Source organism: Lactuca sativa, chromosome 9 (assembly GCF_002870075.4).
Source record: "Lactuca sativa cultivar Salinas chromosome 9, Lsat_Salinas_v11, whole genome shotgun sequence".
NCBI classification, from domain to species: Eukaryota; Viridiplantae; Streptophyta; class Magnoliopsida; order Asterales; family Asteraceae; genus Lactuca; species Lactuca sativa.
The window spans coordinates 93621680-93693768 of record NC_056631.2 but is presented as its reverse complement, the minus strand read 5'-3'; the positions used below and the strand labels follow the sequence as shown (position 1 = coordinate 93693768).

The 72089-nt window shown below is 33.9% G+C and overlaps 1 protein-coding gene and 1 long non-coding RNA gene across 5 annotated transcripts in view; one reads left to right on the top strand and one right to left on the bottom strand.

Moving 5' to 3' along the window:
• Positions 1–31855: 31855 nt before the first annotated feature.
• LOC111885171 (uncharacterized) lies at positions 31856–36700 on the bottom strand. 4 transcript variants are annotated; one of them, XR_006186553.2, is made up of 4 exons: positions 36512–36700; positions 36341–36402; positions 33065–36158; positions 31856–32438 (listed from the first exon to the last, which is right to left on the bottom strand). XR_006186553.2 is itself a non-coding variant. In XM_042897905.2 (2 exons), the coding sequence occupies exons 1-2, from the start codon at positions 36408–36410 to the stop codon at positions 34300–34302; spliced, it is 1929 nt and encodes a 642-aa protein (XP_042753839.1). In that variant the 5' UTR covers positions 36411–36700; the 3' UTR covers positions 32939–34299. The 4 variants fall into 4 exon arrangements, 1 of the variants encoding a protein (XP_042753839.1); XR_006186551.2 differs by having other exon boundaries at positions 36341–36700; XR_006186552.2 differs by having other exon boundaries at positions 33065–36402.
• A 34979-nt stretch (positions 36701–71679) lies between these two features.
• The window catches only part of LOC128128806 (uncharacterized), a 4654-nt gene continuing 4244 nt past the window's right edge, over positions 71680–72089 (top strand). Inside the window, exon 1 of the long non-coding RNA XR_008226853.1 lies at positions 71680–72089. This exon is cut by the window's right edge and continues 431 nt beyond it. This is a non-coding gene — a long non-coding RNA (uncharacterized LOC128128806).

Here is a 72089-nt window from a genome sequence, read left to right as displayed (position 1 = left end):
AGTAAGTTTTATTTATATAGATAGAAGAATATCTTGATGTAGCATATGTTTGTTTGCATATGGACTATAAGGGTTGCTATATTACATGCAAATGTGTGATGACGAGCAACAAAGTAGCAAGCATCTTGTGATCTTGTTTGGTTATAAAAAACTAAAAATGTTAGACGTAATGAAAAGAAAATAGATTGTCTCTGCACTTTGGTGAAATAATGAAAGAGAGTGAAAATAACAGTCGTAAAACTCGATCCTCTGGTTTTGGATCGCCTAGAGAATGCTTTAGGTTATCAGTATAATATCTTGTCTCTGATATAGCAAATGTCGATTATTGCTTTTTAGGAAAATAAAGGAAAATTACTTGTTTCATGCAAGATAAATGAGTTGGAATACGAGTTGCCTGATGAATTAGTTATTACCTTACTTTTCCGTTGTCGACCGATGTAAATCATAACCATCAAAAGTCAAGAGCTATAAAAAGATTACCATTTTGAAATATGAATTCGTAGTTGTTTGGTATTTAAGGAATGTCTTACAAGGTCAAAAATGAATCTTGCATGTCTGTTATTCATCATGTTTTAGAAAGGCTATTTTTCGAACAAAACAAATGTCGAAGAAGTCTATTTATAGGGGAAAAATATGTTACAAAATGTATACCTTACTTTTTGTTTGTTAACCAATGTAAATCGTAAGCATAAAAAGTTGAGAGCGACAAAAAGAATAGCATTTTGAAATTTGAATATGTAGTTCGCTATCTAGGGAATGTCTTGTGTTATAAGGTCGTGAAGGAATCATGCACGTCTCTCTTGGCTACCTAATGACGATCCATCATGAAATTTAAAAAGCAAGGTTTCACAAATTACTTACATCATTGAATTCATTATGTTTTTAGAATGTTATTTTTTGAAACAAAATAGAAAATACTTAACAACCGAGAAACGATCATCATAAGAACTTTCTACAAAACTAATTACGAGCCAATATAAGGAAAAAGATTGGTAGGATTTGGTCAAGACAACAAAAAGGAAAAAGTGAATATTGTCATATTAAATACATCAAATATGAGAAACTAAAAACTAATGGTTAAGAATTTATGAAAACATGTGACAATATCTTGATGAATTATTGAAGGCAATGTTAGAGTTGTTTGATAATGTTATAAAAGATTATGTTCGGGTTAAATGTAAGATATTTTTCAATATGCTTAAAAATGCACTTTAGCACACGACTAGACTTTTCTCATCATCTTTCTCCGACCCATTGAAGAGTTATCACTCTTCAACTTCATCCTTAAGAAACTTGAAATATTTTTCACTCTCATCGATTTGACATTGTTCCTTCCTAGTACAATCTACACAAATAGGCCAAAATGTTCTGTATATAAAAATATGACTCTTCAAGAGTCATTATTACAAGGTTTGGGAATGACATGCAGTAGGGGAAAAAACATCGAAAATGATAGCCACCAATAGATCAGTCATTATTGTTATGATTAAGAACTTCGATAAACAGTCATAAACACAAGAACAAATATGTGGTGAACAATAAGAACACAAGGGTTTAACGTGGTTCACTTGACAAAGTAATCAAGTGATGTCCACATGTAAACTAGAAAGAGATTTTTTTAATAATCAATGATACACATACTTTTTGGCATTAAGATTACAACCATATTAGGAGATCAATTTATATTCAACGTTCGACCTAATTACTTACTTCTAGACCGGGGCTTGTAGATATATGACATCAATGACATAAGTTGACCTATGATGGAAGACTTGGTCCACAAGTTACTAGGCCAAAATGAAGTTTAGAATTTGGGTCTGCTTTGATGCTTGGTTTTTCTACCAAGTTTCCAATGACTCTTCATAACTTCGCCCGATGATCTACTTCCCGGTTGCGCTTCTGGCTTGGTATGCAGTTTGTAGCTTCACCTAGAATCACTATTTAATAACTTCGCCAAACACTTCATCTGAAGCTTTGTACTAGCAACTTCTCCCGAAGCTTTTAATTATGTAATATGAACTATACAAAAAATCCATATTGGGCGGAAATGAGGTCAAAGGGAGAATGGGTATTTGATATTGCTTATTTAAAACAACTTATGTTTATTTTAAAAAGTATTTATTAACTTATTCGGTACCAAAATGGAATTAAATAAAGAGAAATTTGCAAAATTAGCCAAAAATACTAATTCTTTGTATAAAAATAACCAAAAATAGCAAATTACACAAAATAACCATCGAAATCACAGGTGATTAGTCTCATCTGCTATTTCCTCATCTCTTCTACGAACATACAACCCACCAATGCACGTCTTTTGCATCAGCAACTTGTACATTCTTGGCTGATAGTGTCATCTGCTATTTCTTCCAAGCCATCTGTGATTTCTTTCCTTGGACTATAAATACCCTTTTTTAACTCTCATTTTTCTAGTTTCAAAGTTGGGGAAACTCTTTGAATCTCTCATTTTTCTTTGATAATATCTAACTTGGCTAATTCGAGTTAACAATTTGAAATTGAAAATAGGAAGTTGAAGTTACGATTAGTTTGTGGTTGGGTATTGTTCTTGGCTATTATTATCAATATAAGTTGGTACTTATTCTAACAATTAGTTCTTCTTATTGTAAAAGTAACTTGAGAAAACCATGCATCTTTACATCAAATGTGAAATTAAACTCTAATAAAAAAAAGAGATACAAATTTGGAACACTAAATTAAATTATTTAACACACATTCTAAATTTCAATGACAGTGGAATAAAACACTAATGCATTGAAACTAGAAAATGAGAGTTTTAAAAAAGAAAAATGTATATTTATAGTCCAAGGAAATCGTAGATGAGGCTATAAACTAAAAATGTACAAGTTGTTGATGCAGAAGACATGCATTAATGGGTTGTACGTGTGCAGATGAGATAAGGAAATAGCAGAAGAGGCTAATCATCTACGATTTCGATGGTTATTTTGTGTAATTTGCTAATTTTTGCTATTTTTTATAAAGTAATTAATACTTTTTGCTATTTTTGCAAATTTAAATGTTTGGATTAATTTATGTCGTATCAAAACGTAATAAGTTGATAATTTGTTTTTTAGTATTTGACAAAATTTGCTTATACATATAAAATGACCAAAAAAACATTATTATATATTATTGACTAATTTATTTCTTTTTATATATAATAGTTCATTTATATCACTTACAATTAAATTGTTATTTAAAAAATTTTATTTGTTATGAAAAATTAAAATGGTAATTAAAAAAAATATTCTTCATAACACCAATGTCTATTTATGTAATCCATATATATATATATACAGTGTTGCAAAACTCGACCTACTCGGTTGAGTACTTGGAATCGGCCTCCACCGATGCGAGTTATGTGAACTCGGCAAAAAACTCGGATTAAGTCAAACTCGGTTAAAAATCGGTCAACCTTTGTCAAAAATCGGTCAACATCTCTCTAACTCGGGTCTACTCGGGCAACAAAGTCAAACTCGTCCAACTCGGTCAAAGGGTCAAAATTATCATAAAAGGAGAAAGAATCAAGAATTCAAGATTAATATGTATAATACACTTAATGATTTATTATTTAACACACACACATGTGATTATTACTACATATATATCTTAAATTTCCAATAATTATTCACGAAGTGAGACAATTGTATGTGTTTCAGTTTTTATGTATTCACATGTATATAATTTTGTTATATATTTCAATCAAATTATGATTTTTAACTTATTATTTTGACATATATAATTTTCATAAAAATATTTCTACATGAATTACCAAATCCGAGTACTCCCGAGTACTCGCCACTCGGCAGTCGGCCGAGCAAATACCGAGTAGCGAGCTCTACAACCTTGTATATATATATATATATATATATATATATATATATATATATATATATAGGGTTAAGTTATTTTGTTTCTAGTAACTATTGTGTGTCAGAATACACAGATCTGGACCATTGGATAAAATATAATCAAAGATCATGATCTGAGTGTCTATGATAGTACAATATGGTAACATATACCATATAATCACACAAAATTCAACATAAAAGCATTTTAGTCAATTGAGACAAATTTAAAAAAGGAAAAGTCAAGATTTATGGGATAATTAATGATTTTGATTTAAAATATATGGGTTTTTTTCATATTAGTTCAATTTCAAACGTAGTTTGTAAGCATAAACCGATTTTATTCTATCAGAATGTTACTTTGTTAGAATGATATTCTGTAATTCTGTCAGAATGGTATACAACTATGAACATAATATTATAAACACATATTATCAAGACCAATAATTTTTAATGAATACAAATTTTTTATAAGACGAAGTTTAATAGTTTAGAATAAGTAATTACATTCATTATTAAAGAATACAACTATGAACATAAATTACATTCATTCTTGAAATCTTTTGCAAAAAAAAAAATATCAGCATTCTTGAAAGAATCCCCATTCACTTTCTTGTTTCGTTTCTAGATGTCTTGTGTATGTTTGACCTCTAAGCCACTTCAAAATATGCTAGCATTCTATGAGATTGACATTCTGTCATAATTGTATTGCATGAGAATGATTTTATACAAGGAGCTGCAAAAAGGAGATAAACATGAGAATGATTTTATACAACATACATTAGAATAAGTAGAATAATTTGAAGTGAACATTTTATCAAACCAACATATTAGATTTCATTCTAACAGAATTGGAATTCGTGATTCCATTCTGGCAGAATTACCCTCATCATATTAGATACTAAGACGATTTTGCTACTACTAATTGAAGATTATTCCTTTGGTGCTTGATATTCATGAGGAAGATAAGAGATAAATTTTTCACCAATGTCTTTTTCAAATATTAAATTCTACAAGATAGAATACAAACATGATAAAGTAATTGTTTTATATGTTATCTGAAACTGTTCTAAATTCTATGTGCCTGAAGTCAGATGACTTCACCATCTGATTTTTTAATATACTGGTAAAATTCAGGTTGAGCAAGTGAATCATAGACTGAAGACTTCACCATCTTTATATGATGGATCTCAAAAAATCAAGAATATAGTATCAAATGGATAAATAAAATTAAGGAAAATCAAACGCTTACATACAGTGTTAGAACAACTTCCATGACAAAGCCCCTGAATGTAGCTCCAATGGGTTCACCGGTGGTTGAATAGATCGCAAGGAAGGGAGATCTAATCTCCGGCAGGCTTCCCTTGGTTCACTATCTCCGTCTCCGTCAGCCACCAATCGTGGAAAGGAAAGGAACAGAGGCAACAATGTTGTCGTTAAGTGGCAGCGATGGCTGCTCCTTCTTCTATCCGACAACAATCATGCAGGGGAGGAAAGACTTCGGTCCTCAGTTGATCCGAGAAGAAAGAAACACAAAAATAGTCAGAAAATGGCTGATGACTCTTAATCGGTCGCAAGGAAGGGCTTCAATCGGCGGTGGGAAGTTGCTGATTTTCTTCTCTGTAGTGGTGATGTTCCAGGCAGGAAACGAAGGTGAAGGACCAGGTCAAATATATTTACTTTATTTCCATAATTGTAGGATTTCAATTAAATGATTTCCTTAATTAAAAGTACAAAAGGTCCAAAGTACCCTTTAATGATTTATTTAATTACTTATTATTTCTTAAATTCTCATTGGTGCATTTAGGCACACAATAATTGCTATAAACATTTGAACCTAGCTCTCTCTCTCTCTCTCTCTCTCTCTCTCTATATATATATATATATATATATATATATATATATATATGATTTTTAACATTTTTATTATGAAAACATGAATTTAAAAATGCTTAAGGACGTGAAAAAAAAATTATTAAAACCGTCTTTAAATCTATATTACCATAACATCATCCCATGTAAACTTACTATCTTTAATTTATTTCTAATAAATTATTTTTTTATAGTATATGTGTTTGGTTTTCATAAGATAAAATCTGTTTTTGCGTTTTCACAAGATATTTATATTTTCGCATGAACCTACTTCTATATATATATACTAATCGTTACCCGCGCAAAGCGGCGGCGACGCATAGTTTCTAGACTATGATTAATTCATTTCGATGAATAGTTTCCTTGCGGATATTAAATGAAACCATAAAAATCACTAAGTACAAACCAAGTTATAAAATATTGATTATTTTTTAGTTCATCTTCGCATGCATTGGATAGTGTAATGTAACATTACCATTCCACCCGGTACTTTGAACACTTTCAACTTCGGGTTGAGAAGATGAAGAAGTCAGTGTTGACACTCTTGGCTTATACTTGGGGATACACAGCCTCGCACAACCTCGCTCTGATACCACTTGTTGGAAATTTAAGAATCATTTATATCTATATGTATGCTAAGGTTTGAAGGCTACAGTATATCGTACCAAAATGGGTTTTCCACTAATGAGATTAGAGGAACAAATGATAGGATAGGTGATCGAAGAAGGCTTTCACTTGATAATTGAAACACACAAATACAAAGTGAGGTTTAAGATATAATGGATACATGATGGTGTATGTTTGTTGTTGCATATACACCTACTTAAAGAAGGAAAAACAAAACAATACAAGGTGGAAAGAGAAAGTATATATGACACCATTGGAGTTCACATCTTTGACAGCAAACAACAATAAAATAGGTATAATAGTGGGTGATCTCCTTCAATGTGGCTTCAAATCCATCGATGTTACCTTATAACTTATAAGTAGATCTCCTTCAATGTGGGGGGTTGTGGTAAAATGGGGGAAAAGGGCATTATATATTTAGGCTTGGTCAATTGTTCAGACTTTAGGCTTGATAATTCACCCGCATGAGATAGGGTGAATTTTTAACCATCAAGTTAAAACTTACTTCCACCGACACAATATCATGGCATGTCCATGAATTAAAGCAACATGTCCATGAAGAGAGTAAATAAACTCAACTTGTTCCTTTGACACTGCAAAGTGAAAAGAAAAACATGAGATGATAATCACTAAAGGGTATTTTTGTGATTTGGTCTACAAACATAATATAAATTCTAATACAGACCATTATTCAATGGTACTCGACTCAAGTTACATAGTTGTCCAAGCCATTTCCATTAACCTTGACAAGTAAGCATGATGGGGTACACCAAACACTTGGCTTAATTTCTGCCCTATATTCATTTTCTATCTGCCTAACTTTAACAAACTCATATTAGAAAATAATACATTTTTTACATGATTATATTTGTTTAAATCATATTCATTTGTTCTTGATGTCGCCCTTTAAGATAAATTGGTAAATTGTCCAAGCAAATGAAATATTGGTTTAACATAATAAAAGAACCCTAAAGTAACCTGACAGGGAATGATTGAGCCACACGAAGACTTAACAACTTATCAGATTTCTTTATTTGCACTATTTTAGCGATGAACATTTTCTAAGACAAAATAATAAAAAATCTTTGCAAGTGACTTACAGTGAGATTTTTTGGTAGTTTCTTGGATCTCATTTTGAAGGAATAACCACCAACCAGCATCACATATAAAGTAACCCAGCAAGAAGGGGTTGGTAAAGAGGTTTAGGGGTGGGGAGGGGGGACTTTGATGATCCCTAGAACTTCCAGAGTCATATGAATCAATGAATGTACATATCAAGGATATATAGGTTAGAAACAATCAATAATATATTATATTTATAAGAATTGAAAGTTAAGAAAATAAACTTTGATTGTGCTTCCGTAGTCCTCACCTTTATTCTCACTATTTCAACAGGCAAAAACCAATCCAACCCAAGACCCCAACAGTAGACCACGTTTAACAATGAGTAGCTTTACCAAACCATTCGCTTTGATTTTCAATGCCATGTACCACACCCTTGGGTTTTTCCTTCCTATTGCTACGAATGCTTAAAAACCGATGCATTTTAAGAAACTCTTCTTGTGGAGGCGTAACATATTCCATATAATACACTAAGATTTTCAAGAAAGTAAAAAATCACACATCCACATTGTGACAATAGTCAAATACGGGTCAAGTCAAAGTCGGACAAAGTCAACGAGTCAAATCGGTCAACTCTATTAAAACTTGTATATTAGGGTTTGCATTATGTATTTTTTGTATAACTCACTATCTTAATGAGAAAACATCACTTGGAAAGTTCGTGTGTTTAAATTTCTTTAACCTTAGTGCTAAACAATGAACAAGAACCATAAAACAATGTTGCATACTCATAGGGAGTGTGTAAGATCCTAAAACATGGCATAACGGAGCTTACGGACCTTGCATTGCAAAGTCGGACACTCACATTCGTCACACACGAAACCGCTCTCAATCGTTTTCACTCTATCTCTTCTTATCGAAAATCTCTCCAAGTATGTCAAATCTCTCCTAAATCTCTCTAAGAAAGTGAAATCTCTCCCAAATATCTCTCTGTATGTGAAATCTCTCCAAGAATGTCAAATCTCTCTAAGAAAGTGAGATCTCTCCCAAATATCTCTCTGTATGTGAAATCTCTCCAAGAATGTCAAATCCCTCCCAAATCTCTCCAAGTATGTGAGATCTCTCCCAAATATCTCTCTGTATGTGAAATCTCTCCAAGTATGTCAAATCTCTCTAAGAAAGTGAAATCTCTCCCAAATATCTCTCTGTATGTGAAATCTCTCCAAGAATGTCAAATGTCTCCCAAATCTCTCTAAGAAAGTGAGATCTCTCCCAAATATCTCTCTGTATGTGAAATCTCTCCAAGAATGTCAAATCTCTCCAAGTATGTGAGATCTCTCCCAAATATATCTCTGTATGTGAAATCTCTCCAAGTATGTCAAATCTCTCCCAAATCTCTCTAAGAAAGTGAAATCTCTCCCAAATATCTCTCTGTATGTGAAATCTCTCCAAGAATGTCAAATCTCTCCCAAATCTCTCTAAGAAAGTGAAATCTCTCCCAAATATCTCTTTGTATGTGAAATCTCTCCAAAAATGTCAAATCTCTCCCAAATCTCTCTAAGTATGTGGAATCTCTCTCAAATCTCTCTTGAAATCTCTCTCAACTTTCTATAATCACTCGGGGCATCCTGACCCTCGAATTTGGCGAAAACAGCCCAAAAACGGAAGTCTGAGCGAAAAACGGACTTAAGGAACCGAAACCCCTCTTAGGAACCGAAACCCCTCTTAGGAACCGGAAGTCCTCTTAGGAACCGAACCCTCCTGATGAAGAAGGCTGCCGAACCGAACCCTCCTGATGAAGAAGAACCGAACCGAACCCTCCTGATGAAGAAGAACCGAACTGAACCTTCCCTTCTGACCACTTTCGCTTCTGACCCTCGCTTCTGAGCTTCGGACCGAACCCTCGGCCTAGGACCCTTCGCATCTCGCCTCTGGTTCGCAACCCACTTCCGACTCGGCACCAGCAAGGACCGAACCTCGGCCTAGGGACCGAACCTCGGCCTAGGACCGAGAGGTCTCGCTGGGAAGCCTTTTTCTCCCGGTTTTCGACCAAATTTGCGTTTTAGGCCCGTTTTTAATTGTTTTAACATGGGATTTTCACCCAAAACTTTATTTTAACATATAAGGACCCTTAACTATTAATTAATCACATTTTTAAGGATAAAACCTTATCCAAAAGAGAGTGGGTGAAGTACAAAGGTAGAGTGTTGACTTTACTTATTTCTATGACACAAGCAACCACTCCCATACCCACTCCATGTCACTATTCACCACCAGCCCATCCCTAGTCACTTCATAGGTCATTTCTCACTATTTTCAACTATTCTCACGTTCTTAGGGCTGGAACATCCATCCTCTCTCCTCACACTTTAATCATTCTCTCATTTTTACCAAGAATCACACTCCAAACTCTCTCATCTTTTTCTCTCTAATTCGAGAATTTCAAGGCATACTCCAAGACTCTTCTCCTACAATTAGTAAGTATCATCATCTTTCTTATGATTATTACACATCCTCCTACTCAAAATCATAGATTGCTTACACAAACATCATCACATTCTTGTTAGATCTTCGAATCTTCAAGTGATTCTTCAAGTGTTCTTGGGTTGAACACATCTCTTCTTCAACACTTACCTACTGAAATCACTCAAGGTGAGTTCATACCCCTACATTTTCATGTTTTCTCAAGTTTTTAGGGGGGGAATACAAGTTAAAACACCAAGAACATAACTAAACTTTTCTAACAGCCTTCATCAGAAAAGTCCAACTCCATTCATGGACTGTTTTGGACAACTTAAACATTTTAGTTTTCAAAACTTTTTTAGGTGCATGTAGTTCCACTTCTTAGCTTTAAAATGACTACTTGCACATCTACATACGATTTTTCTACAATTTATGGTGATTTTTACAAAACTGCCTATCATTTTAAACATCAATCTGGACCAGTCTGCGATTATGGACTTTTTCACACAAGTAAGAGGTCATTAAAAATTATAATAAAAATTATGAACAAACTAGACTCATTTTCCAAACTCTCAGAAGTTACAGAACTTGATTTGGACATTTTATGATTTTTCTACAAATTTTCTAATAATAGTTACAAAAAATGTTAGAATCAGAAAAGCACTAGCAATTTCATTTCACTTTGTAACATGTTGAGCAAGGTGTATATTATTATGTGTTTTTGTGTTATTGCAATATATGACATTCTTGTGTTAGTATCTAGATATACACCAGTTAACAAATGGATTTTTACTAAATAAAGCATAGATTAAACAAAGGGTTATTATTGAAGTATACCCATTACACATACGTACTTTGCTTTTACTACCCTTGTTTTGATAAACTATAATAGGTATAGTTTATGATACATTTCCAAATGCATACATTTCAGAAGAGTACATTTATACAAAAGGGAAACTTTCATTATGTTAAGTGTAAATTCGTTAATAACTTTGTGAGACATTCGCTTCGTATAAATCACAAGTCCTGTATTGTAACCAGAGTCTCCTGGAGGGAGAGCGTGATAGTTGTATATAGATCTATATTGGGCTTGACAAACCCACACCAGAGCTGCTAGCAACAGCTAGACCGGCAGGTCTGTGGTGACAAGTGTCATTTCAGTTCTACGACGCCCGAAGAACGTCGTTTTCAGGCCACCTAGGTCATAGTATGGTTATAATAACTCACAGAAAGTATTAACAAACTTAAGAATTTACGGGAAATTCACTAATATCATATGTGTTTATATTTAAATAAACTCATGTTATTTCTGTAAATAAGGAAGATTACTCATACGTTTCAGTCTTTGGATACAAGACTACAGTATTCATTTTAAAGAAAATATCGGATTTTTCTGGAATAACTATACAATTACGAGACAAGCTTTTTTTTCATAATCATATACAAAAACTTATGAACTCACCAACCATTGTGTTGACACTTTTTCAAACTACTTGTATTCTCAGGAAATCGCTAAACAGGTAACAAAGTACTTTTGAGGATGGGACGTTGAGGCGTCAACTTATCATATTTTGTCAACATATTGTAATTGATTTTGAAACATGTAATTCATACAATGATGTACCTCTTTCAATTATATACATGTTGGTTGTGTTTACTTTCATCACTATTGCCATTGTTGTTATGATACTACACATGAAGTCCTCCACCCCCGGACGTTTCCGCCATCCTTGGTTTGGGGGTGTGACACACATGATGTAGGAGAAAGTTGGTTACAAGAAAAACTTACATCAGGGTGGCTATTAACTTGATAATGCATCTTCATTATCTAACTTTGAAGATCCTTCACGTTGAAGAAACATAACTAATCAGTAAACATATGAAGTATAAAGAAGACAATGGTATTGCAAAATAGAAGATTAGTCATGAATGGATTATACATATAACAAACAAACTTCATTGAATAATCCAAATACATCATTAGCATCACTCTTAACCAAAATTTATTGAAAAATCCAAGAATGCGATAAAGATTTGGGTTTCACTGTACTCACTCTTGACCTTGAACATAAGTGCATCTGTAAAGAGAGAGATGTTCATAAACATATATGGAGGATATTATTTATGGAATATATACCTGACAAAGGATTCCACAGATTGATCACTAATAGGAGGCAGTATATCAGACCAAGTGGTTGTACATTGAAGCCCTAATCCCAATCATTCTGCATCCACTTTTGTAAAGTCGGGTTAGTGGAAACTACCGGTACCCCAAATCCCTAAAGGTTAAACCAAAAAAATTGTTACCTTATTTTTCTAGCGTTAAGCTTGTGGATGACACTTACTACATCAATCTGTTGGGTTTTGAGCATTCTAACACTCCTAAGTGTACATGCAACCCTAAATACCTTGGATCTATGTTTTCTCTATTATACATGCAAATAAGAACTTCCAAGGTATTATCCTAATCTAGCATACAAAACAATGAGTGTAACAAGATAGAATACATACCTCTTTGATGTAGAAAGTCTTCATGAAGCTTGAGTGCCTAGTGCCCCAAGTGTGACACCTCAAATGGTTCACACAACACCAAATACACTTGGAATAACTTGAGAAATATCTACACTTCATGAAATCGGCTAGTCCTTCTATTACTCACTCTAGTGACTGATTTTGTCAAGAATAAGATCTTTATATAGTGTTACAATTAGGGTAAACCCTAATTGTCATGACTTTCCATTTTCTTGGATCCATGGGTTCAAATACACCATGGAGCATCCATGGACCATCCTATGGGTTTTAGCCCAACTTGATTATCCATGGAGCATTAGCCCACTATACAAGTATGGATGATTTACACAATCAACCCATATATTTAATTAGTCTTCTTTTGATCACTTAATTAATCATAGATTAATACTTGATCAATACTAATTAAATAATCTTATTATTCTTATTATTAATATACTAGAACTTATAATATATTAATAACCATAAGTGTCTTCTTTCTCTCATTATAGTCTATCCAAGTGCATGATGCCATGCAACCCAAATGGACCATGCCGGGTCGGGTCAAGTCTTACCAATTATAGTTATGGACTTAGACATTAATCCAACAGTCTCCCACTTGGATAAGTCTAAAACTATTATTGCGTATAACTTCAGGAACCAACTGGCAATCGTAGCTCTTAAAAGCTTATGTCGAACTCTGACCTTGTCGATGAACTCTGACCTTTGTCAATGACTTGTCCATTAGATAAGGGATCATATATTCCTCCATTCTAGATATCATATGGACTGAGACATGGATTATAATCATTCTCTCTGTCCATTGGTTGTTTCCCGATTTCCGATTTATGACGACTGACTAATTGAACAAATCAAATCAGTCCTGGCCCGGCCGAGCACTTCTATTTGTCATCATCAAATCATCAGGGGCCCACAGATATCGCTTTTATCCCGAAGGTAAAAGGAATGGATAAACTTCGACTCATATGACTTGTTCTACTACTTGTTGAATCATACACAAAGGCACGTTTTATAGCACCGAGTTACCAAATGCGTTTTCATGCAATCAATGTACAACCAACTCATAGTAACAACTCATATCTCTAGGTTTGAAGAATATAAGATATTATCGTCTCATGATCACTCATGATAAAATCCATGAAGTGATTCCAATGAGCGCGGGTTGAATCCAATACTCAGAACTTATGAGCACTCATGAGTGTTGTAGCCCTTTTTCCAACACCTTAGACCTCTACAAGCCAACCCATGATAGTCTTAATTCATATCTACTTCCAACATATGACCGACTGTGGATGGTTTGAATAACTTAGTCATTCCGGAGGAATAACTCAGTTTATTCGGGAAGTCAAAACATGCAAAGTGAAACACAATAATAATTGAATCCAATATGGTATCAAAACCTATGAACATAAATAAAACACCTTTTATTTATCACCATATGATTACACATTATTCATTGTATACTGTTTCAGCTGTCAACTTTATTCTTGAATTTAAAAACAATAGTTGTCCCATGCTCCAAGCATGTACACTATGTTTTCTAAACACTAGTCATGCCATACACCACGTATGCATACTATGTTTGTCTATGATCTTTACTTTGTGAACTAGATCAATTGAACATAACTTCAATGATTCTCTTTTCACACTCCCAAATCCTTACTGCAAATGCAAGAATTCCAAATTCATGCCATTTACTGAAATTTGTCTGATTTTAAACTTATATGCATTGAACCTCTTGTAATGATTATGCACAAAGTCAGAAGGACTTGACAACAACCATTACAGACCATTCCAAAGGAGATCAGCTCCTTGGGAACATCCTTCTTGCATTAAGTTTCCTAATCTTAAACAGATTGAAAATTCTAACTTTGAAACATTTCCAGATTCCATTTTGACTATCACTTCTGAACAAGAGTTGCCTCCTTACAGATTATGTCAATATGGTCCTTCCAAAATTATCACTATACTTCCAACTGTCCTTGAGCAACTAATCTTTGGTAAACCTTAGATTGTCCTCGACAACTGTTTAATCCTTTTTAGTCACATCCAGTTCTAAACCTTTTCACTTCTTAATGCCCTAGGCATTTGGAAAATTTTAGAAAGGATGAATATAACACGTGTAATCGATCCTATATCCGAAGCATATGGGACACGATTCGTGATGTCTCACATAAAGACTAAACTAGTCTTTTGCTATAATATTTCCACTTCTATTTGCCAAGTTCTCATAATTCAGATTATGAAAAGGGATGTCGTAATCATAATCAAATTTTAGAACGCAAATAATGGACCCATATATAGAATTTCCTTATGTTGAGCCATTCCAAAATGAAATTCATATATATATCCTTGACTAAATGATTAAAACCTCACGATCTAAGCTTATAGATTTGAGATGAAGTATAATTTCCTCTCCCTTAATTATAGCAAAACAACTCTTCCCCAATTGAAACCTTTTGTTTTCTATAATTAACATTGCTAACTTGCAATACTTATCATAATTATCATGCTCCCACTAACATGATGATTATTAGCATAACACTTATGCTCCCACTAGCATTGACATGTACTCAGAAATCAGTTGACTTTCTTACCAAAGTTCAGATTTCTGATACTAGATTGTTTTGATAAGACTTTATCAAAATCATACACCTTCCCTTAGATAGCACACTTGTGTGTCTAAACAATTATGAAGAGGGATGTCGTAATCATAATGGTTAGACCTTTTTGCCACTTCTCACAAGTCCAGGTTAGTGTGCCGGTAAACCACACACGCTCCACTAACGACTTTGAGAATGCAAATATCACAATTGCTATCTAGCTAAAATCTACTTAGTGAAAGTGTTTCCTCACCATCATTTTCATGAATCGGAGAGAAACCTTATGACACTTAGATTTAATGGTGTATGTGTTCTTATCCATGTGAATTGTCAAAACCATAGTCACAAGACAAGGATAATGACAAATCCAAACTCATATGGATTGAACTCAATCTTAACTTCTTGCCACCTGGCAGCTCAAGGGCCTGACATTGCTTCCAAGTTGTTGTGCAACACATTGAGAACTCTAAGAACTCATATGCAAAGCCAACTTTAACTGGAATGGGCATAGAATATGTCAACACGATAGGTTGTAAACCCCAAGTCGTGTGCTGGTGAAGAACTTCAGGTTCTCTTCTTGATTAGTTCTTGAGACTTTCAAGAACTCTAAGACTCCCACTATCCTCTTGACCTATAAGACTCCCTTGTCAAATATCCAAGAGATAGTGTAGATTCTAATCAAGACAAACACTTCACACAATTGGCCTAAGTTGGTCTTTGTTTTATCCAAAACATCACAACTTACCCATTTCAAATGTACAAGAGTAGAAAACTTTTACTCTTACATTTGAAAAGTGTTTTAAACATTCTTTAAGACATGTCACTCAAGTTACAATCTTGGAGTATGACTCTAAGACTTGTATTGGAACGAAGTATGACTCATCTTTTTGATTTAACCATTTCAACAATTCAAGTTCCTCTTCTTAGTCATAAGAATACACTAAGATTTCCTTAGAGAACTAACTTTGATATGGTTTCTTAATCATTAAGATGATCACAAAAACTGATACTAAAGTACTCTCCCATCTTTACAGATTTGAGAAACTTCTATCCTTCTGCCTAATTTGATTCTTCTTATTCGCTCTGCCATACATTGGAACCTTTTCCAATGTCTCAGAATTACACTTAAGCCTGTAAGTATAACCATATTTACTAAGCTTTAGTAAATTATGACGAATAATCTTATCGATCTTTTGTGTTGGACTTAATCAGTGCACAAGAATGTGTACTCGATCCCTTAGTCCATTACTTGACTCACACATCCATGTGAGCAAGTAGTTAGTCTTAATTTTCCAAGACTTGAAAGTTCTCATTCATCATGCTATACAACTTGCATGATTCCAAGTTCCGGTCCAATTGAAACTTGGGTGATGAGAATCTTTCCTTATTTGGTAAATTTAGACATTACCACAAATGAAAGAATCAATTTCATATTTCCACTCTTGCTATTAATGGAATCATATAAGCAACAATTTTTCCTCAAATGCCATTGTAAGGATATTTTAAAATAAATAAAAACAAAAATTTTCTTTTATTTTAAAACTTTGCGGAAAAACTTATTCTTATAATCCATATGAAAAACTTGTTGTTATCTATTCCTAAGCAATATCTCATAACTCCTAAGAAGTAGCTCAAGAATCCGATCTTCAACCTATGCGATAGAAATCCATCTACGCCATCAGATTCAGCATATTCTTTCTTTAAGTTTCTTCACTTTTCTTTGATTCTTAAACATCACCATGTGACCCAGTCACATCATGTATCAAGAATCTCAGAATAGAAACTTAGCAGAGTTAGATAGTGGGCTTTACCTGAAGTAGAGTCAAACTTATTGACTTTACCAGCCTTAGGTAAATTTGGCAGCTTCGCAACCAATGCCCCTTTCTTTGGCGATATAAACATATGGACCCTTTGATAATGGTACACGGGACTATCACAGACTTAGCTTTTCTCTTTACCATTTGGTCAACCGAGTTGACTATGGCCGATCCATTTCCATTGGGAAGAGAAAGCTTTACTGGATATCCAATGTCATTATTGTCAATTTCCATCAAGTTTTAAGGAAGTTGATCTTAACAAATAGATAAGATCATTAAGGGTCTTGTCATAGTCTGTTTCATAGGTGTCCCAAAGGAACTCACTATGTGACTTAGAAAGTAGTTGAACCACCAACTTTCTCAAGACTTAGACACCCAACTCTCCCGGCTTGTCAATATGTGACTGCATCTCCAAGATGTGGTCACACCTAGACCTTGCCTTGCCAATAGGGCTTGAGTGACCTTGAACTTGTGGGTTAGGGAGAATAATTGGAGGAGGTGAAAGAAGTATGATTTCCATGGGACATCATCTTCATTTAGGAAAGTTTGTTTCAAGAGATTTGGGAAGATCATAAATGTCTAAACCAGACATCTTTTGGGAGATATTCAAGATAGTTGATTTTAAAGTCCTTAATATGACACCCAATATGAAATATTAAGGCTAGGACCCAACAAACTATTTATAACTTAGAAGAGGTATGCCGTAATCCAAGCTACAAAATATTTGAAGGTAGGTGAATGACGATTCACCAATTTCCACCAAGATAAACGAAATGTATTATTAGGTTTTAATTGGTTTTGAAACTCCTAGATCTTTGAGATTCATTGAACTGTTCAATGGCATGTTTCAATCTCGAGTGTGCCCTTCAGGTTTTGTGACTGGGATGCCGAGGATCACAAAACAAGGTGTGAAGTAACCATGCAAATTATTTGGTACCCTTAAGTGTTTACCCCTCAATCGATGTGCCGGTTAACCACACACGCTCCATCAATACTATGATAAAGATTAAGTTACCCTTTACCTACCTTGTTAAATACGAGTTAGTGTGCCGGTTAACCACACATGCTCCACTAACCGACTTAAACAAAGTGCAAAGTGTAATTTCATGGATTAGCCCCTTATTCACATTTTCCTAAGTAACTAAGATTGGGTATTACTAAGAGTTTAGTTACTTAGTATTTATCATTAATACTTTAATGAAGGGAGAATTATAGTCATGTCAAAACCGTTCGGCTAACGACCCTCCACCAGTCAAGCAAGCAGTGGGTGAGAGTGGACACCCATTAAGTTGCCATTTTATAGGCAACAACCTTATACCCACCTTATAGACCGGCTTCGTGAATGAGGTGTACTAGTGGTAAGACTGACTTTACTCTTATACATACATACATACATACATATATATATATATATACATATATATATATATATATATATTATTAACTTATAATATTATAAAGTATAAGGGTTGAATTTTAACTCTTTAAAATTCTAAGGGCTAACTTGGAATTAAAGTATTCATAAGAGAAAACTTTACAAATTCCAAAACTTGAGGGCAAGTTTTGAAACTATTCAAAACTAATTAATTTCATAACTTATGTGTTTAAAGTAGTTTTAATCCAAAAACTCTTCAAGTTCCATAACTTGAGGACAAGTTATGGAAGACTTTAAACTAATAAAAGAATTAACTTTTCTTTATTTTATAACTTATGGAATTAATTAAGGTTACACTTTTTTTTTAATTTATTATTTAATGAAGAGACTCTTGGTCCTCCATAACTTGAGGACAAATTATGGAGTCATAACTCCATTTAATTAGAACTAGACTCTTCATTTTGTGACCTTTGCCAACTATTATGAGTTTTATGAAAATTAAATGTGACTTTTCATATAACTTGAGGACAAGTTACAAAAACACATTTTAGAATCAACTCTTAGATTAATTTGGATTGAAAACAACTATTTCACTCAACTTTTCTATTAATCTAAGCAACTCATAAGAACAAGATAATTCAAATCAAACTTTTTCATGTAATTAGTCTAAACCTTAAACTAATACAAAACATGAATCTATTGACAATTATCTTTGAAATTGGATTAGCATGAACATTAACACATCAAAAACAAGTTTATAAGTTCAAAAACATCTTAGGGCAATGTTCCTAGTCCAATTCCAGCCAAAAAAAGTCGAATTTATGCTGTCTGGGGGTCCAACTCGTCGAGTGCACGAACCAACTCGACGAGTTGGATGCTTTTTGCCTTGGACTCGGCGAGTCTGCTGGGCAGACAGCATCAAAACTCGATTTTCCAGCTTCTTTTGCAAGTATAACAAGAAAACAAACCTGAATCTGACACCACTGTTGGGTTTTGAGCATTCTAACACTCCTAAGTGTACATGCAACCCTAAATACCTTGGATCTATGTTTTCTCTATTATACATGCAAATAAGAACTTCCAAGGTATTATCCTAATCTAGCATACAAAACAATGAGTGTAACAAGATAGAATACATACCTCTTTGATGTAGAAAGTCTTCATGAAGCTTGAGTGCCTAGTGCCCCAAGTGTGACACCTCAAATGGTTCACACAACACCAAATACACTTGGAATAACTTGAGAAATATCTACACTTCATGAAATCGGCTAGCCCTTCTATTACTCACTCTAGTGACCGATTTTGTCAAGAATAAGATCTTTATATAGTGTTACAATTAGGGTAAACCCTAATTGTCATGACTTTCCATTTTCTTGGATCCATGGGTTCAAATACACCATGGAGCATCCATGGACCATCCTATGGGTTTTAGCCCAACTTGATTATCCATGGAGCATTAGCCCACTATACAAGTATGGATGATTTACACAATCAACCCATATATTTAATTAGTCTTCTTTTGATCACTTAATTAATCATAGATTAATACTTGATCAATACTAATTAAATAATCTTATTATTCTTATTATTAATATACTAGAACTTATAATATATTAATAACCATAAGTGTCTTCTTTCTCTCATTATAGTCTATCCAAGTGCATGATGCCATGCAACCCAAATGGACCATGCCGGGTCGGGTCAAGTCTTACCAATTATAGTTATGGACTTAGACATTAATCCAACACAATCTGCCAATGTGTTATAAGGATTCGAACTCCTTCATCACCTTTCTTCAAAATCAACTAAAAGTCTAAAACCAAACACAAAAGCTCGTAAGAGAAAAACACAGTCCATATCAAAGTTGATTCCGAAAAAAGTTGCAACTTGCCTTCTTCTTCCAATATACAAAAAACACATACAGATTGAAAAAAAAAGATAAAATAGTTCTCAATCTTGAGAGTGAAACATATAGAACGGTGTCTTTTGGTTCGTATCCGGAGAGATGGAAAGAGATGCATAGTGTGGTGGTGATGAAGGGTTTCATGAGACGATTAGAGTTACACAGAGAGAGAGAAAGTGAAGTCAATACATTATTAGTTTCGATTACATGCATAGAAAATAGACCTCATAAAAACCCCAAATCAAGAAAACCTATGAATAGAGAAGATGATGAAGAAAACAATGTATCAGAGATGAAGGCGGAAGGGACGAAGGAGAACCAGAGTTTTCTATGGCTATTGAATACCACCACGGTTCATCCTTTACTTCTTGCTCTCATCAGCAGATGTCTACAAAATAAAAGTGGAATATGAAAAGAGGCATATTTAAGATCGAGATCAAGTTTGCTTCAATAGAAATGATGAGTCGTCCCCACGTAATTTTGCAAGTCAGAAGCGTATAGGATTTTCTGCACTTCCCCAAAAGTTTCAGAGAAGAGATGAGGCAAAGATGGCAGTTTGGAGGGTGTCGAGAGTGACGGACACCAGAGGTGATGCCAACTGAGCTCGTGGCGGCATGTAGTAAAACTGATAACTTGTAGTGTCGTCCTTGGTGGCGGTAATGGTAGGTGGTAGGGTTTTTGGAGAGATTATGTTGATAGTAATTTGTTGGATTAGTGTCTAAGTCCATAACTATTTTGGTATGTACTTGACCCGATGGTGCATGATCCTTTTGGGTTGCCTTCACCAAAGCAACTTGATAGGATGAATTATGGAGAGAAAGGATTAAATATGATTTATTAATATATTATGAGAATAATATATTAAAGGAGAAATCATATTGTTTAATTAATATTAGTCAAGAATTAATAAGAATTAAGTTTGTGACTAAAAGACATTAATTAAACTTAAGGGACTAGAACTGTCAATTGTATGATAGTTGAATATTGAGCTAATGAACTCCATATTAAAGGGGTGGACGAATTCTATGGGGAAACCCATTAAAAATCGTCCCTAGGCCTTTAAGGAAGGAGCCCATGGGTTGCTTAGGGATTAAGCATCCAAATTAGGGTTTCCTTGTTAGATAACCCTAATAGTCTCACTATTTAAGGAACCCTTAAGCCCCAAAAACGTGGTGAACTAATTGGTTAGGATTTCCACACGTTTTGGGCAGCCTCCTTCTCTTCTCTTATTCATCCTCTTGCTCTTGGTGTTTGTGAGCCATTAGAGGAGTGACATTTGTGACTCTAAGCTTTCTAAAGTCAATACAAGAAGGAATTAAGATTGTTATTACTATATAACAATTAAGGTATGATCTAAACCCTTATTCATATGTTATATTGATTAGATCTATGGTTTATAGTCTTGGATGAATTGCATGTACAATAGAGAAACCTAGATCCAACATTAGGGTTTGTATGAGCACATAGGATGTTCTTATGGCCAAAACCCATCAGTGGTATCAGAGCCTAGATTGGTTTCTATTGTATTGATGCATATTTGATCGAAATCAGCACTGAAAATCGAATTTTTTGGCTTCTGAGTGTTTGACTCGTCGAGTCAGCTGTACTTGATGAGTCCAGGTCCAGACTCGACGAGTCAAAGGGTCTGCCAGCCCAGATTCGCGATTTTCTTCCTGTTTTGGCTTTGGATAATTACCATAAACATGTTTTTGTTATAAAATCCGAATTTTATCAATATTTGGTGATTATCCTTACCTAAGTAGAAAATAATTGTCAAAATTTAGATAATCATTTGTTTTATTAGATAATATTTGATTATTTTTAATTTAGATTTGAATTATCTTGTATGAAAAGTTTCAATTTTCCCCCTTTAGGTTTTATAGTTTAAATTTGAACTTAAAAGTTTTGTTTTGAAATTTAAATAGTTGAAACCCTAATGTTTTGAAAAGGTTTCAAAACTTGCCCTCAAGTTTTGGAGTTTAAATTTTGATTAAAAGTTTAATTTTGATGTATATTTAAATTCTAAACCCTAATGTTTTGAAATGTTTCAAAACTTGCCCTCAAGTTTTGGAATTTAAAAGTTGATTAAAAGTTTAATTTAGGAATGTTAAATTCTAAAACCCTAGTGATGTTTTGAAAAGATTCAAATCACACCCTCATGGTTTTATTAATTAATTAAGGTGTATAATTAAAAGAGGTTTAATAAATCCATAAAGTTTTGGTTTACAATTTAATTGAATTAAAAGTATAATTGTTAAATTTGACCACATAATATTTTAAAACTGTAAAATACACCCTATACTATATATAACATTAAAAATCTAATATTATATATATGTATGAATAAAATTCAGTCTTACCGTTAGTAGGCCTCATTCACGAAGCTGGTCTATAAGGGGTGTTTAAGGAAATTGCCTATAAAATGGCGATTGAATGGGTATCCACTCTTACCCACCGCACTCTTGACTAGTGGAGGGTCGTTAGCCGAACGGGTAGGATAGGATAAAACCTTCCATTATAAGTATAATAAAGTACAAAAGTAACTAAATGTTTTTCAAATTCCCAATCTTAGTTACTTAGGCAAAAGTGAATTGATGCAATTCCATGAAATTACACTTTGTGCCCTTGCGAAGAAGTTAGTGGAGCGTGTGTGGTTTACCGGCACACTAAACGGTTCTAAGCAAAGGTAGCAAAGGGTGACTCAATGTTTGTCATAGTTTGGTGGAGCGTGTGTGGTTTACCGGCACATCGAATAGGTGACTGTAACATGTGGAGGCACCATGTAAGTTTGCATGGTTATTCACACCCGCTTTCTGATCCTCGGCATCCCAGTCACAAACTAGAGGGGCATATCGAGATTTAAACATGTCACTGAAATGTTCAATGAATCTCATAGGATCTAGGAGTTTTCATAGATTTAAAACTTAAATTTCTTTTTTGTTTTTCATGGTGGAAAATTAGTGAATCGTCATTCACTTACCTTCAAATATTCTGCAACTAGATTACGGCATCCCTTTTCTAGGTTGTAGCGTATTGTGTTGGGTCTTAGCCTTAATATCTCATTTGGGTGATTTATTAAGGACTCAATCAATCAACTAACTTGAATTTGTTTTTCTCCCGTTTTGTAGATGTCAAAGTTCGACAACTATGGTCTTCCCAAATCCCGTGGAACAAGCATTCCACACGAAGATGATATTCCACGATTCGATCGTGGAACAAGAGATCATGCTTCACTTCCTCCTCCTCCTCCAATTATTCTCCCTAACCCACAAGATCGAAGAATTGAAAGGTTCAATGTCACTAAAGCCCTATTGGAAATGAAACATGAAGATGGTAAACCCGTGTGTGCCCTTATTCTAGGAATGAAATCACACATCGATAGGTTGATTATGTTGGGTGCGTCATTCCCTGATGAGTTGGCTGTGAACTGGGTTCTGCAGTCACTTCTTGAATCATATAATGATTTCAAAAGAAAGTATTATATGATGGATCATGACGATAACCTCATTGACCTAACTTACATGCTCATTGTTGCTGAATCAGAAATGATTTGGCAAAGCAATGGAGCATATTTGTTGGGAAAGTCAACCAACCATGCTTCCGAGGACGTTCTAGGAGAACCGACCTGCGTTTGCTGCCAAAAGAAAGGGCGTTGGATACAAGTTTGCCCTAAGAGTCTAAAGAGTCCAGAAGATGGGAGAGTCAAAAAGTATGGTTGTGCTTCAGGTAAAATCCACTATCTAATTCCATTAAGTTCCTATTCGTTGATTCTTAATACATGATGTGATAAGATTGCATTTGAATGTTTTGCAGGATCAGTGAAAAGAGAGGAAGCTTGATGAAAGAGCAAGATGAATCTAATCACGACGAAATGGATCTCAATTGCATGGATTTGAAGATTAGATTTTGAGCTAAGAAAGTTATGATAGAGTTGTTAGGAATTTTTTCTTTTGACTACATAGTTTTCAGTTGATTTTGCATTGTAAGGACAAATGTTTTCCGCTGCTTTTATGAATAAAATAAATTTTTGATATGACTTATTTATTTATTTATTTATTTATTTCCTTGCAATGAAATCATTATGAAAATTGATGTTTGCATATTTCTACAACGAATGGATAAGATTCTTAATTATGTTAATAGTGGAAATGTCAAGAATTTACCAAATAGGGAGAGTTTCTCATCACCCAAGTTTCAATTGGACAGAAACTTGGAATTGGTTGCACGATGAATGAGAAATTTCATATTTGGAAATTAGACTAATTCGTTGACAAAGTGTCAAGTGAAAGACTATTAGATCGAGTACACAAAAGTTGTGTGTTGATCAAGTCCACCACAAGGGTAACAAAGATATTCGTCATGATTTACTAAAATATTAGTAAATATGATTATGCTGATAAGATTAAGTGTAATTCTGAATTGATTGAAAAAGGTTTAAATCAATAGCAGAACGAATAAAAAGAATCAAGTAGGCAGAAAGGTAAAAGTTTCTCTATTCTAAGAAGAAGGGAGAGTACCTTTTATGCTTTATGATATGCCTTAATGATTAAGAACCATATTTCAATTGATCCTCTAAATAAGTCTTAGTACAATTGTATGTCTAAGAAGAGGAATCAAGAATTGAATAAATGGTTAAATCAAGAAGTCAATCATACTTCATTCCAAAACAAGTCTTAGAGTTAAGATTGTAATATTGAGTGACAAGTCTTAAGAAGGTTTATAACATTCATCAAATGTAGAATTTGGAAAAGGGCTTTCCTATTCTCACACATTTGATATTGGAAAGTTGTGATGTCTTGGATAAGACAAAGACCAACTAGGACCAATTTTATGAAATGTTTTGTCTTGATAAAGACTACACTAACTCTTGAATATTTGTTTGTCAAGAAATGTTTATTGACAAGAGAATCTTATGTGTCAAGGAGTCAGTGGGAGCCTTAATGGTCTTAAAGGGCTTCAAGAACAAATCAAGAATAAACCTTATCGATCATCACTAGCACACGAGTTGAGGTTTACAACCTATCATGTTGACATTACCTTGTTTCTGTGCCGTTCCAATTGAGTTAATTATGCATGTGAGCCCTATGAGTTCTCATTTGAATGCATAAAAGGCAAGGACCTTGATCAATGAAAAGTACATTGATAGGAAAGGGTGAACTGCTTAACTACTTGGAAGACATGGTGGGCAGCCGTGTTACCATAAGGCAAGAAATCAAGATTAAGAAAGTTCGGTCCATATGAGTTTGAATTTATCGTAAACTTTGGTTTTGACAAATTCACATGGATAGGAACACATACACCATTAAAATCTAAGTGTCATAAGATTCCCTCCTTCATGAAAATGACTGTGAGGAAATGCTTTCACTAAGAGAGATTGTAAGAAGATAGTGATTGTAAAAATTGCATTCTTAAATTCGATTATGGTTACGGTATCCCTTTCCATGATTCGAATTGTGAGATTTGACAATTAGTCTGAATTGTTTAAGACACACATATAAACTATCTAAGGCAAAGGTGTATAAGTTTAAGAAGCATTGATAAAAGATTATCAAAGCATTGGGTATTAGAAATATGAACTTAAAGAAATTCAATAGGCATTATTTTTCTGAAAGTTAAGTTGTTTCTGAATACATGTCAAAGCTAGTAGGAGCATAAGTGTTATGTTTATAATAATCATCGTGATAGTGGGAGCATAAATGTTATGATTGCATGATTATTAAGGCAAGTATTGCAAGTTAGCAATATTAATTACAGAAAACAAGAGTTATACTTTGCAAAGTCGCAATGGTTGTAAAGTTGTTTTGCTATAATTAAGGGAGAGAATATTATGCTTCATTTCAAATCTAAAGGCTTAGGTTATGGAATGTTAATAATATTTAGTCAATGAAACATAGTGCGTTCTTAAAATTTGATTATGATTACGGCATTCCTCTTCATATTTTGAATTGAGAGAACGCAGCACATAAAATATTATGGAAGAAGTTTGATAAAATATCGAATCTTTATGTAAGACATTATGCATCGTGTCGCATACGCTTCGGGTATAGGATCGATGGCAAATGCTATAATATTTGACCATTCTAAAATTTTCCAAATGTCTAGTGCATTTAGAGGGAAAAGGACAAGAATCGGTTTTGACTAAGATAATTAGACAATTATCAAAGGACAATCCAAAGTTCGCCGAGGATTGGTCGCTTGTGAGTAGTTGGAAGTATAGTATTGGATGGACCATATCGACATTATTATGAATAGAAAAGATTCTATTAAGAATGAGTTGTCATATGGAAAATATGGAAATGTTTCCATATTGGGAGTTGGAAATTGAGAATCAATGTCTAGATTAGAAACTTTTATGCAAAAGGATGTTCAAAGGAATGTACTTTGAGTGAGAGACATCGTATCTAAGGAATTGTCTTGTAACAATCTCCGATAGAGGACTTTGTAATTTCATTGGCAATAGTCATTGTGACTTTAGTGCAGTGACATTACAAAAGGATCATTACATAAAATGTTAGAATCTAATATATTCCATAAGTGGCAAGAATTTGATATTCTTTCACTTATGAAAATGGATTAGGAGTTGTGAAATGAGTATGATTGGAAATGTGTTCATTTGATCTATTTCATAAAGTAAGAACCATAGATAAACATTGTGTGCATGCTAAGAGCATGGGACAAGTGTTGTAATTCAAGTAAGAAGTTGATTACCCGAAACAACAAATAATGAGTAATCGATATGGTGATAAATAAAAGGTGTTTTATTTATACTCAAAGGTTTGAGGCCATATGGGATTAGTATTATTCTTTTGTTTCACTTTGCATGTTTTTGACTTCCTGAATAATTTAATTGGTTGAGAACAGTCAAATTATTCAAACGGGCCACAGTCGTTCAATGTTGGAAGTAGATATGAATGAAGACTGTCGTGAATTGGTATGTGGATTGTCTTAAGTGTATTAGACATAAGCAAATGTTTGCTGCAACGTTCATGAGTGCTTATGAATATGATTTGAGCATTGGATTAAACCCACGCTCACTTGGATCACTTCATGGATTGTTATCATAAGTGATTAGTGAGACGATAACATCTTATATTCTTGAAACCGAGATGTGTGAGTTGTATCTTGCGAGTCGGTTACACATTGATAATATGTAAACGCACCAGTAACTTGGTGTTATAAAACATATTGTTGTGTGTGATTTGGTGAGTGAGTGCAAGCGAGCATTGAGTCAAAGTTTATCCGTTCCTTTTATTCAAAGTAGGATAAAAGCGATATCTGTGGGCCCCTCGATGATTTAGTGATGGCACCTAAGTGCTTGGCCAAGCCGGGACTAATTTGATGTGTTCAAATTATAGTCTGTTGTCAGTCGTCATAAATCTGAATTCGGTAAACAGCACATAGACAGAGAGAATGATTTAGATCCATGTCTTAGTCTATACGATATCTAGAATGGAGGAATATATGATCCCTTATCTTAAGGACACGCGTATCTGATAAGATCAGAATTGACAGCGGATTTGGAAAGCTACGATTGTAGATCAGGATCTGAAGTCATACGCAGAATAGTTATTAGACTTATCCAAGTGGGAGACTGTTGGATTAGTGTCTAAGTCCATAACTATTTTGGTATGTACTTGACCCGATGGTGCATGATCCTTTTGGGTTGCCTTCACCAAAGCAACTTGATAGGATGAATTATGGAGAGAAAGGATTAAATATGATTTATTAATATATTATGAGAATAATATATTAAAGGAGAAATCATATTGTTTAATTAATATTAGTCAAGAATTAATAAGAATTAAGTTTGTGACTAAAAGACATTAATTAAACTTAAGGGACTAGAACTGTCAATTGTATGATAGTTGAATATTGAGCTAATGGACTCCATATTAAAGGGGTGGACGAATTCTATGGGGAAACCCATTAGAAATCGTCCCTAGGCCTTTAAGGAAGGAGCCCATGGGTTGCTTAGGGCTTAAGCATCCAAATTAGGGTTTCCTTGTTAGATAACCCTAATAGTCTCACTATTTAAGGAACCCTTAAGCCCCAAAAACGTGGTGAACTAATTGGTTAGGGTTTCCACACGTTTTGGGCAGCCTCCTTCTCTTCTCTTCTTCATCCTCTTGCTCTTGGTGTTTGTGAGCCATTAGAGGAGTGACATTTGTGACTCTAAGCTTTCTAAAGTCAATACAAGAAGGAATTGAGATTGTTATTACTATATAACAATTAAGGTATGATCTAAACCCTTATTCATATGTTATATTGATTAGATCTAGGGTTTATAGTCTTGGATGAATTGCATGTACAATTGAGAAACTTAGATCCAAGCATTAGGGTTTGTATGAGCACATAGGATGTTCTTATGGCCAAAACCCATCATAATTGTCATAGGGGATGGTAGATTTTGAAGATATCATATAAGAAATGTTGATAGTGCATGGAGCATTGGTGCGTCGTTGATGGTTGTAAGGGTGAGGACGGGAGAGGGTGGAAGCGAGGACTGAGAGGGAGAGAAGGGGATTATAGAGGTAGGAGATGAGGATGGAGATGCTATGTAAATGTATTTTGACTATTTTCTGTTGGATGATTCAATTAGGTGGATATCATTCAAATTATAACTGAATTTTAAAGAGTACGTGAAGATAAAGAGATATAAGAGGAGAGACGAAGTTAGTTCAATAAAATAGAGAGTTTATAACTGAATTTTAAAGAGTACGTGAAGATAAGGAGATATAAGAGGAAAGACATCGTTAGTTCAATAAAATAGAGAGTTTAGGCATTTGATGCTTGTACATGCAGCTTAATGGCTTGGACGTTTTAAATCTATTTTTAGAAATAGTAAGGTTTGTATAATATATATATATATATATATATATATATATATATATATATATATATATATAGAGAGAGAGAGAGAGAGGTAGGTTCAAATGTTTTTCACATCTATTGTGTGCTAGAATACACCAATAGGAATTTAGTATTAATTATATGTATATTAAATGCTATCCATACTTATAACTCATTTTTATGGAAACTAATTAAATTTGTCATTAATATCAACAATAGTATTCTTTCATAATGAATTCATATCCAGCAGAATGAGAGTATATTCTATTAGAATACACTCCCGTTCTTCATATTCCATGCAACTTTACTGTAGTTTAAGCTAGTGAATCCTGAAATAAAATACAAACTCATATATAAACACCTAGATGCGAATTCATTCTGAAAGAATGTTATTGCTGAGATTAATGACGGATTTAATTAGTTTCCATAAAAAGAAAATTATAATTATGGATATCATTTAGTACACATATAATTATGGAAATCATTTAATATCTATATTTATTTAATTAAATAATTATTTAATTAAATAATTTTTATTGGTGCATTCTAGCACACAATAAATGTAAGAAACAAAATAACCTAGCCTTATATATATATATATATATATATATATATATATATATATATATATATATATATATATATATATATATATATATATATATATATATCAAGGTTGTAAAAATCGTTTGACGGTAGTTCGACGGTCGACTGGTGTTAAGGGATTAATCGATCTTGGCGGGGATTAATCGAGGATTAATCGGGGACCATAGATTATTAATAAAATATTAAAATTAATTAAATATTAATATATCTTAAGAAAAACAAATACTTCAAAATTAGAAAATAAGAAAAATTATAATTTGGAAATTTGGAAATACGAAAATATGAACATTTTGATATAATATTTAAAATTTTAAAAATTTGGGAGTAAAAAAAGAAAGTTGGTTTTTTGAATTTTTTAAAAAATTTTTGACCTTTTTTTGACTTTTTTTTTTTTACTTTTGTTGACCGATTAATCCCGCCAATGCCGATTAATCCCGCCAAACCCGATTAATCATAAATTTCCGATTAATGTCATAATCCTCGACGGTTGGAGAACGTCAAGTGATTAATCCACGAGTAATCGCCGATTAATCTCGATTTTTGTAACCATGATATATATATATATATATATATATATATATATATATATATATATATATATATATATATATATATATATATATATATATATATATATATATATATATATATATATATATATACACATGCAATGATACTTTCTATATAGTGGGTTTCGTTTACAAGAATTATGCATGTTGTTTCGTTTACAAGAATTACACAATATAGTGGGTTGTTTCGTTTACAGCTAGGGGGCTTAATGGTTAAACTAGACAGAATAGACATGGTTGTTTCAAATTACATTAAATATTAATGGTTAAAAATATAAACTTAATTTGAATATTAATGGTTAAAAATATAAAGTAAAAAAACAAAAGACTATATATTAACACACTAACCCTTTATCTATTTGGTTTTCTTTTTTCCTCCCATCTTGATGAAATTAATAAATATTGTGATTTTTCTTCTTTGGAACGTAAGATAAGATCCTAATTTAGTCTCATTCAAATAGTATATTGTAGGGATGAGTTATAAAACCAGAAACCGGACCGGGACCAGTATAACTGAAAAATGCTTATACAGTCCGGATATTGGGTCTATAAATTAGCTTTATCTGGGTTCCAAGTATTCCGGATCTAAGTCAAATGGGTCCAGGTATTTCGGGTTCTAGAACCGAACCTGTTTAATGGGCCTTGATTCATGTGGGATTCTCACCAAATTCTCATTCTTTGATTCATTTTTTTTCCAATTATTCTAATTCTTTTACATCAAATTTTTTTTATAAAATTTACAAGAAAACAACAAAGAAATACACATGGAGTTAGGGGTGACAATTTATGAAACGACACGACACGAAACGAAATTAAGACGAAGCTGAAATTTAAATTTATGTTCGTATCGTGTTCGTGTTAACTGTAAAAAACACGATGTCATGTCGTGTTTGTGTTAAAAATTCGACACGAAATTGACACGATTTAGCAGTTTTTTATCGTGTTTTTTGTGTTTATCGTGTTATATTTGATAAAGTATTCATTAAATAAACTAGTTTTTAGGATATGATATATTTTTCGTATCGTGTTGTGTTTGTCGTTTTTTAATTCGTTCGTTTTCATGTTAGTTAAAAAAACACGACATCATGTCGTGTTTTGTTCGTGTTACATAAAACATTGTCGTATCGTCTCGTATCAGACAGAAACACAAAACGATAGCACGATTTGTCACCCCTACATGGAGTCACTTATGACTAACATCATAGCTTAGTTTCTTCTTCTGGCCATTTAAATAGATCAGATATATATTATCAATAATATATAAATCAATTTATAATACAAAACTTTTAGTTTGATCTACAGAATCTATAATAAAACAATTGAAATCACACGTTCAAATATCCAAATTCATATGTACAAGTGTAAGCAAATAAAATACATACTAAAACAGATCAGTTATATATATATATATATTACTAGTAATAATATATAAATCATTTTATAATACAAATTTTTTAGCTTAATTTAGAGACTAGAAAAAAAAAAAAAAATCATGGTCACATAAAATTTTTAGTTTTTCTTTTGTTCCAAAATTCCGGGTTTTCGGTTCCATTTCCAGGTTTTCCGTAACAGTTTCCCGGAACCGGTTCCCGTATACCGGTCCGGTTCTTGATTGTTATAAATCGTCAATTTCGGTTTCCGGGTTTTCTGGGTCCGCGTAAACCGATCCAGGTTTTGACCCACTTTCATCCCTAGTATATTCGGTCTATAAAAAAATATAAAACAATAGACCTGTATAGACCTTTTATATACACTGCATTATATCCAAACAAACATCATTACCTATTTATCCATTTTACCCACACATAACGTAATGGGAAAAAAAAAAAAACTGGTAGGACAGCAAATTGGAGAAATAGTTAAAAGAAAGTTTGATTATTAAACAAATTAATATAACCTTGACGAAGCCAGTCTTCAGCTTTCTCATAGAAATTCATTTTATTAAAATCTTATCGTGAGAAATGCATGGTGGATGCTTACCACGCCACGTGTCAAGTACAGCATCTGATGCTTTAAAGATTCTTATGGGGGTCCCACATGGCCTCATCATTCTGATTCCAGCTTCTAAACGTTCACTCATTCCAGGGTAAAGACAACTCCCACCGGTTATGAGGACGGAATTGGTGATTCCGATCACCACTTCTTCCAAATCCAATCTTTGAGCTCTTGATTTGAGCCTTTGCATTGATACCCCAGCCATCTCGTCTAACCCTGCTTGTTCAATTCCAATTAGGTTTGGGTGGAAAAGAATCTCCGGGCACCGGAATCTTTCCACTCCGATCAGAATCTGGAAGTCTTCCTGTCATTCAAGGGTAAAACAGTCATTTTACATGTTTTTGAGTAATGTTACTTTTATTAAAAAGAAAAAGATTTGGCTTTTCATCTAATAAGGGTATGACAGTCAATTTGCATATGTTAGCTGGGCTTCAGGCTTTTATGCCAGCCATTAAGGGTAAAATGGTCAACTACATTTTGGTTAATGCTACTTATATGGGTAAAGATTTGGCAACTGTCACTTTACACTTTTTCGTTGATATCTTAATAAGAATTGCTATCATTTGAAGTATTTAACCTACTATGAATTAAATGTACTATCAATCATGTCTCCTCTTCAAACCTAGAAAAAGAAGAACATAGAGAATAGCTCTGGACCCAAATTTAAGGAAGTTAGTAATATGGACTTTGTCAACGTTAATAAACATCACAGAACTGCTATACAAACTGCTTTTGAAATCTGATTTCATACACATACTCTTTTTTCAATGTGTCAGTGCGTAATCTTTCCAAAAATTCCACATAAGTTCAACAGGCAAAGAAACACATTTGAATTTTCAAAGTCATAGCATATACAGTACAAGTACAACTGATGGTTCAATTAAGCTTTAAGAACAATATCAAACTTTTATCAGAAATTGTCAATTTTACCCAATTCTAAAACAAGATACGCCATTATCAATGACGATCGGATCCCTTTGTGAACCAATTTCAACAAAACTTCTCTGATCTTCAACCACCATCTTAGCATATCCACAGCTTTCTTTCTCACAGATTCAGAATTCTTAGAATTCAACATAATCCTTTGAATCATTCCCTCCAACACGTTATTAGGGAACCTCTCTTTCTCATTCATCCTGAAGAATACTTTCCTTGATCTACCACCTGCTACCCTAGCTGAATAAGTCGAACCCCATGTTGGTTTTGTAACAATTTCTCCATCACCAATATTATCAATTCCTTCAGCTTCTTTATTTGGTAACTTTACTTTCTGATTTATAACTCCAGCCAAGACTATATCAGTTCGAGCTATATCTCTGTAATAGTAACAGAGAAAAGCCTTGATAGACTGCATCACAACAGAATTTGGCTTCAAACCCCATTCTTTTGAAAGCTTCAGCAAAACAACTAAATCGTGTGGATTCAGATTTGGGAAATCAGCAATCAAGAAAGCAATATCATCTATAATGTCTCTCCGAACAACAAACTTGAAATTCTGAAACACCTTTTTAAAACTTTCGGTCTTCATGACACACTCAACCTTTCTGATCATCTTTGGACTCCAAAAACATTTTGAAGGTTTCCCAGCAAGACAAATCATCAATATTTTCATTAATCTTTGGACCCGTTATAGGATAGCTATATGCCCTAGGAGATACAGGAAAATCTATTTGCTTTTCCAAAGAATTGATAATTAAGCAGCTTTCTTTGGGAACAAGATGAAACACAATATTTTTAGAAAATCCCGGACTTCTTATCAGCTTTACCCTATTCTCAGCTTCCCCTTTTTCTTCTTCAGCAAATTTCTTGGTGTACTCCGCATCAAAATTCACTCGAGAACTACTTCTTTCCTAAGCTAGCACTTGCATCTTTTCTTTTCCTTTTGAAGAACTTGGTTCAGAACTTGATGAAGGCATCGTAGTAACAGCAGTTGAACCAATTAAAAAAGGTTTTGATAATGGGAAAGAAATACTCTTTGTGAATTGAGTAGAAACAGGAAATACAGCAGTGTTTGATATGGTAGATGGTAAGGTATATTCAGAAGATGGATGAGGAACAAATGCCGAAGGTTGAAATGAAGAAGTACCTTGGGATGATATAAGAATGATCTCTGGATTCTTGAGATTCAATTCCTGACTTTCTCCTTCTCTACCTTGTTTCGAAGGTCACAAAGATATCTTTGGATTAACAACATTCGTGTAAGAGCGAAGAAACTCAATATGGGCTAACGCTTTCGTCAACTCACTTTGTAAAGTAATTTCTCTCTGTTTTGCTTCCGTAAGAGATTCATTAAGACTTTTGAGAGAATTTTTATGTTCACTTTTGAGATCACTAAATGCCTTATTTAAAGACTTCTCATTCTCTTCTCTCATTTTCATGATTTCATCAAGAAGCTTTTTGCGCTCATTAAACATAACTTCTTGTACCTTCGTCATATAGGACTTGGTTTCAATATTTATGTGAGCTTTGAAAAGATCAAAACCAGTCGTTAATGAATCAATCTTTTTGTTTTGATCAGAAAGCATGACCGACCAATCAGCAAGCATTTTTTCTTGATTCAAATGCTGGGCAGGTTGAGTATTGGAATCAAGAGATTGTAATACAACATTAAGCTTACGATTTAACTTCTTAAAATCTCTTTTAGACATCAACTGATTATCATCTTCGTCATCCTCTTCATCAGAATCAGCTAAACCTTCACCAAGAGCAGCCATTTCAAAATCATTGGCAACATCATCAAAAGAAGGATCTTCCCCGGCCTTAAACACAAATCCATCAACCTCTTCTTCTTCTTCTTCAGAAATGGTTAGAGGTTCAGAGATAGACATTGGTTTGGAAATATGTGTTTCAAAAACAGGTTCTGAAATGGGAACTGTCTCAACCAATGTAGTTTCGACTGGAGTTGTAGAAGCGGATATCGGAATTGTCTCCACTAAAGAAGTTTTGACAATTGTCTGGGTTGTGGTTATAGGAATATCTTCTTCAAAATTTGAATCACTATGATGTTGTTGCTCATCCTCTTCTTCGTCAACAGATTCTTCTACAATCTTTGGTTTCTTCACTCGCTTTGACTTTCTTATAGCTTCAACTTTAACAAATGGAGTTTTTCTTTTCTGCACAGTCATTCTTGTACCTCTTGCAATCTGAACATCTTCTTCTTGAGGTTTTGGTCGAACAGGATAAGGAATGATAAGAGTAGCCCTGTATTGATCCAAAATCTTACTTGGAGTTTTAATCAAACTCAACATTTCTTCAGGAATCTGACCAACAAAAGAGAAATGAGAATGATCAACTTTGGTCGGAACACTAATTTGATGAATCACCATCTTCGGAATTTCAGACTCTTCAATTGAAATTTTGTGAAATTCATAAGCTTGAGAAACTATTAAACCCCAAAATCTATGTGCAGAAAGTTCAGTTGCCCTTTTTGAATGTTTGATGCTATCAACAAAGTCACCCCAAAGCACCGTAGCAAAATCAACATTCACACCTTTATACAACCCATACATAAGAGACAATACCTCTCTGCGTGCAGCATCCAATCCACAAGCACGACTTGTTAAGCCACGAAGAATGAATCCAAATAGCAGACTCCAAACAGCAGGAAGTTTGCTCTTTTTGAAATCAGACACCTTCTTCATATAAGGTTTATGACCCATAGAATTGAACATATCAATGAGCTCTTCACTTGTTGGAGTAACATACGGCCCTTGAGTTGGAAGACATAAAAGTTTTGCAAAATTTGTCTTAGAAATGGTTGTTCGCTTTCCACCATGAATTACAAAAGAAACTGTATCGTTCACTTTGTTGACAATTGCTGTAGTGAATGCTAGAGTAACGATTCTCATTGGAACCTCTTTAGCTGTTGACAAAGCTCTACTTAAAAAAGAACATTTCATACATTCCACCAAAATCTGAAGAGGTTCAGGATACTTGGATGGATTCAAAATGGCTTGACAATTGCTTGATTGAGAAGTAAGGGTCGGCATTGAAGACTCTTCTTCAAAATAAACATGATTAGAAGCTGCAGTCATTGTTTGGAAGTAGCAGATTAAATTTTGAACTAGGGTTATTGAATTGCTTGAGAGAGTTGGGGAAAAGTAAAAATGATCTAATATTTCCAAAAAGTCCACATAAGTTCAACAGGAAAAGAACAGCATTTGTCTTCCTCAGACAGACAAACTTGTAAATTAGGAGTTAGTATACCGATTATACTGTGGCGAGGCCTATGAACAATGTTGTGAAAGATTATCCGAGGCGCACTCTCTCTGCCCATCCACAACAATCACACGAACATAAGGCATATACAGTACAACTGATGGTTCAAAATAGCTTCAAGAACAATATTAAACTTTTATCAGAATATTTCAAATTTACCCAATTCTGAAATAAGATGTGCCATTGTCGAGATGATGATGATGGGGCAGCTTGCAGGTATGAAATTGTAATATGATTTTGATCAAAAAAACAACTTAGACCGACAATGCAGAGGGAGAAAGCGTGCCCTAACTTCTACACTGGAACTTTCAAGCGACCAAAGTCCAAACTGTCATCTTTCACAAAGAAGCTAACAGTGGACCGGGCGGTTTGGTGAGTTTTTTCAGCCACTGTGTGACCCGGTTTTTTTAGTAATTGGGCCAATAGATCCAAATATCGTATAAGGGATCATTATATTAAAATATTTATTATCTCAATTTTTATGTCAAGCGACCAAAGTCCAAATTGAACATCACCTGGTCATCTTTCACAAAGAAAATAACAGTGGACCGGGCGGTTTGGTGAGTTTTTTTAGCCACTGTGAGACCGGTTTTTTTTTAGTAATTGGGCCCAATAGATCCAAATATCAAAGAATAAGCCAATAAGGGATCATTATATTAAAATATTTATTATCTCAATTTTTATTTCAAGCGACCAAAGTCCAAACTGAACATCACCTGGTCATCTTTCACAAAGAAAATAACAGTGGACCGGGCACTTTGGTGAGTTTTTTTAGCCACTGTGAGACCGGTTTTTTTTAGTAATTGGGCCCAATAGATCCAAATATCAAAGAATAAGCCAATAAGGGATCATTATATTAAAATATTTATTACCTCAATTTTTAGTAGTATACAAAACCATAATGTTTTGTTTTAAAAATCGGTTCTAAGCAGCTAGGAGCGGGAATTTGGGACACCGTCTTTATGTTAGCATTTTAATTTTATGTTAGCATTTTAAGTACAAAACCGATAATCGTTTTTAAAAAAATACAAAAAAAAATAAAAAACATTCAAAATATTCGATAACCACTATCTGCAAAATAAATAAATTAATAAGATATAAAATCATGCAAATGAACTCAAAAGAATAATATATCTTCAATGGAATGGAATGGATATTAAAGAAGGAAGAAAAGTGAACATTTTTTAAATTTGTAAGCAAAATGATCATAATCAGAATATATATATATATATATATATATATATATATATATATATATATATATATATATATATATATATATATATATTTACTATCTTATAAAACAAATCTCACTATTTCTAAAAATAGATTGAATAAAATAATAATATTATTTTAAGACGTCCAAATCATTAAGCTAATTATACAACTAATCACTAATAAATTAATATTAAAATTTAAACAAACTCCTATAAATCTTCTATTCCAAGGTTTTGATCAAATCTTTTTTCATCCAAATAAATACTCAACACCCTATAATTTGGTCATTTCATGAATTTTCTTTATTTTTAATATGACATGTTTCCTAAAACAAACTAATGATTGAATTGAAAATAATCATTCTCCATCGAAAATAAATTAATTGTCGAAACAAACTATTTATCGTCCGCCGCTTTGCGCAGGTAAACGGCTAGTGTGTGTGTGTGTGTATATATATATATATATATATATATATATATATATATATATATATATATATATATATATATATATATATAAAGCCAAGGTAAATAAGGAAATATTCAATATATTTTTTTGGGTTTATTGGTATGATTTTATATCTTATTTTTTTTTTATCATTTTTTGGAGATATTGGTAATGGAATCTAGTTATTCCAAATGTTCTTATTTTCTTTTGTATTTTGAAAGAAACGATTATTGGTTTTGTACTTAAAATATTGAACCTATGATTTTTTTTTTAATTTAAGATGATATTTGTTGGTTTAGATTCAAAAAATTGTTTGTTGGTTTTTGTAAGAAGCCTTTATTGGTTTAGATTCAAAAGATTATTAATTATAATGGTGTTTGTAAAAACTTTTGATAGAGATTATAGCAAAAATTCAAAAAAAATCAAAATAATTAAATTTAAAAAATAAAAATAAATAGTACCTATAATGAATCTAAAAGGAAAAAAAAAAAGTTAATAGACCTGTGGAGAAAAGAATAGGAAATGAGTAGACATTTTTTTCCTTAACTTTCTATTAAATTGATAAATAATTTATTTTGGTAAATACGTTTAAAAGTATACATATTAGGTAAATAAGTTTTTGTGAAACGCTTATTTGATTAATAACTTGATTTCCCTTAGCCCATCAAAAAATAGTACATTGATGTGTTTAATTTAGTTTATAAACTTTAAATACTTTAAAACAATTCTCTGAAAACGACTCCCAAAAACTTGATGTGTGTGTGTATATATATATATATATATATATATATATATATATATATATATATATATATATATATATATATATATATATATATATTATCAGGTTTTAAATTTATAAATCTAATTTATTGTGGCTAAACTAATACACGTTACAGGCAGTCGACATGATCGTGTTACACAGTAACAATATAATTTTGGTAAGCTCAGGTGTCGAGCACAGTGATAATGAGAATTTAGTTTAGATATATTCAAATGTTAATTAAACTATACACAATAAAAGAAAAAGGAGGGTTTGATTCAATTCAACTAAACTAACAAAAATAAAGAATGGATTTAAAGACAAAAGAGATAAAAATGTTTTCACATAGATTTCGATTTTCTCTTTTAAGTATGGTGGATTCAAATTTAGTGAAATGAATATTTAGTTATTTTCCGATTTCTAAAGTATTAGTTATCTTGGTCAGAAAAATAAATTATACAATTAAGACAAATATCTAAACAATTATAATTAAATTCATATTATCAGATATTTGATCCAGGAATTAACTTCAATAGTTATTAAAGTTAATAATAAGCATAAGTTAGTAACTAAAGCGCTTCGCTTACACATTAAAGTTTATGATTTTATCATCTAAACATAGGTAACGTCAAACACTATTCATAATAATTTAATGGTCATAAAACGACTATGAAACAAGATAATCAAACTCGATTGATAGTCTAAAGTTCTACTAACTTTAGCAATAAGTAATAAAAACCAAAACTTCAACATGTAGGGATTTTTTATAAAACAATCATAATATATTAAACAAAAACAATATTTGTACAATTAAATCAAACCAAATCCTTAGGCTACATCTAATATAGTGAAAACATTATGTTATTACACTATAATCGATAAACTAAAACAAAAAAAACATAAGAAACGATCTATTAAATATGATTGTTGTAAAACCCGCAGATTTTGGCTAGACATTTAAGATATATTAGATAATCTTAGATAAAGATGTAGTAGTCATAATGACAATCTCGTGGATATAAGGAGCGCTTAAATTCAACTTCGTATTAAGAAATTATGCTTCTTCGAAGTTTCGTGATCAAATCGACACTACTATGCGTGCCATAAAAAGTGAATTGGATATAGGTTGCTTATTAGCCTACGTAATCTAAATGAAAGTCGCAGTAATCGTAAAAATGAGACCATGCATATAGATAACGCCCAAATCTGACTTCATATGAGGAAGTTATGATTTTTTGAAGTTTCAGCGCAGCTACGTCAACACATAAACCGAAATTAAAATGAGTTGATTGTTAGGAAAAACAATCTAAACAAGAGTTTAATATCTCGTAAATATAATTCCATCGATATAATGACAGTCAAGAATGGAGTTCACATAAAAGAGTTATGATTTTTATACATTATGATTTTTATACAAGTTTTAGCAGTCTAAGCCTTTTAAAATAAAAAATTAAAAATAAAGTGAGAATTAGCCTACAGAGTCAAAATGAAAGTTGTAGTAATAGTCGATAGATACACGTGGATATAAAAAACATCAAAAACGGAGCTCGAACAAGCAATATACGATTTTTAGAAGTTTTTCGAAGACAACATCATGTATGATAGGTAAGCGTGGTGCACGCTTCTAGAAGGGGCGGCATGGACAAGGCAGAATGTAACACGTGGCATGTCTAGGCTAGATTTATTGAGGTGTTTAAAGTGGGATTTTCAAACAGTATACTCTGTATACCAAACGGACCCTACCTCCGATATGATCTTACATGGTTGCTCCTTATCAGCTACAGATCAATATTAATTGGGATTATTGTGGAATCTAGATTATCTTCATTATAGTCATAATAATTATGAAACAAATACTAAGGTTTAGTGATATATATATATATATATACACACACACACACACACCTCTGTCTTTTAAAAGGAAAAGCTAAGGTATTAGGCGAAGCGCTGCCCAAATCACAAGTCATCCACTTTAACAAGTGAGTACATGGTTATTTTCATATTACACATAGATCTGAAGTATTTAGATAATTAAATTTTATATGTGCTTACTATTTGTCATTAATATATTTTGTGATGATTTAATATTAGATGATTTTTATATAACAGTATATGTATTTTCATATGGATACTATATTAGGTAGCGATGGATGATGAGAGATGAAAAATAATGAGGAAAGGCCATGACTTTACTACCGATGTGTGATGTATTCATCTAATAGAGTATAGATGACAACCACGAACTATTCAAGACAGTCTAGTGGGAAGGTTCGCAACATGTAGGTGATGAGCTACATGTTCATGCGATGTACTCTATTCCTTACTGACATGTATCGCGGAGGAATCCCCGAAGCATTACTGTCTACTAGACGTTTGTGATGATCCTTAGGATGAATAATATATATATATATATATATATATATATATATATATATATATATATATATATATATATAAAGAAAATAGGGATGGATAATCGAGTTAATTGTTTGATGTGAAATATATATATATATATAATTAAACAAACTAATTATATTATTGTGGGTTGAAAACCCTAAGTACTCATCAGACTTTCCAACCTGACCCAATCAGTTTCTTTGTATCACTGGTAGCGGTATAAAGATACATGGATAGTGATGTTAGGATCTGATGAGAGATTCAAGTAAATATATGCCATTAGTATAAAAAGATGTTGTATGGCATGTAATGACTATGTTTATTCTTATGTTTCTTGTATCATTTATGACATCCCAAGCTTTTAATAATTAATGAAAAATGTTTCTTTGGAAATTCTTTTATCTCATATATTTATTATGGGACAAATTTCGTATTTGTAAAGAATACTCTGTTAAAATAAGCATAAAGAAAAGGTCTTTTCGGGTCGAAAAATGGGGATGTCACAGTTGGTATCAAAGCATTAGTTTAAGTGAACTAACAATTTTGAGGATTTCTAGACTTAATTGTGAGATGTGTGTCTATTATATTTTAAATAGTATACCTGAATTGACACAAATACTAGCTTACTTTAGGATAAGATGCCTAATTTGTTGTTATGTGTTAAATGATTTATATTATAGCATGCCTTAGTTTGCCTACCTATATTGCTATTACTTGACTAGACCTAAGGTTTATTGTCAACCTTGATTTGGAAACTTTATGTGTTCAAGATTCAAAATGTATAATTAATGTATTAGAATTGACATATAACTTTTCGGAGTGATAAGGTGGATTATGCTTCTAAACATAACTAAGACCTTCCCTATCATAATATAATCGTGTCACGATACACTAAGTGCCTGATTTAGTATACATGAGTTGAAGCCATGATTCGGGCAATGCTAGCTGAGCAGATGGAGGAGACTATACGACTGATCCAAGGGAATAGGAGAGAAGTCATTGCACTGATTGTTGAACCGGTATTGAATGAAGGTCAGTCCAAAGAGGGAAGCTATATTAGGACTATATATCAAACTGAACGACCAATGGTTAGGAGGAACCACAACATCTATGAAGAAAGTTGAAGTGGTCATGGCAACAATTCCGAAGATATAAAGAACGCTGAAATCCGACTTATAACGAAAAAGTTATGACCCGTCGAAGTTTTGCGACCAAAACCGACACGATGCGATGTATCATAATAAGTGAGTTTGCGATAAAATACTTTTTAGCCATAGTGATCAAAATGAAAGTCACAGTATACGTCAAACCGATAGCATGCATATAGAGAACGTCTAAATCTAACTTCATTAGAAGAAGTTATGATTTTTCTAATACGTATCAATCAGATCCAATTGATGGTGCGGAATCCCAATCATTTGGATGATGCAAGATCAAAATAGAGGAGAAGGAGAAGAAGAATAAGATGAATCTTGAATGATTTGATTAGAATGAAGTTCCTTACACAAGATTCACTTTCTCTCTCTAAAACACACCTTGAGTTTACACACTTAAGCTCCTCTAGCCGTGTACCACTATATCCGCACGTCCTCTCTTACACTCCTCACCACTGACACTATATTTATATTAACATGGTCCGTGAACAGGTTCATGGCCATGAACCTATTCACGGCCCTAAACACTCACCTGGGTCATAAACACAACCGCAAATACATAGTACATAACTGAAACCCCAATTTCCTAGAAAAGTAAAGTATAAACCATATTTTTGACCCAACAGATTTAGCATAGCAGTATGCAGCCCGAAAATCAAATTTTAGATCAATCGATTTTTAGCCGACACAACCTAAACGGGAATTGAAGATCTCGTTAATAGGGGCTCAACGATATAGAGACATTCAAAATCGAACGACGGATGACAAAGTTATGAATTTTTAACGAACTTTAACTATCTAAGTCTTTTAAAATATAACTTTAAAAATAAAGTCAAAATTAGCCGACGGAGTCTAAAAATAGTTTTAGATCACGTCGCTACCTACGTGTGGATATAAAGAACATCAAAAATGGAGCTTGTATGCGGAAGTTAATAGTTAATTTATGGGTTAAGTTCCGAAGCTGACACGTGGCGAGATCTCAGCCCCACCTTCTTCCCCACGGATTCACATACGATGTTGACACATGTCCATGTATGCACAACGTAACACACAGTACGCCAACGTACCAATCCTCCATGCCCCGCGTTCGACCCTCCGCCAGCCTATAAATAGAACCCATTTCTTCCTCATTTCTTCACACCATTCTTATCCCACTCTCTCCCAATACCCCTAAACCCTATCTTCCATTCCCTAGCAATTCCTAAATGTTAGAGGCGAGTCCCAAAGGGCCAAAAGGCCCCGAGAAGAAGAGCTTTCGGCTCAGCAGTTCTGCCCACGCAAAGCCCGGTTCCTCGTTAAACCCCCTTGTAAGTGAGTTATGCTTACCCTAATTTAAGTATAACTTATGGTTAATTTCATTATCGTTATTATGAACCTATAAATAAGATTTATCAGTGATTAAAAGCCATTATATTGATTGATCTACTTACGGGGATGATGTCTAGGCTGTGATTTAGTGAGGTGTTTAAAGTGGACTTTCCAAACATTATACTACGTATACCAAACAGACCCTACCTCTGATATGATCCTACTTGGTTGTTCCTTACTTGATAGATCATGTAAGTAGACTTTGAGTTAATGATAAATCTAGACTAATAATTAGTTTCAATAAGTATTAGACTAAAATCTAGTAATGATAATACTAGGTTTCGTCGGAGTAAAAGAAAATTGTTGGAAGCGAAGCGCTGCTCGAATTTCGAGTCATCACTTTAACAAGTGAGTGCATAGTTAATTTCATCTTACACATAGATATGAAGTATTTAATTTAATTACGTGTTATGTGTGCATATTATCTATGTTCTTTATATCTATGTTGGATGAACAAAATATACATGTTTTATTTGATTTAAATTGTATATGTATTTTATACCTATAATTATGATGGGTAAAGAGGGGTAGATGATATAGATGATGAAATAAATGATGAGAGGTCTCGATGTTTAAGCTAATATATTCATCTAGCAGAGTATAGATGACGACCACGGACTATTCTAGATGGTCTAGTGGAATGCTAGCAGACTCACAACATGTAGGTGTTTTTGAACTACATGTTCATTAGGTGTACTCCATCCCCCTCATGGTTGCCTGATTGACATACATTGCTGAGGAATCCCCTAAGTAGTTTTGTCCATCCTAATAATAATACTTAGGTTAGGTCCCTTAAATTATATGATTTAGGGATAGAAATCGAGGATAACGGGAACGGGTAATCGGGTTGAATGATTTGATGAAATTAATGAACTTATTTATTGTGGGTTAAAAACCCTATGTGCTCACCAGGCTTCCAAGTCCGACCCACTCAATTTCTTGTATTACAGGTAGTGACAATAAAGTATAAGAGTGATGATATGATGAGAGATCAATGGATTATAGGCCATTAGAATGATAGATGTCGTAAGGCCCGTACTATTTTTTTTATGCTTATGTATTGTATTGACAATGACATCCCAATGTTTTTAATAAAATTAAAACACATTTCTTCAGAAATGCTTTGATAATACTTTTATCATATTTTGGAAACAAATTCCGCAATATTATTCTTTAAAAGAATACTCTGATTTTAAATAAAGCATAAACAAAGCAGTCTTTTCTGACCGTGAAATTGGGGATGTCACAGTTGGTATCAAAGCATTAGTTTAAGCGAACTAGGAGTTTGTAGGATTTCCATACTTAAACTTAGAATGCTAAGAGATGATTGTGAGATGAGTGTCTGTTATATTTAAAAAATATATAGACACGAGCACTAGCTTATTTTAGGAACAATGCCTAAATTGCTTTTATGTGCTAAATGATTTATGTTATGCATTATGTGTATTTACTTGATCAGATCTATGGTCTGTTGCCGACCGGGTCTGGAAACTATATGTGTTCAGATTTCTAAACGTTCGACTATGATATTAGAACTGGCATGTAACGTATGTGAGTAACAAGGAGGATTTAAACGTCTATCGAAAATAAAGATCTAAATTCGCCTACTTTGGTGTATAGATCAACATGGCAAGAACCCGAAACAGATCTGGAAATTCTAATGGAAATGATAATGGAAATCAGTAGCCTTAGCCACAAGTGATTGAGCGTGCACCGGAAGTAGCAGTTGCACCCGAGCCAATCACGATGGCAGGGGTACAAGCAATGATCCAAATGATGTTGGATTGTCAGATGGAAGAAACAAGGCATCTATTTCAACATAATAGGGATGAACCTTCTATGCCTGTTGAGCAGCCTGAACTGAATATTGAGCAGTCAGAGGAGGGAAATTACAGTCGTACTGTAAGTCGAATTGAACCCTGAGTGGCTAGAAAAATTAACCAGGATGAAGAGATTGAAAGGAACGGATGTAGTTTGCTTTGTGCATCGTCCCTGACGAGCTAACAAAAATCGATAAGTATGCGAAGGGACTACCCTGGAAGTACACTATGCCAGTACGCCAAGCACCTACTCTTGAGGCGACCATACAGGCTGCTAAGTCTGTCGAAGAGATGATCAAGGGTAGAGCCGCCAACAAGGTTGAAGTTGGCGAGAAGGAGAAATTTGAAGGGTCTTCAAGGTCCAACAAGAAAAGCAAATTCTCGAAGTCTGGTTCTAAGAAGTTTTGAGGAGGAGGAGAAGCAAAATGGTGTGAGAAGTGCAAAAAGAAGCACTTTGGGAAATGTGGCGAGGAGGTGACTTGTTTCAAGTGTGGAAAAATTAGGCATTACGCCAATGAGTATACATCCAGCAAGAGGGTGTGTTATGAATGTAACGAAGAACGGCACATTTCTAAGGACTGCCTGAAGAAGAATGATGCTGCAAGGCCTAATGTTTCACCGAGGCCAAAGGCAAGAGCATTCCAGATGACCCTGGAAGCAACAAAGGATGCAGCATATGTCGCTTCAGGTACCTTTCTTGTAAATGGATTGCCCATCAATATATTGTTTGATTCTGGAGCTAATTACTCCTTTATATCGCATAAATTTGGTGGAAAACTAGCATTGCCTGTAGATAAACTTGATAGTGCTCTAGTTGTAGAATTTGTCAGTGGAAAATTCATACCTATTAGAGATTGCATTAAAAACGTCATCATTAAATTAAACAAAAATGAATTCCACGAGGAGCTATTACCCATTGAGTTGAATGGTTTTGACATCGTACTAGGAATGGATTGGCTTAGTGCACACGATACCAGAATACTATACATGAAGAAGACGGTGAGAGTAAACCCACCCGGAAAAGAGTCATTTATGGATTTGATGAACATGGTTTGTAAACCATTCCTCGATAAATCAGTAATAGTGTTCATAGACGACATTCTGATTTACTCAAAGAGCCACCAGGAGCATGGCAAGCACCTACGAGAAATATTAGAAATTTTGAAGAATGAGAAGTTGTATGCAAAGTTCTCCAAATGTGATTTTTTTTATTTGAGAAGTCCAATTCTTGGGTCATGTGGTTAACCATGAATGAATAATGGTTGACCCAACAAAGATTCAAGTTGTGATGAAATGGGAACGAACAAAAAGTCCCATTGAGATTCAAAGCTTTTTGGGATTAGCTGGATATTACCGAAGGTTTATCCAAGGCTTTTCTTCGATAGTTGCTCCATTGACAGCTTTGAGCCATAAGGGAGCTACATATACATGGAGTGAGAAACATGAAGAAACATTCGAGAAACTAAAGAAGAAGTTGTGTGAAGCACCGAGTCTTTCTTTACGTGAAGGAGTCGAAGATTACGAGAAACAAAGTGCAAACTCTTCATTAATCATAAAAGTCTCCAGTATCTCTTGGATCAAAAGGAATTGAATATTAGACAACGGCGCTGGCTAGAGTTACTCAAGGATTACAACTGCAAGATACTTTACCACCCCGGTAAAGAAAATTTCGTAGATGATGCTCTAAGTCGAAAAGTATACCTAGAAAGAAAAAGGCCAAGAGCGTTAAGAATAGAAGTTGTCTCAACAAATGTGGAAAGCATTAAAAAAGCTTAGGAAGAAGCTTTGGAGAAAAATGACCGAAAAGAAGAATGTTTAGGCAAAATGTTGGTATTCAGTATAATTACTCAAAGATTGAAGGTATTCCAAGATAGGATTCCCGACAGCACTAAGATGTATAGGGATCTGAAACCTTACTACTGGTAGCCGAAGATGAAGCTTGATGTTGCAAAGTATGTGGCAGAGTGTGTAACATGTGCGAGATTTAAAGCACAACATCAGAAACAGTATGGGAGTTTAGAACCTTTACTTGTACCCATGGGTAAATGGGAAGACATCACCATTGATTTTGTGACTAAACTACCCAAGACGAAGAATGGTCATAACATGATTTGGATAGTCGTGGATCGTTTCACAAGGAGTGCACACTTCATAGCAGCCAATGAGAGGTGGTCTATGGATAAGCTTGCAGATGCTTACGTGAAGGAGATAGTAAGACTTCACGGTGTCCCATTAACGATTGTATCAGATCGTGATAGTCTTTTCACATCAAGATTTTGGAAAAGTATACAAGAGGAAATGGGTACAAAGTTGTGTTTAAGTATAACCTACCATCCGTAGACTGATGGTCATAGCGAAAGAACAATTCAAACACTGGAAGATATCTTAAGAGCATGTACCCTAGAATTTCAAGGTAACTGGGATGAGCATTTACCCATGGTAGAGTTTTCCTACAACAATAATTACCATTCAAGCATTAAGATGACACCTTATTAAGCATTGTACGGATAGAAGTGTCATACACCGTCTTGTTGGCTTGAGGTCGGAGAAAAGCAGTTTATGGGCCCCGAAATAGTCCATCAAACTGCTGAAAAGCTAAAATTGATTAAAGAAAGGATGTTAGCAGCTCAGGATCACCAAAAGAGCTATGTCGACAAAAAGCGACGAACAATGACATTCAAAGTTGGAGATTCGGTATTGCTCAAAGTCTCACCGTGGAAGGGACTTATATGATTTGGAAAGAGAGGAAAGCTGAGTCCAAGATTTATTGGGCCATTCAAGGTTCTTCAGAGGATTGGGATCTTACAAGCTGGAATTGCCAGAAGAACTAGATGGTATTTATAATACTTTCCATGTGTGTTATTTGAGGAAGTTCACAAGAGAATTTCCCAATATAATTCCACTTTCGGAGTTAAGGATGGATGAAATAAAAGGTTAATCGAAGAGCCTGAAGTAATTGTTGACCGTAAGACAAAGAAGTTCCGACGTAAGATGGTCGAATTAGTGCTTGTCCGATGGAAACATACAAATGGGCCAAACCTCACCTGGGAAACAGAGAGTGACATGATGAGTCGCTATTCACATCTGTTTGTTGATGCATGATTCCAGGACGGAATCATCCTAAGGAGGAAAGAGTTGTAACGCCTGCATTTCTGGCAGAGCATTAATATTATGACGTAATAGTTAGGTTCGACAATTGTAACCTATTATGAAGTAATGAAGAAGAATTTTTTTTGAGTAATTTGTGATTTATGTGCTACATATGTGCTTATAACGATGTAATAAAATAATAATAAAAATACGCGTCAAAAATAAAATAAGAGATAGACCAAATATCTATGAAAAAGTTGAAGTGGTCGTGACAAAGATTCCGGAGATATAAAAAATGCTAAAATCTGATTTATAACGAAGAAGTTATGACTCGTCGAAGTTTTGCGACCAAAACCGACACGACACGGTGTATCATAAAAAGTGAGTTTGCGATAAAATACTTTTTAGTCTTAGCGATGTAAACGAAATTCATAGTATACGTCAAACCAAGAGCGTGCATCTAGAGAACGTCCAAATCTAACTTTGTTAGAAGAAGTTGTGATTTTTCTAAGATTTGACATAGCAATATGCTACCCGGAAATTGAATTTTAGATTGATCGATTTTTAGCTGACACAACCTATACGAGAATTGAAGATCTCGTTAATCGGGGCTAAACGATATAAAGACAGTCGAAATTGTACGTCGGATGGTAAAGTTATGAATTTTTAATGGACTTTAACTGTCTAAGCCTGTTAAAGTATACCTTTTAAAATAAAGTCAAAATTAGCCAACATAGTCTAAACGAAAGTTGTAAATCACGTCACTGCCTACAAGTGGATATAAAGTGTGTCAAAAACTGAGCTTTTATGCAAAAGTTACACAATTTAGAAGATAATCAATTTATGGGTTAAGTTCCGAAGCTGACATGTGGCGAGATCTCATCCCCACCTTCTTCCCCAGGGCTTCGCATACGATGCTAACACGTGTCTGTGTACTCCCAACATAACACATAGTATGCCCAGCGTACTGCAATACGCCCAACATACCAATCATATACCCCCCATATTCGACCCTCTGCCAACCTATAAATAGAACCCATTTCTTCCTCATTTCTTCACACCATTCTTATCCCACTCTCTCCCAATACCCACAAACCCTCTCTTCTATTACCTAGCACTTCCTAAGTGTTAGAGGTGTGTCCCGGAGCGCCAGAAGGCCCCGAGAAGAAGAGCTTTCGGCTTAGCAGTTCTGCCTACGTAGAGCCCGGTTCCTTGCTAAACCCCCTTGTAAGTGAGTTATGCTTACCCTACTTTAAGTATAACTTATGTTTAAGTTCATTATCATTATTATGAACTTATAAACAAGATTTATTAGTGATTCAAAGCCGTTATACTGACTGGTCTACTTACATGGATGATGTCTAGGTTGTGATTTAGTGAAGTGTTTAATGTGGGCTTTCCAAACACTATACTATATATACCAAACGGACCCTACCTCTGATATGATCCTACCTGGTTGTTCCTTACTTGATAGATCATGAAAGTATATTTTGAGTTAATGATAAATCAAACTAATAATTAGTCGCAATAAATATTAGTCTAAAATCTAGTAGTGATAATACTAGGTTTCCACGGAGGAAAAGAAAATTGTTGGAAGCGAAGCACTGCCCGAATTTTGAGTCATCATTTTAACAAGTGAATGCATAGTTACTTTCATCTTACACATAGATATGAAGTATTTAATATAAATTATGTGTTATGTGTTGGTTCATGTAAATGCTCCACAAATAATGAGTGTTTGTTAGGTTGTATTTTCCCTTTGCTGTATTTATGGTGTAAATACTCTCCCTCCTATATAAAGGGAGAGTTGGTCATTTATTCCAAAAAGCTAGCTCACTTTTTTCTTAGATAGAGATTACTTTACTTCTCATAATGTAATCTAGAGAGAGAAAAATTGGTGGGTTCTCCCATCCAGGGAGAGTTTCTCTCCCACCATGTTCTTCACGAATATCAATATTATTCTCTCTTTGTTCTTAGTCTTTTTTATGAACTCATAATATGTTCTTCCTGTTCATACTTCCAAAAACACGATTAATCTCGAGATATCTTACTTCCACATTCACCGTTCACTATAAAAATGGGTCTCTACAATTGGTATCAGAGCCGTACCTTGAAGATCTCACAATTAGTTTAAGGGAACGACTCCCGTTCGGTGATTATCTTGTGATTTTTCCTTGTTTCTGCAAGAAAAAATTTTCGGGTTTCAAACCGGAATTTTTTTTATGAAGTTCTTTCTTAGCTCTATTTTTCTGGGGTGATTCTATCTTAGTAAAAATAAAATGTTGCTGTTGCTACTCGTTCTATTTTCTGCTGGAAAAAGATGTTCTTAAAGTTCTTACTATTTTTGTTGTTGAAGAAGTGTAAAAATGGGAGAAGAAATTAATTTTGTATTCTCCAAATTGTTGAAGAATTTTCTCCAGGAGTTCTTTTATTCTTGGATGAGACGACACAAATTTAATGAGCTTATTTTCTTTGAAGTGGTGCTCTTTTTTTACCCAGTAGCTTGAAAATCTTCTTGAGGTATGAAGCTTTTATTCCTCTTTATTCTTGCTGTGAATCTTAATTTGAAGAAATATGGACGTAATATGTTTTTGTATAAAGCACCTTGTTCTTGTTACTTTTTTGAGTAAAGAGCAATTCACTCATATTTGCCTTCCCAAGCAAAAACCATGTGACATAGTCCAATCCCATCACCTTTTGTCCCCAAAAAAACCACCTGCACACTCTTTTTTTGCCTTCCCAATACCCACTTTTGACTTAGAATGCTTTATAAAAAGATTCTCTCATTAAAATATGAATAAATGGCCTTTGCGGTACAATTTTTCATGAAAAAAATAGCATTTTTCGTCATCTGTTCAGCCCCTCTCAGCCCCCCGGACCGCAGCCAAAAACTGCCTACCGGAGTCCACTTAGAAGCCTACCCGCAACCCCTTCTTAGCCTTGATCCGAGGTCCTCTCAGGTCTCATCCGCAGCCTCGGTCAGCAGCCCAAGAGACTGCAACCTTCCCTCTTATACTGAACCGCAACTTCGGATCTCTGATAGCTTGGACCGCAGCCTCGGACCGAGGTACTCGCACCACAGTCTTCTATATTGGTTCGGACCGCAGGCGCTCCACTGCAGTCTCGCACCGTAGCAGCTTGCCTCCTCGCCTACCGCAGTCACGCCTTCTTCGCATACTGCAGCCTAGCCTCCATCCGCAACCAACTCGTTCGCACCCAAGACCCTCACCGCACCCACTCCATCCGAAGCCATCTCCCCTGACACGCCACCCTTTCTCATCAGCAACTTCCCTAGAACCGCAACCCTCCTGCCTTCGGATTTCCTCCCTCCCCTCCTCCTTCTTCGCCCAGACCTCCCCCTCCTCTCTTCTTTCTTCAGCCCCTCCTTCCTCCTCCTCCCCCTCCTTCCCTCCTTCTTTTGCCTTCCCCTCCCTTCCTTTTCCCCTTCCTTTTTTTTTTCTAAAAACCCTCTTTTTTAGGACTTTATTTTTTTAATTCATATTTTTTTTCCTTTTTCTGCATTATTTTTTAATTAATTATTATTTTTTTCTTTTCTTTTTTTTTTCAACCAATTTTTTTTACTTAGCCACTTATTTTTTTTAACACCATTTTTTTATTTAGCCATTTTTTATTATAACCAATTTTTTTTATTAAAACCAATTTTTTTAACACTAATTTTTGCCACAACCGAACCTTGGATTGTCACATTGGTTTACTCCATGCCGGTGTTTATTATTGGAAGAATACTCTTACCGCAGTCGGACTTCATATTATCTTTTTTGTGATGCTTACACCGCAACGACGATTGATCAACAAAGTTGTTTCGCATTCTTCACATTATGGAATTTTTATGACTTGGTTGCTTATTTTAAGCAAGTGGAATTTATTTTCTTTGAAGCCACTTCAAGTGTTTCGGCACCGCAGTTTGGATATTTGGATATATTTTTGGCACAATAGATTATTCTCAACACAGCTTCAGCAACTATGTCACCCTCCTTCTCATGACCGCAAGAGTATTTATTTTACTCTTTCTCGTTTCTTATCGAGACCCTTCATACATCTAGGGAGAGCTTCTCTTAGCTCTTGGTATCCGACACTCTCCATCCGATGATTTGTTGATTTTTGATATCCGGTCATTGGTTATCAAAAATAGGGAGAGAATATCATTCGGATTTGGTTATTATTGTTTGAGTTTGGATTTTTGAAGACTTCTGAAGACGATTATTTATTTAGTTATGCGATGTGACACTTATTTTTGGTCTTCACGAATCGAATTTTTTGCATTACTCGATGTTTTTCGATTCAGATTATTTATTATTCGGACTCTACCACAGGATGATTTTGTGTTCGCATCTGGTTCAGATCTTATGGTTTCACGAGTTTGGATTTGTGATATGTTGAAGACGAAGATTATTTTGGCAATGTGATGTGGCACTTATTTTTTGGTCCTTGGATCAAAATTTTGGCATTGTTGGACCATGTTTTTGGACTCATATTATCTTTATCCGGACTACATTTTATGGATGCTTCACATTTTTAGCAAGTTATTCTTTGAAGAATTTCGGTGTATTATGATTTGAGAACTCGGGATGTTTTTCAGACTTTTTGAAGCCGAAGTGTTTCTTTTATTGGATATTCTACTTGATCATGGTGACCTCCTTCTTTGGGTGATTATGATTGGTTTGAAGTTTTGGATCTTATTTTTTCTGCTTCATTGGTTGTGCTTTGAAGCCGAAGACCTTCATTTCAGAGATTCATGGCCAGTTTCAGACTTCACAGACACTTCTGAGTTTCAAAGACATTCCAGCACTTGATTTCATTTTATTACCACACTTGCTAGTCGGATTACTGTATTATCGCCTTGTATCACTTATTGTATCTCTCATCATTTGTAAGCATTTAGGGAGAGAATGTTGGTGCGTGTAAATGCTCCACAAATAATGAGTGTTTATTAGGTTGTATTTTCCCTTTATTGTATTTATGGCCATTTATTCCAAAAAGCTAGCTCACTTTTTTCTTAGATAGAGATTACTTTACTTCTCACAATGTAATCTAGAGAGAGAAAAAGTGGTGGGTTCTCCCATCCAAGGAGAGTTTCTCTCCCACCATGTTCTTCATGAATATCAATATTATTCTCTCTTTGTTCTTAGTCTTTTTTATGAACTCATAATATGTTCTTCATGTTCATATTTCCAAAAGCACGATTAATCTCAAGATATCTTACTTCTGCATTCACCGTTCGTTATAAAAATGGGTCTCTACACTATGTGTGCATATTATATGTATTCTTCATATCTATGTTGGATGAGCAAAATATACATGTTTTATTTGATTTAAACAGTATATGTATTTTATACCTATAATTATGATGTGTAAAGAGGGGTAGATGATATAGATGATGAAATAAATGATGAGAGGCCTCAATGTTTAAGTTGATTTAGCCATCTAGCTGAGTATATATGACGACCACAGACTTTTCTAGACGGTCTAGTGGAACGCTAGCAGGCTCGCAACCTGTAGGTGTTTTTGAACTATGTGTTCACCAAGTGTACTCCATCCCCCTCATGGTTGCCTTATTGACATATATTTATGAGGAATCCCCTAAGCAGTATTATCCATCCTGATGATAATACTTAGGCTATGTCCCTTAAATTAGATGCTTTAGGGATAGAAAGTAAGGATAATGGTAACGGCTAATTGGAATAGTTAACAACCAAGCGAACATGACCATTCTATACACTTTTTATGTAAGTAGGCCAATCATAATATTTAACTAGAACTAATGACTAATTTGGTACTTATAGATTCCTAATAACAACTATTAACTTAAATATAAGTTACCCTAAAATCCTAGTAAGCGTAGCTTAACTTGCAAAGTTTCTTGCGAGAACGGGGAAATTGATCGGGCAGAACTTCGACCCGAAAGCTTGTATTTTCCATGCCTGCTAGCAAGTCAAGGCATCAGTAAACACTCTTAAAATCTAAGGAAATTAAGACCAAAGAGTTTAGAAGAAATCTAGAGGAAAGGATTGCGAAGGTGCGAGGAAATGAGTGTTCCATGGCTGCTATTTATAGAAACACAAGGGGCGGTCGCGCCAATCCATTGGGCGTCGAGCTTGGTATGTAGGGTGGGTGGTCCAGGCCAGTGCCATGTGTGGCAATCCTAAAGGTGTTGCGTTACCCCTTAGAAGTAAAATCGTGGATCTTCTAAAAATTGTATCTTCCGCATATGAGCTCCGTTTTTGAATTTCTTTATATCCACGCGTAACTATCGAAGAGTATTATAACTGTCATTTAGACTCCATCGGCTAGTTATTGCTCCATTTTAGATTTAACGGTCTATGAAGAATACACTACAAAAGCCTATGTAAAATTAATATCTTCTCCATACGAACTCCATTCTTGACTATCTTTATACCGATGGATTGGTATTTACGAGATCACCAACTCTCGTTTAGATTGTTTTGGCTATTAATCAACCGATCTTAATTTTGATTTTAGTGGTGCGCACTGTCGTAGCGAAACTTTGAAAAATCATAAAATCCTCAAACAAAGTCAGATTTTGACGTTCTACATATGAACGCTCTCGCTTTTATGACTACTATGAATTTTGTTTGAGTTACTTAAGTTAATAAGCAACCTATCTTTGGTTCACTTTTTTGTCATATAGGGTTGAATGCAAAATTTCGAATAATCATTTCTTCTTCATACGAAGTCAGATTTAAGCGTTCTATATATCTATAGAATTCGTATTGGCGTTTTCTACATTTTTTTATGATTACTTTGGTTAAAAGTAATATATTTCTACTTTCAAATTTATAAACAACCGATTTATATTAAATGTTACTCAAGAGTGAAAACGGGGTGTTACATGCAAACCTTGACTTTTAATGTGAAAGAAGATCCGATTGCAGTTATGGATTGGATCTTTGAGATAGAGTTAGCCTTCATAACTTGTGGTTGCAATGGCAAGGTTCAATACCACTTATGTTGTGCGACAATTTAGGGGTGGGGTTGTTCGTTGGTGGAACACATTAGGAAAGATCATAATCCCTAACGTTCCATTGCATCTAACATGGGACAAGTTCTTGGTTCACTTCAAACACAAGTTCTACTTAGCCCAAAACATGCTAGAGATAGAGAACCAATTTCTGACATTGAAGAAGACCAACATGTTCGCTAATGAGGACACCAATGCCTTCACATAAAAATGGAATTCGCTTTGCGCCTTGTACCCAACAAGCTAACAAAAGTCGATAAGTATGCGAAGGGACTACCATGGGAGTACAATGTGCCAATATGTTAGGCACCTACTCTTAAGGAAGCCATCTGGGTTTCCAAATCTGTCGAAGACATGATCAAGGTAAGAACCACTGACAAGGCTGGAGTTGCCGAGAAGAGGAAGGGTGAAGGATTCTCAAAATCTAATAAGAATAGTAAATTCTCAAATTCTGGCCCCAACGATAAGAAGTATAGGGGTAACAATGAAGCCAGTTTATGTGAGAAGTGTAAGAAGAAGCACTTTAGGAGATGCGACAAAGAAGTGACTTGATACAAATGTTGAAGGATTGTTCACTATTCCAAAGATTGTACGTACGATGACAAGAAATGTTACGTATATGGAGGTAGCGGGCATATTTCAAAGGACTGTCCAAAGAAAAAGGAAGCTACAAAGGCAAATGTACTGCCAAATCCAAAGGCTAGGGCATTTTAGATGACTGTGGAGGCAGTAGAAGATGAAGTAGATTAAGAGTAGGAAACTACTTATCCGGAGTACAAGATATGAAGTAGCCATCCCATATAGATAGTATTATGATATGTAGCCTAATGTAGGAGGCATGGAGTATGGTGAACTTGAATAACATTGTAATCGCTTTTAAGAAGTTATACAATCGTTATTTATGTTATACTATTTAATGTGTTTAGTTGCTATGTGATTATCTTGTATGGTGACTTGGAAAAACTGCGAGAAACTTATTGGGACGAGTATGAGTAGGTGTGAAAGGTAGTAGAGGACTATATTACTCGAAGCATAGGACTCCTACTTGAATCAGGAAGAGTCGCAAGGTTACTAATACACTAGTAGTTGAGTTTAGTTTTCTAAATTTCATCGTTATCATCGTTTTAGTGGTGATTATGAAAAAAAAAGAATAATATGTCGACCCTAGTGGTCATAACGAATCAATTCCAATTAAGATAAATCTGAAAGTAAGTTACTCGGTTTAGAGAATCATGTTCGTTGTAGTATCCAACTTTAGTCAGAAGATTGAAGGAAAAGATAGTCGAAGTGATCGGCAGAAGTGTTGCAGCCGTCGTTAAATACTAAGCAGCCTGTAGCTAGAAATACTACATGTTATTATGTGATTATATCACATTAGAACATGAACGAAGGTGTCTTCCATGCTAGAGTTTGACTCATAGAGACCTGAGTCTAGCCTTTGCTACCTGTGATGGAAGGTCATTATAGTATGAACATTCTGTCTATATGATAGCCAAAGTAAAGAACTTATCTTGGTATGAGTCTACAACCCAAAATTAAGAAAGAGAACGAGTCTCTGATTAAGATCAAGTTTGTAACTTGAAGTTTAGGACTGAAGGTCCAATAGAGAATAAAGAGCAAATGCATGTTTGAGCATAGCCAGCAGCTAAGAAGTCCAAGAGTCTGATACTCGTTGGGAAAGACATATGATTTATGGTTATTGCTTAAGATGGAAAATTCATTCATAGGATCATTATCCAGCCCTATTTTGTTGATGATTTTGGAACGTAATCATCCTAAGGGGAGAAAATTGTAATGCTTGCAGATTCATACTAGACATTTAAGATATAATAGACAATATTAGCTAAAGATGTAATAGTCGTAATGACTATGTTGTGGATATAAGGAGCGCTTAAATCCGACTTCGTATGAAGACGTTATGCTTCTTTGGAGTTCTGCGATTAAACCGACATAACTATGTGTGTCATAAAAAGTGAATTATAGATAGGTCGCTTATCAACCTAAGTAATCTAAACAAAATTCATGGTAATCATAAAAGCAAGAGCATGCATATAGAGACGTCCACTGACTTCGTATGAGGAAGTTATGATTTTTCAAAGTGTTAGCACAGTTGTGTCAACACGAAACTGAAATTAAAATTGGTTGATTGTAGGAAAACAATCTAAGCAAGAGTTGAAGATCTCATAAATAGAATTTCATTGATATAAACACAGTCGAGAACAGAGTTCGTATGAAAGAGTTATGATTTTTATACAGTTTTTAGCAGTGTAAGTGTTTTAAAAATATAAAATTAATAATAAATTGATAATTGACTAATGGAGTTTGAATGAAAGTTGTATTGCTCGTCGATAGCTACACATGGATATAAAGAACGTCAAAAACAGAGCTCGTATAAGAAAGATACGATTTTTAGAAGTTTTTCGAAGAGCGCGACGCGTAGGGTAGGTTGGCATGGTTTACACATCTAGAAGGGGCAGCATGGACCAAGTAGAATGTGACACGTGGCAGCGAACTACATGAACGATGTCACCGTAAGGCATGGTGCGCTCCTTGTAAAGGTGCGACATGCCCCTTTTTCCAGCTGACAAATATGTTTCGTTTTTGCTCATTTTCTCACGCATTCATCCCCAAATCCTCTGGAAACCCTCCTGCACCCCTAGCCCCAGTACTCCCTAGTTCTCAGCTACTTTATCGAGGGACTGTTTCATTAGAGATCCTAACAAATAGAAACTTGCGGGTCGGATTTAAGTCCGCGTAATTTCCCGATTTTCGCTAGAAACTTTATAAATTAAGCTACACTTGTGTAACTGATGTTTAAGTTCATTACCATTATTATGAACCTATAAACAAGATCTATCAGTACTTTCATGTCATAATAATCGTTGATCTACTTACAGGGGTGATGTCTAGGCTAGATTTAGTGAGGCGTTTAAAGTGAGATTTCCAAACAATATCTAATATGATCTTACCTGGTTGCTCCTTATCAGCTACGGATCAATATTCATTGCGATTATTGAGGAATCTAGACAATCGTCATTATAGTCATAATAATTATGAAACAAAGACTAAGGCTTAGTGATATATATACCTAGGTCTTTCAAAAGGAAAAGCTAAGGCATTAGGTGAAGTGTTGCCCAAATCACAAGTCATCCACTTTAACAAGTGAGTGAGTAGTTACTTTCATCTTACACATAGATCTAAAGTATTAAGATAATTAAATGTTATATGTGCTTATTATCTGTGATTAAGATATTTTATGTTAGATGAAGTAATACAAGATGATTTTTATATAACAGTATATGTATTTTCATATTGATACTATATTGGGTAGTGATGGGTGATGAGAGATGAAAAATAATGAAGAGAGGCCATGAATTTACTGGAGATGTGCAATGTAGTCATCTAATAGGGTATATATGATGACCACGAGCTATTCAAGACAATCTAATAGGTAGGTTCGCAACTTGTAGGTTATGAGTGACATGTTCATGTGATGTACTCTATTCCTTACTGACATGTACGCAGAGGAATCCCTGAACCAGTACTGTCTACTCGATGTTTGCGATGATACTTGAGACAAGTTGTTCGAGAAGAATATATATAAGAAAAAAAGGATTGGTAAATGGTTTAATTGTTTGATGTGAAATATATAATTAAACAAAACAATTATATTATTGTGGGTTGAAAACCCTATGTACTCACCAGACTTTCCAGCCTGACCCACTCAGTTTCTTTGTATCACTAGTAACGGTAGAAAGGTACATGGATAGTGATGTTTGGATCTGATGAGAGGTTTGAGGAGATGTATGCCATTAGTATAAGAAGATGTTGTAAGGCCTGTGATGACTATGTTTATGCTTATGTTTCTTGTATCATTTATGGCATCCCAAGTTTTTAATAATAAATGAAAAGTGTTTCTTCGGAAATACTTTTATCTCACATATTTATTATGGGACAAATTCTATATTTGTAAAGAATACTCTATTTTAAAATAAGCATAAAGAAAAGGTCTTTTGGGTTGAAAAATGGGGATGTCACAATTAGTAAGCAAACCGATTCGATATTCTAACGATTTCATTTCGATTCCTCAAAACTTTGCTCCAAATTATTCACCTTCAAAATCGGCACAAAAGGGTTTTTGGACAAAAACCTTCTTTGGAAGCCACAAAATGTCACCCCCAATGGTTGTACACTGAATTAGAGTTGACAATCTTCTATTTACAAGATAAGGAAAACGTTGTCTTCTGAAAGCAAAAATTAAACCTTAGCGGAGTGAAGTTAGGTCAGTTTTTTTGGCAGGTTTTCGAATTTCATCCCCATTAGTTCCAAATCAATCCTAATCTTTTCTTTTTGAAAATAAGGTGGATTACATGGAACTTGTGTTTCCATTTAGATATCATTGAGGCTGTCTACTAACCCAAACACGGAGCCTAAGGTGAACAGGAGGTCCCCTTGGTATAAATGTACATCTATATTGGGGATTAAACAACCCAATTCTAAAAAAACATTTTTCCTAATTGCGTCCAAGCACCAAATCTTCGAAACCATAAACCAACCTAATTGTAAGGTTGAATTCATGTTTCATTAGCATGAAGTTCGTGGTTATAGAAAGAAGTTTCTAGCTATGACTTTATGCTTGATTGTCGTAGTCATTGTTTTATTATTGATATTTGTGTTCATGAACAACTGATAGCAATGGATTATAAGGTGGGGGTAGGTTTAGAAGCTTTAAGTATATATTTTTGGGTAACCTTTTTTACATGTAATATCAACCTTTTGTGTTCATTATCAACATCTAAATAACCTAGTAGTGATGATGATGAAGCCCTTATTGAAATCAGGTAATTTTGTAAATGTTTTTTTGGATATACCCCCACTTCAACGGAAAGCTAATATGTGGTTAATGTTTATTTAGGATGTCAAAACCAAAAAATAAATGGGTACAAAATGATCCCAAAAAACACTGTTACTTTGCACTAAAAATTAGTACAAGGCAAACTGGGTCGATCCACAGAGACACGTGACCAATGTTTATGCCATTTTTCCTAAGGTACGCGAGTCACGAAATAGGGAGTTGTTTTGAACTTGCAAAAATAAATACTAAGCACATGCAAGTAAATATTTGTAACTTAATAGTAAAAAGAGTTTCGATCCTGTAGTATACTCATGTGCCATGAAATTCAATCATGAAATAAACTTAAGTCACGATCTATCTAAGTTGGTACTTGAAAACACTAATACGCTCTAGCATTTTCCATTCATCATAGTGTTTGATAAACATAAGCTCTTTAAACTAAACCTAGCCTTACTAGCCTTATCTAAACAAGCGTTCAAAATTAGATTGGAAAAATTGCACTAAGATTTATATAAATGTTCCTAACAATGTTTGACACTTTCATAGGCTTGAAAGCATAAAAACAAGAAATTTTAGTTTACACCAAATTAATCCCATCATAGAACCAATTGATGCTTGTACTTTCGTTTCAGTTCATAAAATGATTACAGATTCCATAAATTGAATAACGAAAATGAATTAACCCTAATTGTAGTGGCCAACATGAACCAAGTTTAAATCAAACATTAGGGTAAAACGAAACTACAATGTTCTAGATAGAATCATGAACAAAACACCAAATCACAATCGTACTACAAAATCAGAAATGAAAGGGTTGTAGTCGGACATGGCTAAATCATGAAATTCAATGTCTAGAAATGGAAATTACAATATTAATTCAACTTGCAATTAAAAGAGAAATGTTTACAAGATGACTCAAATCTAGCAAGAACATATGATAAAATTGCCTCCAATTCATCTTAGGCAAAAGAGAGTGAAATAGCCCTAAAAATCTAGAAATGTGTCATTACGAAAACTGCCAAAAGGCAATTTTTGGGATCCACATTCCATGTATGGATTTACACTAATTCCACACGCCCCGAGTGGGAGGGAAAGTAGGGTGCCATAATCGGAAAGTCTTTTAAAGTAGCATGTTGAATTTAGCCTATTTTGGATTTCACACGATCTCTGTAGATTTGTACTAAATCCACATGCCCCGTGTGTAGCAAAGTTAACTCCCAAATTCCATTCAACACGCCTTATGTGTTCTTTTATGCCTATTTTGACACGCATTGTATGAAACCTCCTATTTGGATCCTCCATAAATTTAATAAATTCTTCGTTTCCGATCCATTTAGTTCCAAATTTTGTCCCAAGCTTCCTTAACATCCATAAATTGAATCACAATCTTCAGATACACATGAAAGCCACCATAAAATGTTCTAATAAAACCGTTCCACCGATAGACTAGAAATAACCAAAAATATGTAAAAGTATATTATTTGAACTTCTAAAGAAAATGCTAGAAATGAGATAAATATGCAAAATAGGTGCATTTATTATGCTTACATTATGATTTAATATGTGTGTGATGTAATTATTATCGAAGATTGTTATAATATATTCTTCATGTGCCATTTTCCATTAGACCGTTTGATCACGGTGCTATGGTACCTATGTGTGTGGTTTAAGTAAAATATACTACCAACATGTTACAAATTGAAGTATTTGGTCCGTTAGAATAAAGTACCAAAATAACCAATTTCAGAGTTTAAAAAATTCAATATTCCACTATTACATGTTTCACAATAACAACACATTAAAACATAAAGTTAATTAAAAATGTTTGCCAATGGAAACAATCGTAAATCCCAATCTAAATACATCGGTTTTTCAGCATTGTTTCCTTGTCCATTCTTACCCTCAACCCTCTTAGCTAGTTTCTTATTCATAATCCTTTTTGGTCTTTTCGTGATCCTAATTCTAGTCCTGTCACTTATTCCATTACCCCCCCCCCCCCCCTCAACCCATAGTTTATTTTCACTCTCTTATGTATTCATCATATCTATTGATTGTTCTTATTGGGGATCATCACCTTCCCTGTTATCTTCTTCCGTACCATCCTCCCTGTTTTCTTCTTGCATATGCTCCTCATTTTCACTTACCTTTTTCCCTTTCTTCACTGTAAGTTTGGTAGCCTATTTAGATTGAGGGCAAAAATGCCTTTTTATGGCTAAGTTGTTTATAAACGCTACATAATTTTTTTTTCCTACCCTTGACATAGGATTTTTTTAGTTATTTCAGAATCATTCCTTCTCCTATTGATTGTAGGTTTACATGTCATTCTTCTCTTTAATGGTGGAAAAAGTGGTATGATTATTACTTAGCCACATATTGCTACCATTCATCTTATGCAACGAATACTTGTAAGTGTTCATGTAAAAGGTTATAAGGTACATTAGGTCCATATAAGCATTAATATCTCTATTTAGAAAAGAGATTGTTGCTATTTAAAGCACACATCCATAACCATTGAGTTGCCAAATTCTACAAGTGCATGTTTTTTTATCTAAGTCCACAACCTATGTCTCTACTAAGTTCCTTGTTTCAAATTATTTAAGACCATTTGGTAATACTTACGAGTGCATATAAGACCATATTATAAAGTTACCCTAAACATTTAAAGATAAGGATTAGAAATTAACATATATCCTTTTCCAATTGGTAACCCATTGAGTAGTAGTGCTATAGATAGACATAGCTTCAACTCAGGCCATGTACTACCATTTACGTTTATATTGAAGATCATCTCTATGACATACACCATGGTTACCTATGAGATTTTGATGGTTGGATTTTTCCTTGCATCCCTAATAACATTGTTGAAGCTCTAAAATAATCCATTTTCAAAAACATGACGCATCCTATATTTTTGATAGAATTTTTTGGACCATGTGAGGGGTTCTTCTCCATAAGGTATGTAAATTCTATAAGATTTAGCATTTGGATTCACTTTATTGCTACATTAAAAAGAGGTTCAATAGAGGTATTGTTTGCCTTCCAAATCATGGAACAAAAATACGACCTTGCTTAGTTTGAGGGCCACAAATGTTTAGCATCATGTACCAGAAATGTATCCAGGAGAGCTTATGTAGTCATTGCACTTAGACTAATACATCTAACCAATAAGGGTTAAAGTTAAGTTCCCTTGCTTAAGCATATGTTTTTTTAGTTTTGAGTGAAAAAAGTAAGAAAAAGAGCAAAAAGAAAAAAATAGAAAAAGAAAAAAAGTTGCAAAAGTTAGAGAAAATTTCAAATAAATCGAAGACTCAAGAATAAGGTGAAATTTACCAAGTTATTACCTATTGTATTTTTATTTTCTAGGTTATTTTTCCATATGTATGCTTGGGGTTTAACCAAAAATACCTTGAGGTTAAGAAAGTTTTATAGGGATGGATTCGGAGGGATGCATAAAATGAGTTTTGTTCAAAATAAGTGGGAAAGTGTTTATGAAGATTGTGAGTATTTAGGATTGGATAAGTTCTTAGGAAAATTTGGACAAAAATACATGCATTGCGGTCTTGAAGTAATGGAGAGGCTCAAAATGGATTGTCTTGTGCGATGTTGGTAGCTAAAGTCTTGATATGATGATAATAAAATCAGTTTTGCTTATGTGGGGTATTTTGATATGTGCATAATTAACTACATATTTAATGCATATTTCTAATACTTTTAGCTACAATTATGCTTAATATGGAACAAAAGATACTTATTATAATTAAAATATATTTTGTAGCAGCAAAGACTTGCTCAAGACAAAACGGAAGCATACAAGGAGATGGAAGCAGGAAACAAGAGCTAAAACAAAAGAAAAAGAAAAGATGACGGATGACCAGGTCGTGGTGTTCTCCAACACGGCGTGTTGAATGGAATATTCGCAACCCATCAGGCTGACTTGGCATACATGGGATTTACTCGAAGACCACGTCGTGGTGGCGGTAAACCACAATCTGGTGGTCAGATTTAGATAATTATAAAATCCCAGACATTAGGTCTAAATTAGAGGGAGGCATTCGGTTTTCTGAGGTTTATTGTGACTAAGAACCCTTAGAAACCCAGAAGAAGATCTAAATTCAATTGAAGCTCAAGAATTGAAGAAGACTTATAAGAATTCAACTTTGATGTAGTTGGTTTGCTTATTATACTCATGTCTAGCTTATTTTACTTAGATGTATTGTGTTTTTGCTACAATGAGAGGCTAAACACCTTTTACTTCTATTTGGTAAAAATGAACTCGATCCATATGTGTTGATTTCAATATTGGATGATTATATTTTATTTTACTTGTGTTTGATATTTATAAACCCTAGCATATTTTAGTTCTAGTTTATATTGCTTATGAATTAGATTTTGTGTGTTAATTGATCACATTAAGCGCGTGAATCTATCTCATAACTGTTTATGATCATTAGATAAATAGAGATAGGATTAATCACATCTTAGATTAAGTAATTAAATATATTAACTTAACTATGTTACAGAGCATATATAGTCTTAATTAGTGCTTGGTTTCTTAACTTGATCCTAAAAGAGTAACTAATATAATTCATATCCTAATTGTGCTATTATCAATTTGGTGTTTAACTTGTGCATGATCATTGCTTTGTCATTCATAAATTGGTAGGCTTAGATATTTGATCATAATAGCTAGCAAATTGGTAATCAATATAATTTATCCATTAGAAATCAACCATAGGAGAAGGAAAAATAGGATCTAGGCAGAAGTATTCTTTTAATTTTTGAAGTTACTTTGTTTTAGTTGCTTGCTTACTTGTTAGGTGATATTAAGTTATTCTGATCTTGAAAAATCAGTAACCCCCCCCCCCCCCCCCTAATCATACTTTGTTTCATATTTTAACTAGAAGTAATTGATTATTTAATTGAATTTCGTTCTTTATGATTGACACCCGACTTACCTGAGCTATACTATAATCTGACTTGGTACACTACCTATAGGTGCATAGTTAGTAAGAGTTTGTTAGGTTATAAATTTAAGACTAGTAGTCACTTTGTGCACATCAGTATACCTTATACAAATATCACATTTTGTTAATATACATGCAATTTATTATATTATATATTAAACCAAAAGTTCTTATAAATAATATAGCATTGTCTTTCTCAGTTTCGCCATTGTAGTTTTCCATGATTTTCAATTACACCCCTTCAATTTTTAATGAACAGTGTTCAGTGTACATTTGGTCCCATCATTAAAATTCCAATTTAATTGAAGTGGAGATTGTATGTGTATATCAAGCTTGTACATTATGCTTTTCTAGAGATAAATTGGTGTGTCAGTTGTATATGTTACGTGAATGCTAAATTGGGAGCTTCATGTGACCATTAAGTTCTTATGGTTCTTTTATTAAAAGTCCAATTTATTGAAGAAGAAACTAATGAGCATATGACGCTTGTACATGATGCTTAAAGGGAAATAAATTTGCTTGGGTATAAAGAGTATGTGATTGGAGCAAGTAAAGCAAAAGGAAATCCAATACACTTGATGTGGCCTCTTCTTTGCCACAAATGGGTTTTGCCTTCATTTTTTTTCAATATGAGAGTCCCGAGGGCATATGGGGCTTGTACATCATGTTTAAAAAAGACATTTGTTTGGAAAAGGATTTTTTACATTTGGAAAATGAAATGTAAATAGGGGACTATATGTACAATTATTATTGACCAATAGTTTATTGGATTTTTGGACTTTCGCCACTAGAGTTTTTATATTGAAGTTTTGCCACATTTTTTTTGGATATTAGTAGATTTATTCCTTGTAATTTTGTAATTTATAGAAAATGTCCCCGTGAAGTTTTTTTCTTCAAAACCAGTCTTTGTATTTTCATAAGCAAAACCTTGCATGCATTCCAAATCATCTATATGGTTATCAAAAAACCTTTTCCAATTCTCTTTGTTTTCTACACATACAATTTCCCATGCAATGAGGAAAATTTGAATATTAACATCCCTTCCTACAAAATATATTAACTCTCCATTATAGAAACACTTTAAAAACATCCATCCAGATTGATGACTCTTCTCCATCCCCCTCTCCAACCTTTCCCGAATCCTTTAAAACAAATGTAAAACTTGCTGAAATAATGTAGTGGCTGCTAATCCAAGAATAACTAACAGTTAACCCCATCTTGAAATTTCAAGCATGCTCATGAATAACTTAATATGGAAAGAGTTCTCTTCACTCCTCAATAAAGCCTAAATCCTAAACTTGCACTATCCAGAACAATATTTCACCAAAAGTATTTTTTGTAGCATAACTGATACCCATCAATAAAAGAATAAAAAAGCATATGGTTTAATTGTTTTGGACTTTCAAATCTCATAACTAGCATATGGTTCTGCTTTTTATGGTTAACATGTTCATTAAAGGTTGTCTACATATCAAGTTATGGCTCAATCTCATCCATCTAAAGATATGGATCCTCATGAGGTGGATTTTCAAGGATTGCATTCACCTATGAGAAAATCTTACTCAGGAAATCATCACTGAAGGTCTTGTTAATAGGAATGTAATCATCTACTTCAATGTCAACATTCATATCTCCTGGAAAATCTATAGGCAAATCCCCTACACCCGAGTGGTTGTATTAAGGATTGAAAACCACTTCTTTGTCATCATCAAGCCACTCATGTATATTCGTACCAATGTGATCTATTTACATAAGGAGTACACAACCAAAACCATGTGAAGTCGCAATAATCAATTTTTTAGTTATTATCCTTAATCCTTCAGGAAAGTAAAGATCCGATAAACAATAGTACACATTCCCACATTTCTCGTGAGTGAATCTTTCAAGAAAAGCCATGAATTCGTCCTTGCCTATTCCAGAAAAATCGACATCCTCAAACATGTGATGTATTCAATCAGAGTAACACATAATATGATACCTGATAAAAATACTTTGGAAGTACAAATCAACCTTCATGTACATTGCCAATGTCAACAAACTAATTGTTTATAATCGATTAAGAGAAAATAATAAGGGTTTATGATAGATAAAGTATAAAGGAGATTGTTTGATCTAATATGAAAAAATATAGGGTCGTCATAAAGAAACGTATGGTGAATGAGTTGGAAAGTCTCATTAAGCGATATGGATGGATAATTGTTAATTAGGAAGGGGTTAACTAGTTGGACTCTTCAGTAAGAGATTTAGTTAGACTTTTGAGAGAATCTTCATGTTCAGTTTTGAGATCACCAAATGCCTTATTTAAAGACTTCTGATTCTCATTTCTCATCTTTGAGATTTCATCAAAAAGCTTTTTGCACTCATTAAACATAACTTCTTGTACCTTCGTCATATGGGACTATGTTTTATTATTTATGTGAGCTTTGAAAAGATTAAAACCAATCGTTAATGAATCAATCTTTTTGTTTTGCTCAGAAAGAATGACTAACCAATCAACAAACCTTTTTTCTTGATTCAAATGGGGCAGACTGAGTATTGGAATCAAGAGATCGTAATACAACATTAATCTCACGATTAAATTTCTTAAAATCTCTTCTAAACATCAATTGATTATCATCTTTGTCATCATCTTGACCAGAATCAACTAAACCTTCACCAAGAGAAGCCATCTCAAAATAATTGATAATATCATAAAAAGAAGGATCTTTCTTGCCCGTAAACACAATTCCATCAACCTCTTCTTCTTCTTCTTCTTCTTCTTCAGAAGTGGTCAGAGATTCAGAGATAGACATTGGATCAATAAATATAAGGTTCAAAAATAGGATTCTCGACATTGGAATCTGAAATGAGAATTGTCTAAACCAATGCAGTTTTGATGGAGTTGTAGCAACAAATATCCGAATTTTCTCCAATAATTTTTTTTGACAGTTGTCCAAGTTGTGGTTATAAATATACATTCTTCAAAATTTGAACCACCTTGATGTCGATCCTCGTCATATTCTTAGATAATTGGTTCTTCAATAATTTTGGGCTTCTTGAGTCACTTTGATTTTTTCAAAACTTTAGGTTTAGGATTAACAAATGGAGATTTTGGTTTCTTCACATTCATTCTTATGAATCTTTTTTTTTTTTGGAAAGTGAAATTTCCCAATTGAAGGTTTTCGGGCCAACTTTTGTGAACTGACTAATCCCCTGCTGCAAACATGAGGTTATGTCTGATGCCCTCAAGTCACTACAGACGAACCTCCATGGCCAAAAGGTTCACTAGTGCCACGATTTGAACTTGGGTCAATAGGTTATCCACCATATCTTCCACGTGCCTTACAAATTCACCACAACCCAAGTGGTTGTCATTCTTGTAATCTGAACGTATGCTTCTTGAGGTGTTGGTTGAACAAGATATTGATCCAAAATCTTATTTGTAGATATAATAAAACTCAACTTTTTTTAGGAATCTGACCAACAAAAGAAAAATAAGACGTATCAACGTTGGTTGGAATACTAATTTTATATACTACCATCTTCGAAACATCAAAATCTTCAATTGGAATTTTGTGAAATTCGTAAGCTTGAGAAACTATTAAATCCCAAAATCCATATGTAAAAAGTTAATTTTCCCTTTCTGAAAATTTCATGTTATCAAAAAATTCACTCCAAATCACCATAGCAAAATCAACATTCACACCTATATACAACCCATGTTATTAAAAAGAGCCAATAATTCTTTTTCTATTGCATCCAATACACAAGTACGACATGTTAAGCCATGAAGAATGAAACCAAATAGAAGATTCCAAACACCAGGAAGTTTGTTCTTTTTGAATTCAGACACCCTCATCATATAAGGTTCCTGAAACATAGAGTTAAACACATCAATGAGGTCTTGACTTGTAGGAATAACATATGGTCCTTCAGTTAGAAGATACAAAAGTTTTGAAAATTTTGGCTTAGAAAAGGTTATGTGCTTCCCACATCGAAGTTCAAATGAAACCATGTCATTCATTTTGTTGACCCCTATTGTAGTGAATGCGAGAGTGACAATTCTTATTAGAACCTCTTTTGCTTAGGATACTTGGATGGATTTAAAATTTCTTGATAATTGATTGACTGAGAAGTAAAGGTCGACATTAAAGACTCTTCTTCAAAAAAAACACTAGTAGAAATTGCAGTCATTGTTTTGAAATAGCAGATGAAAAAATTAAACTAGGATGCTTGAATTATTTGAGAGGGTTGAGTAAAAGTAAAAATGATCTAATATTTCCAAAAATTCCACATAAGATCAACCGACAAAGAAATGCATTAATCTTCCTCGGAAGAACAAAATGAAATGCAATGACTATCAAAGGGTCAGGAAGAGAACAAGCACTTCAACCAAAAATGATCTAAGGCTCACTCTCTCATGCCTATCTACAACCATCACATACACATAATAACAATATAAACACACTCACGAATGCATATTTAGTACAACTGATGGTTCAAGTAGCTTGAAGAGAATAAGAACTTCAAGGAAATATGATTCGAGGCTCACTCTCTTTTACCCATCTACAAGCATCACACAAACATAATAACAATATCAACACACTCACGTTGTTCCCTATTTGGGTTGAACTATGTTGGTTCAAGAAAAAATTTGGTTCAACCAAAAAAAATAATTGGTTCAACATATATAGAAACTTGAGGTGAGATGACCAAGCCCAAACCGGTCCTTTATTTTTTTACTAAAACCAACATAAATTTTGAGTAAATTTGGTCTGAACCAATTGTTAATAATCTTCAAGGTGTGGAAGTGTTAAAGAGACAACATTTATTTATAATGGAAAACCCCCTACCAATTTCTTCTTAGAGTCGATGTGGGACTCCTTCTGCCACCAAATATGTTTTGCCTTTTATTGTCTACAGTCAATACCTCTATTTTCCTTCCTTTTCCGTCTAACACTATAAGTAGATCCTTAAAAATTCAAGGTAGGTCCTAAATTATTTTCTTGGTATAATTTTTGATTTAATTATAAAATTAGGTGGGTCATGGGACTTTCCTTCCCTATGCCTAAATCGACGGTGGTAATAGCAATAACAAAGCACTTGTGTATAGTTTTAGTAGTAGGTTAGAGCAATATATTTTTACTCACATTTATTTAGCATTGCACTACTATAGCTAGACATATTATTCACTGAAAGTACAATGCTTTAATTAGTACAAACGAAAGTACAATGTTGTGATAGAATTAAATAAAAATACATTGATATTTCTTTTATTTACCAATGTACTGCTGGGTTTTATTCAAAAATAGTCTAAAATAGATAGTCAAAACTATGAGTTTAGCAACAGAAGCAATTTTATGCTTGTATAAACTAAAATCATTTACCCACCAATGATCATTTTACAAAACTTAGGAAAGATTAAAACAAGCATAGAAGGAAAAATTATATAGCCTTGGAAGACTTTGATTCTCATGAAAGATTGAAAGTTGATGAAGTGTGACAAGAAGCTTTAAAGGACAAGCTCTCTACAAGTATCCATCGGGCAAGGATAATCCACAAAAACATGTTAGTATTTACTTGTATACATGTTGTTCTTAAGCTTTAAGATTTATACCAAATAAACCTTAAATAGAAGAAACATATATGACCTTTAATCTTGCACCAAATCATAAGAAGAAGGAGAGGGAAAGTGAGCTCCATGCTTGTCGTTTTGTAAGAGAAAAGAGGATAGAATTCACAAGAAAAAAATAGCTAGTTTTTGGCCTTATCTCTTCTTTATATACTTATACAAGAATACTAACTAACATCCCGTTTCCATATATATATATATATATATATATATATATATATATATATATATATATATATATATATATATATATATATATATATATATATATATATATATATATATATATATATATATATATATAGAGAGAGAGAGAGAGAGAAAAGGGAGGTTTAAGAAATAGCATGGGTGGTTGAATGATTAGAAAGTAAACTTTACGGAATGGTGAGTATAGTCAAAAAGGGCGCAAATAATTATTTGGATGGATTTAATCGTTTAGTGTGGCATTATAATAGTTTAAAGGAGTAAATTAATTAAAATGGGATTTATTAGATTAGAATAATAACAATAAAGCTAAATTGTAAAGTTCTAGGGGGGTTTTATGCTATTTCAGAAACTTCTTAAGTTGGAGGAAATCAAGCATGGGTTAAAACTATCAAAAGTCTAAACTATGGGTGTTGTTTCTATCAATTTAGGAAACTTCTGCTCCCCTGTTCCCTGCATCACGACATCGTGGGAGGCAGGAGATCCTTCATCCCATTGGTGGTAATCGCATCCTAGCATGTATGTAATCAACCCAAAAACCCTAGACTAGTGAGGGTAAGCATGTGTGTGTGTGCGGCTGAAGAGAGAGGCAGAGAGAGATTGATATTGAGAAAAATAAAGAGAGACAGTAAGGCGATGAGACGTCGATGTTAGGAGGCGGGTCTAGCTCACTTCGCCGAAGATGAAGGCACCGTTGGAGAGGGCAATACCATCGGTGAGGCATCATAATGGTTTGAGCGATGAGCTCAACCTTCGGTGGTGAGGTACATGTCGGAGGGCCATTTGGGTTCATGGTGAGCTCCTCTTGACCAACATGTAGAGAACGGGATGTGAGCAATGATTAAA

Coding starts and splice junctions, on each gene's coding strand:
- LOC111885171 (XM_042897905.2), bottom strand. CDS start 36,410: ATGGGCAGAGAGAGTGCGCCTCGGATAATCTTTCACAACATTGTTCAT. Junction 36,159..36,340: donor GCCTCGCCACAGTATAATCG/GTATACTAACTC, acceptor CAATGACTGCAG/CTTCTAATCATGTTTATTTT.